At 40.9% G+C, this 72089-nt stretch overlaps 4 protein-coding genes across 5 annotated transcripts; all 4 read left to right on the top strand.

Annotated features, from left to right (window-relative positions):
• Nucleotides 1-18158: 18158 nt before the first annotated feature.
• LOC146566644 (uncharacterized) lies at nucleotides 18159-25967 on the top strand. 2 transcript variants are annotated; one of them, XM_085286190.1, is made up of 4 exons: nucleotides 18159-18350; nucleotides 21507-22535; nucleotides 24482-24637; nucleotides 24882-25967. In XM_085286190.1, exons 2-4 carry the CDS (start codon nucleotides 21507-21509, stop codon nucleotides 24999-25001), a joined length of 1305 nt encoding a protein of 434 aa, XP_085142316.1. In that variant the 5' UTR covers nucleotides 18159-18350; the 3' UTR covers nucleotides 25002-25967. The 2 variants fall into 2 exon arrangements, with proteins under 2 accessions (XP_085142316.1, XP_085142315.1); XM_085286189.1 differs by lacking the exon at nucleotides 18159-18350 and having other exon boundaries at nucleotides 19438-22535.
• Nucleotides 25968-42901: 16934 nt separating this feature from the next.
• Nucleotides 42902-50119, top strand: LOC146566642 (uncharacterized). Its single transcript, XM_085286191.1, has 4 exons — nucleotides 42902-43094; nucleotides 43205-43253; nucleotides 48548-48640; nucleotides 48912-50119. Exons 1-4 carry the CDS (start codon nucleotides 43072-43074, stop codon nucleotides 49221-49223), a joined length of 477 nt encoding a protein of 158 aa, XP_085142317.1. The 5' UTR covers nucleotides 42902-43071; the 3' UTR covers nucleotides 49224-50119.
• On the top strand, nucleotides 46239-47606 carry LOC146566643 (uncharacterized). The gene is made up of 2 exons (XM_085287815.1): nucleotides 46239-47258; nucleotides 47418-47606. The coding sequence occupies exons 1-2, from the start codon at nucleotides 46239-46241 to the stop codon at nucleotides 47556-47558; spliced, it is 1161 nt and encodes a 386-aa protein (XP_085143941.1). The 3' UTR covers nucleotides 47559-47606.
• A 5995-nt stretch (nucleotides 50120-56114) lies between the features above and the next one.
• Nucleotides 56115-57036, top strand: LOC146566641 (uncharacterized). Its single transcript, XM_085285894.1, has one exon. It carries the CDS (start codon nucleotides 56115-56117, stop codon nucleotides 56721-56723), a length of 609 nt encoding a protein of 202 aa, XP_085142020.1. The 3' UTR covers nucleotides 56724-57036.
• The last annotated feature ends 15053 nt before the right edge of the window (nucleotides 57037-72089 follow it).

Below are 72089 nucleotides of genomic sequence, written 5' to 3'. Positions count from 1 at the left end.
CTCGCCCTAGCAGCACCTGTCCCTCTCCTCCTCTTCAGTTCGCCTCAACATACGCTCGTCATATTCTGTGATATGGTTTCCTCTGAGGTGTTTGACAAGGTCAGTGGTGTTGCGGCAACACCTCACTTTTTTGCCACATGTATTGCAAACCACATCTCAGCTGTTTGTGGAGGTAAAATACGTCCACACATGACTCCAATTACGTTCAGCCATTGTTATGAGTGCGCACGCCAGGGGCTGCCACACATTTATACAGCCGTATTTCACACATGACTATGAAAGGCGGCAGAGGAAGTAGTTCCTTCGAATGTAGACAATCCAAATGTTATAGTTCCTTTCCACTGTGTTCCTGTTAATGATAAACTACAAATTTACCCTAAATTACTAAAATATCGATATTTTAATGTGAGAATCGATTCTAGAACATAAATGACTGGTATCGGAGGAATCGATATTTCAGGATCGATCCACACATCACTAATTAAAATCTCCCACAAGAAGCAATTTAGACAACCTCATAGTAGAGGACAGAAAATCACTAAACTCAGCTAAGAACGAACTGTTTGGGCCAGGAGGGCGATAAACCAGTGCACAGTGAAAAGGATCCTTCTTTCCGATTTTGATGAGCTGCAGCTCAAAAGACAGAAAGTGTCCAACTTTCACTGGACGGCAGTCTAAACGGCTCCGATATGCCACCGCGAGGCCTCCTCCACGACCAGATCCTCGAGGCTGGCTAATGACAGAGAAGCCGTTTGGGCACATTTCAATAGTAGACGAGTAATCCGAACCCCGTTGCCAGGTCTCAGTCAAAAACAGGAAGTCCAGATTTTTAGAAACAATAAAATCGTTAAGCACAAACGATTTATTCGCCAAAGATCGGGCATTAAAGAGCGCCATAGACAGCGGGGTGAAAACATTGTTTTTGGTAGAAGCTCGAGTTTCTCGAGCTAAAGGGCGTAAATTCCCGAGATCAGAGCCTTCATGTTCATATATTCCACTCACCGAGGGGATAAAAAACCAGTCAGCAGAAGAGTCTGGATGAACCCTTCTGAGATAACACGACCTCAGAGAGCCAGGCCCCCTGTATCCAAGTGGGGCCTTGGGAGACGGGTTCCTCTCCATATAGCTGTCATGTGCGTAGGCAACAGAAAACGCCCGACATCGCTTTCTAATCAGCCCCCGCCGCCAAAGGAGCCTAAACTTCACCTGGATGCCTGATCTCTTTCCTCTTCTTCTCCGTAGTCTACGGGGAACGCTGAAAGCGCTGGCCGAAGATTCAGTCACAGGCAGAGGGTGGAAGGTACCAGAGGAATGCGGGAAAAAGTGTGGAGAATGGAAAGTCCCACAAAAGGAAGAGGAAAAAACATCTTTGGCCGTCATTGACGAACGGATGGATAATAGCGTCAGACGGTCGTAGACCAAGGCAGCCAGAACATCATTAAAACAGTTAAAAAACAGCAGAGTAGAGAGAAAAAACACAACAATAGAGCGAAAACAGCTACACCCGACAGCGGCAAAGCCAAACACAGGCGCCATCATGCCGGAGGTCCGCAGGATGCGAGTAAAGATGCAGGAGAACTGTACCGGTGAGTTAACAGCATATCACTGCATCACACACCAGGAAAGGCTGTGTGGTAAAGTCCTAAAATTGGAGCATGTAATGATCACCGTAATGCAGACCGTAAATTTTATCCGAGCTAAAAGTTTAAATCACCGTCAATTTCAGTCTTTTATGTGGGAAATAGATTCAGAGTTTGTGCATCATCATACAGAGGTCCGTTGGCTGAGTTGGGGAAAAGTTCTCAATAGGGTTTTTGAGCTCAGCAAGGAAATCTGTCAGTTCATGGACATGTATGATGCAGTGAAGGCGTTTCAAGTGAAGCTGTCACAAATGCACCAGTGCAACCTGCCTTACTTTCCCTGTTGCTAAGTAATGTTGAACCAAGTCAACGGACTTTGCTGAACTGCACCTGTGCAGATTCAGATGGAGCTGCAGTGTAATGATGCACTCAAGGGAAAGTAGGACCCTAAACGGCCCGCACAGTTTATTAGTTCCATTCCTGAAGCAATGCCCAGCTCCGTCTACATGCGGCTCCAACCTTGTGTGTGCTTTCATTTATTTTTTCTGGGGTTTTGGCAGCATGTTCATATTTCTAACTTGCATAATTTTGACAGGATATATTTTTATGAAGAGCAAAATATTTAAAATTAAGTTTATTTAATCTGGAATAATATTCCTGTCTGTTTTTATTCATATTTATGTCTAAAAAACATTGTTTTAGAGTGTTCAATAAATGTTTATCTTGTTTGGCCCGCGACCTAAAGTGTGCCTTGAGTTTTGGCCCCCTGTGCAATTGAGTTTGACACCCCTGCAGTAGAGCTTCTTTTTTCAACTGTTTTTTAATGCGCACATAAAGAGAAGAAGTTGACTTTGACTTCAGTCAAAAACACTGAGTTTAGTTTTTTTTTTTTTACTTCAAAAGGAACAGAGAAGTGTGAAAAGATCAATTTATGCTACCAAAGTTAACTATTGCAAAATCACTTTTTTCCTCATGCATCACATTCAGAGTTCATAATGTGTGTAAATAGCTTCAGGCTGTTCTTCCATCCATTTGATAGTCTTTGCCCTGCTACATCAAATCTGGCTTCTTATGGCTTCATTTATAGATGATGAGGCGTCAAGTGGAGGTTCTGCCAAGGGCAGATGAGAGATAATTCTTCCATGAAGGCTACATACATTTCTGTCTACTGTATAAGTAAGAGTCACTGTTTGTATTTGAATGCATGTTGTATACTGTTGAAACAAAAGCTGGAACAAAGGCCAACGTGCGAATAAAGCAAAGAGGCCAATTGGTCAAAAAGAAAACAAAGCAGCCACGTTAGTCCCTGCACCACTGCAATGGTGATGCTTAAGCTACTGAATCACTTCACATCACAAGAATAGATCCTATACTTGTGGATGCCTTTTTTAGACAGCTTTCCTTCATTCTAGTGATGGGATTTCCGGCTCTTTTTAGAGAACCGGCTCTTTCGGCTCGGAACCAGATCTTCAGGTTGTTGTGTTGGTAAATTAATTTATTATTAACATTAATATAAAATTATGCACAAAAGGAATTACTAATGTAAAAAAAAAAAAGTTGTATTTATATATTTTTTATATATAAATATATCGGTGGCCCCTAGAGACAAAGCACATGCAAACTCCAAAGCACATTTCTAGTGTGGCACACCCAAAATGCATGGCCACTTTTGTGTTAATCATTTAATTTAATTTATTTAATTTGTTTATCAGTTATTTTCTGTGGCAATTAATATTCAAAATGACTTTGGTAACATGACCAATTTAACCAGTATATTATTTTGTCGCATGAACTGTACAGAAGGTACAAAAAATGGAGCAACACCTCAGGTGGAACTATTATTTCAAGGCAGGTGCAACCCAGTTGCTTTAGGGGGATGGACTTCCGCCCACTATTCAGATGCAATCTGAGAGGCAAACCGAGTGCACTGTCTTCATTGCTCCTGAACTTTACCTGTATTTGCAGGTTAGTACCTGGTAAAAAATACTACCACTGTTTGTTACATAGCAATGTTTCATCTCCATGCTAAGTTGTAAAGAAGTAAGACAGTACCTGTAACACTTATGGGCACAGCCGCACGTTTGACCCACATCAGTCTGAGACAGCGGGGTCAGGCTGCGCAGGCCGCTAGCAGAAACGTCGCGGTAATGTTTTGTATTGTGGGTCGTAGCGCCCAGAGTATTGTCTTGTAGTAAAGTCATTCATATAGATTTATTTTCTTTTCATTATGAAGGTTGGTACTCCCGCACACTACTATTTTATATAAAGTTTATGATACAAAGATGTTTGATTGTTAAAGTGTCATTGAGGTTGGGAAAAGTATAAAGCTGTTTAATATGTGAGTGTTAATGACATAAGATAAGATCTTATCTTATCTTATCTTATCTTAATATGTGAGTGTTAATGACATGTGAAATAGAAAGAAGTTGCCCATGTTATGCAAAAGTGAGTTCAGTGTGCTGTAAATGATGTGTGTTTATTTTTGCTCAATTTCAGTATTCAGAACCGGTACAGTTGTCCACTTTAATTTCAACCAGATAAGAGTGTGGTTTGCTTTAAATACAGTTGTATATTGCTGTAAATTCATTGTAGATTACAGTGGCTTTCAATTGCTTAAGCAAGAGCAGGTGTGTACTTTTGTTTTGCTTTGACTGAGCGATCACATGAAGCACATGTAAAATAGTGGAAAGTGTAGAGTGTGAATCCATTTATTTTTCTACTTGTGACTTTGGAAAAATGGACAGATATGGACACTGTGACTGGAAGAGTCATGCACACATGGATATTGTTAATGCTGTTCATGTTTATTGAAACTTGAATAAGAGATGCAATCTGAGAGGCAAGCCGAGTGCACTGCTTCATTGCTCCTGAACTTTACCTGTATTTGCAGGGATTTCTTCTTTGTTATTGTGGCACCATTCCTGGGGCCCATAACACTAGCGTTAACTGAACTTCAAACCAGAGCTACCTAGATCACTTAAATTACACAATTGAAAGCATATGTGTATTGTTTGTGTATTTATACACAAGCGCTCATATATATTCAAATGATTTAAAAAAATATTCATTTACCTGTTACTACCACACACCAAATCCGGTCATTGGTACTTCCTGAGTTGTGTAGCCACCAGGTAACAAAAGCTCAACACTGCGCCCTAGCATCCTGGAGCACTTCTGTTGTGTTTTTACGTGTTTACGTGCTTCGGGGTTTGTACGTGCTTTGTCTCTAGGGACCACCGTAAATATACTGTAACGATGGTTAAATGTTATTTTACAGTGACATGTTGGTTTTCTCTGCACACTGTTGTTATTTCTTTAAGATACATGTTTGGTTGTGCTGCAGGAAAAAGGGAGTTAATGTGTGCAGGAAGGGGAGGGGGGTCCTTTTTGTTGTGTGACTGTGCGGGGCTGAAGTGAGGTGTTGTACGAGAGCACTCTCCCCGGAGTTAACGGCCCATTTGCCTGTGTTGCCGAATAAACGGACAAACTGAGATCCAACCATCTGGTTCTTGTGAACGTTACACTGGTGTCAGAAGTGAAGAAAGAAAAAAAAAACACCGAAAACGCCCGACACCCTGTTGCTGGCGACGCTGACCGTCACGAGACACGAGGATGTTGCCGGACAAGATTAAGAAGGAGACGGAGGAGAGGGAGGTTCGCCCGTGCTCGCCTGCCCATAGAGTGAGGGAAACGGCGCTGCGGCTGTCTGCTGAGGCTGTCTGCTGAGGCTGGATTTTCTCCAGGTTTGACTAGGCTTGGGAACTTTTCGCACAGTGGCCGCGATTCCGGTGGGAGGGAGTCGACCTCGCTTGGCGCGCCGTCACGTGATGTAAACAAACATGGCGGTGCCCAGCAAGTTGCGGCGAATATAAAAACGCCTAAGTTCAGCGGCAAGACGCCACGGGAAGTGTTTATTGCACAGTTTGAGCTATTAGCCTTTGCAGCTGGCTGGTCTGAGGAACATAAAGCTCTCCAATTGGCTTTGTGCCTGTGTGAGGATGGAGCTGCATGCCTGCTGCTGCTGACCGAGGAGCAAAGGAGAGATTATAATGATCTGGTTGGGGCACTTCAGAGGCGGTTTGGGTAGTATAACCAACCACTGCTGCTGAGGTCGGAGTTCCACAACAGACGCAGATTGCCAGGAGAGCCCCTTCAGATTTTGGCCCATAAAGTCGAGTGTCTTTGCCGGAGGGCGTATGACAGCATGCCACCATCAGTGAAGGCGGAGTTAGCTCGGGACCAGTTCCTGCAGGCCCTGAGCCCTAAAGAGCTCCGTATGCAAACTCAGCTTGCTCGACCGACAACACTCAGTGCAGCCCTGGAGCTAGCGTTGGAGAGGGTGATGCTTGCAGGATCCTCTGGGGGTGCTGATGACACACATGTGGTGAGGGCTATGTCAGCACCTGTGGAGCAGATGGAGATGCCAGCGGGCCTGTGCAGTTTGGTTCAGACGGCTTCTCTGCAGTCACCTTCCCCTCGGGCCGGCCCACACCGCCGACCACAGAGCTGCTGGGGATGTGGACAAGTCGGACACCTCATCAGGCAGTGCCCCAAGCTTGCAGCGGTTCAGGGAAACGCCCAAGGGCCCGTGTAGGTGGGAGTACACGGGCCAGGGAGAACGACATCCCCACACCACCGCCATTTCCACCCGGTGCGGTCATCGCTGTGGGCTGGACCCAGGTTGGCGACTTTTGCCATGTTCCAGTGATGATTGCGGGGGTGTCCTGTACGGCCCTTCTGGACAGGGGGTCCAATGCAACGCTGGTCCGACCCGATGTCGTCCCAACCGGAGATGCTGTGCAACCAACTAATGTGCGACTTAAGACTGTGACCGGTGATCTGGCCCCAATTAGAGGGAGGGGAGTGTTCCAGTTTAATGTGGGGGACCTCGGTGTGCCTTATGCTGCCTGGGTGGCTGATGTGCCGGACGCCTGCATCCTTGGGCTGGATTTTTTGCGAGCCATTGGTGGTGTACTGGACTTAGGCAAAGGCTTCCTCATACTCCCTGATGGGAAGAAGGTGCAGCTTATTCCTCCCCCAGTCTGCCCAGCATCTGCCGCGGCGTCCACCTCCACCTCGGAGACCCCCGCAAACCCGCCAGCAGAACAGCAAGCGTGGGAGGAGGAGAGGCTCTCCGCAGTGAGGAGCATCTGGTCAAAGAACTGTGAGGGGCTGACTCCACAGCAGCAAGAGAGTCTATGGCAGGTACTAAGAGAGTTTAGTGACATTTTTGCCCTGAAAGAAAGTGATGTTGGCTTGACACACTTGGTAGAGCACGTCATTGAGACCGGGGATGCCCAGCCTATTAAAGTGCGCCCCCGCCGCCTGCCCCTGGCTCATCAGGAGGCTACTGACAGAGAGTTGTGTGAAATGATGAAGGCGGGCATCATAGAGCCATCTGATAGCCCGTGGGCCTCCGCTGTGGTGATGGTGCCTAAGAAAAAAAGTTTCTGTGTGGACTACAGACCACTCAACAAAGTGACGAAAAATGACTCTTACCCCCTTCCCAGGATTGATGAGTCTCTCGATTTAGTAGCCGGATCCTCCTGGTTCTCCACCCTGGATCTGCGGAGTGGCTACTGGCAGGTGCCACTATCCCCTGAATCCAGACCGAAGACAGCCTTCTGCACTAACAGGGGACTATGGCAGTTCAAAGTCCTGAGCTTTGGTCTTTGCAACGCTCCTGCTACCTTCGAGAGGCTTATGGACAGTGTGCTGGCTGGCGTCCCACGGCAACGGTGTCTGGTTTACCTGGATGATCTTCTAGTACACGGGAGCTCCTTTGATGCTGCCCTGGATGCCCTGAGACAAGTGTTGGGAAGGGTGGCGGCTGCAGGCCTGAAGCTGCACCCTGACAAGTGCCACTTCATGAGGAGGGAGGTGGAGTTTTTGGGCCACAAGCTGGGTCATGAGGACATCAGCACTTTGGAGGAAAAAATTCACACCATTACTGAGTCGCCCACACCAGCGGACCAGAAACAGCTCAAAAGCTTCCTAGGCCTGGCATCTTATTACAGGAGGTTTGTGAAGGGCTTTCCCTCTATAGCCGCACCACTCTTCCGCCTGCTGCAGAAGGACTGTGACTTCATCTGGACCCAGGACTGTCAGCAGGCATTCAACACCCTCCACAGATCACTGACAGAGTCCCCAGTCCTCGCCCCCCGGACCCCACCCTGCCTTTTGTTCTGGACACTGACGCAAGTAATGTGGGGCTGGGAGCTGTGTTGTCGCAGGTTGGGCCGGAAGGTGAGAAGGGGCTGGGTCCTGAACAGGAGTGAGCGGCACTACTGTGTCACACGACAAGAGCTGCTGGCCGTGGTGGCAGGGGTGAGACACTTTAAGTGCTACCTGTGTGGCACATCATTTGTTATCAGAACTGATCATGCTGCCCTCCAGTGGCTGATGTCTTTCAGGGAGCCAGAGGGACAGGTGGCTCGCTGGCTGGAAGAGCTCCAAGCCTTCAATTTCACTGTGGAGCACAGAGCAGGGACGCACCTCTCTCGCCGCCCATGTGCTGCAGCTGGCTGCTGTTACTGTGAGAAGCGAGAGGAGATAGAGCGGGAACTCACAACAATAGACGGAGCAACACAGCTCGCCTGCAGGGCTCTTCTGGTGGTGGATGCAGCGGAGTGGAGGGCACGGCAGGAACAAGACACTGACCTGCTGCCAGTCCTGCAGTGGCTGGAGAGGGAGGAGCAACCCCTTTGGGATGAGGTCACTGGGTTTCCATCTGTACCAGGGGGCTGTGGGCCAAGTTTGCAGCTCTCAGGCTGAAGGAGGGGGTGTTGGAGCGTGCCTGGAAGGATCCTGCCACAGGGGAGGAGAGGTGGCAGATTGTAGTGCCAAGGTTGCTGAGGTCAGCTGTGCTGGAAGCCTGCCATGGGAGCACTGGCTCCGGCCACTTTGGGGTCTCCAAAACCCTCCGCCGCCTCCTCCAGGGCTACTACTGGGGTCAGCAGTGGAGGGATGTGGAGGACTTTTGCCGCAGCTGGTGATGCATGTTCCTCGCACAAAGGGCCACAGGACCAGTCCCGGGCTCAGCTTCAGCAGCAACCAGCAGGAGCTCCAATGGAGCGAGTAGCTGTGGACGTCATGGGCCCATTTCCTCGTACAGACAGAGGAAACCGCTATGTCCTTGTGGCCATGGACTATTTTACCAAGTGGCCGGAAGCATATGCCATCCCAGATCAGGAGGCTGAGACTGTCGCTGATGTATTAGTGGAGGGGATGTACAGCCGCTTTGGAACAGCAGAGACCCTCCACAGTGACCAGGGGTGTAACTTTGAGTCCAAGGTATTTGCTGCCATGTGTGAACGCTTTGGGATTAAGAAGACCCGCACCACCCCACTTCACCCCCAAAGCGATAGACTGGTGGAAAGGTTTAACAGGACGCTGGCCCAACAGCTAGCCATCCTTACCTCAGAACACCAACGGGACTGGGACTACCATCTTCCCCTTATCCTCATGGCCTACAGGTCGGCAGTGCAAGACTCCACCCAATGTACGCCTGCCCTGCTCATGTTAGGGAGAGAGCTGAGAACTCCTGCAGAGTTGGCTTTTGGGAAGCCCCCGGACGCGCCAGAGGCGCCACCAGGCCGGAACTATGCAAGGAAGCTGCAGGACCGGCTGGATTCTGCACATTCCTACGCCCGGGAGCAGCTGGCGAAGGCAGGCCTGCGCCAAAAGAGGAATTATGACATCACCACTAAGGGGAGGCACTTCCGTGCTGGGGAGCTGGTGTGGGTCTACAGCCCAAAGAGAAAGAAAGGACGGTGTCCTAAACTGGATAGCAGCTGGGTGGGGCCCTGCAGCGTCCTGGAGCGAGTGGGGGAAGTTGTTTACAGGGTGCAGTTGCCTCCTAGAGGGAGGAAAGTGGCGCTGCACAGAGACCGGATGGCCCCCTACAGAGGGCAATCCCTCCCCTCCTTCCCTGAGGGATATGTACAGAGCTCCCATGACCCTGCACAGAGGGACCCCCGGCCGGAGCTGCGTTCCCCTCCCTCGGACTCTTCACCTCAAAGCCCCGAAGCTCCGTGTACACCCCAGAGGCTCAGGAGGTCAAGGAGGGAACGTAGGCGACCACCCTGCCTCAGAGACTGTGTTGTTCCCTCAGGGACGAGGAACTTATTGCTGGGGGGGCCATGTAACGATGGTTAAATGTTATTTTACAGTGACATGTTGGTTATCTCTGCACACTGTTGTTATTTCTTTAAGATACATGTTTGGTTGTGCTGCAGGAAAAAGGGAGTTAATGTGTGCAGGAAGGGGAGGGGGGTCCTTGTTGTTGTGTGACTGTGCGGGGCTGAAGTGAGGTGTTGTACGAGAGCACTCTCCCCGGAGTTAACGGCCCGTTTGCCTGTGTTGCCGAATAAACAGACAAACTGAGATCCAACCGCCTAGTTCTTGTGAACGTTACAATACTTTTATTTATTCACTCCACATAAAATGTAATAAATAAATCATATAGAGCTGGGCGATATAAGATTTTTTCATATCACGATATGTTTTTTTCATTTCAGGCGATAACGATATCTATCACGATATAAGCCAAATAACTATATTTGTAAGATTTAAATGTGCCGTTGCTCACAAGTAAAATGTGAAATAATCAGCAGCTTGTTTTTATTTAAATATTTATTTCCCATAATAAGTTCAACAGGGTAGATGTACTTAAGGAACATGAGACTTTTTCAGATAAATAAAGGCAAATATTGCAAACTACACAAAAGGCAGCCGCTAAAGCGTTTAAGTTTCAAAATAGAACAAACGAAACAGACTAAATTGTCAATTCCACTTAGAAACAAAATATTAATTCTAAAAATAAATCTTAGTTTGTTTTACAGAAGAACAGACAAAACTGACTAACTTGTCAATATCAAATAAACTGAGAACTAAAAGGAAATTCTCAATCTCTCCTTGTTGTATAGCTTAGCTTTTCAAACAGTTTTAACAGTTACTTTAGTCTGACAAAAGCCGAATGACGAATTAGCGCTTCCAGTCAGAGACTGAGGCTACGTCCACACGTACACGGGTATTTTTGAAAACGGAGATTTTCCGTTTTCGTTTTAAAAAATAATCCCGTCCACACATAAAGGCAGAAATGAAGGAAAACGCTGCTATGAACATGCCAAAGCAGCAGGTGGCGCTAGATTCCTAACCGTGCAGAAATGTTGGCCAATCAGAAGTCTAGAAGCCTCGGTGGGAAAAAGTAAACAAAGCTGGGGCATAGAAGCAGAACCGAGTCGTATGTGTGGACGGACAGTAACTGTGTGTATATGTAAGCATTTAAACACTGCAGAGAGTAGAATTAACAGTAACAGTATTGTAGAAATTCATTTCACCGAAACAATAACGTGGCGCACAGTGTGACGCATGCACCAGTTTATTGTATTTCCAGACTTGCTTTCGGCACAATTTACAGTGCACGCTACTCTGTTTTTTGTCAGACTTGAAATAGCCGAAATACCTTCACACTACGGAGCTTCTATGGCTCTTCCGTTCGACAATCTCTCCGGCATTGGAACCATCATCTGTTTTCTCTTCGGTCACGCTCGGTTGATTTTTCTAGTCGGCACACTCATTTCCTCCATTACGCGTTGGCTCCATTACCCGCTGGCTGCTTCCCAAACAAACACACATGCGGCTTGGCACTTGTGCTGTACGTAACAAGTCACGCGACGTGACGCTGCGGCTGTGATTTGTTCGGCTCTGCGCTACTTAATTTGGATTGGCTGACCTTTTTTTTTTTTAAGAGGACAAGAGCGGCGAGGTCTATCGCGATAGCTTAATTTCTCTATCGAGTAAAAGTTATATCGCGATACATATCGTTATCGTTCTATCGCCCAGCTCTAAAATCATATAACACAAAAAACAACTATTCACATTTCAACTTTTAACTATTTAAATTTTCAGCTTTTTCCTTTTAGACATACAGTATTTAAAGTGTAACAACACAAAACACTGCAAACCACAACACAATTAAATATAAACTAAAATATGAAAACAAAAAGAAGATGAACATCCTCTGTCATACAGGGAGTGCAGAATTATTAGGCAAGTTGTATTTTTGAGGAATAATTTTATTATTGAACAACAACCATGTTCTCAATGAACCCAAAAAACTCATTAACATTAAAGCTAAATGTTTTTGGAAGTAGTTTTTAGTTTGTTTTTAGTTTTAGCTATTTTAGGGGGATATCTGTGTGTGCAGGTGACTATTACTGTGCATAATTATTAGGCAACTTAACAAAAAACAAATATATACCCATTTCAATTATTTATTTTTACCAGTGAAACCAATATAACATCTCCACATTCACAAATATACATTTCTGACATTCAAAAACAAAACAAAAACAAATCAGCGACCAATATAGCCACCTTTCTTTGCAAGGACACTCAAAAGCCTGCCATCCATGGATTCTGTCAGTGTTTTGATCTGTTCACCATCAACCTTGCGTGCAGCAGCAACCACAGCCTCCCAGACACTGTTCAGAGAGGTGTACTGTTTTCCCTCCTTGTAAATCTCACATTTGATGATGGACCACAGGTTCTCAATGGGGTTCAGATCAGGTGAACAAGGTGGCCATGTCATTAGTTTTTCTTCTTTTATACCCTTTCTTGCCAGCCACGCTGTGGAGTACTTGGACGCGTGTGATGGATAATTTCCCCCAGGGATCAATAAAGTATTCTGATTCTGATTCTGATTCTGATGGAGCATTGCCCTGCATGAAAATCATGTTTTTCTTGAAGGATGCAGACTTCTTCCTGTACCACTGCTTGAAGAAGGTGTGTTAAGATATGCATTGTGTGTACTCATGTTGTACAGTGTTTAACTGCATTATGGTTACTGCGGTTTAACAGAGACAGTATTTTAGTTGCCACCACAAGGAGGCACTGTTTCATTGTAAGAGCACGGATGCTGCGTCATCATGCCCCTAAGAAGAAGAAAAAAAAAAGTATACCACAACGAAAATGGCACCCATGAGAAAAGTTTTGCCGCGTGTTGATGAGGAATAAAGTTCCCAAAATATTAAGGATATTTTTGCCTCCGTCGTCATTTTCCTTCGAGTTGATCGCTGTCGATGCTGCAATACTCAACAAGGTGTCTTCCAGAAACTGGCAGTAGGACTGGGAGTTGAGCTTGACTCCATCCTCAACCCGAAAAGGCCCCACAAGCTCATCTTTGATGATACCAGCCCAAACCAGTACTCCACCTTGCTGGCGTCTGAGTCGGACTGGAGCTCTCTGCCCTTTACCAATCCAGCCACGGGCCCATCCATCTGGCCCATCATGACTCACTCTCATTTCATCAGTCCATAAAACCTTAGAAAAATCAGTCTTGAGATATTTCTTGGCCCAGTCTTGACGTATCAGCTTGTATGTCTTGTTCAGTGGTGGTCGTCTTTCAGCCTTTCTTACCTTGGCCATGTCTCTGAGTATTGCACACCTTGTGCTTTTGGGCACTCCAGTGATGTTGCAGCTCTGAAATATGGCCAAAATGGAAAAGTCAAGCAAAACGTCAAGTCCTTCTTTTGGGCTCGACGGGCCCAAAAGAAGGACTTGACGTTTTGCTTGACTTTTCCATTTTGCCAAAGGAAAGGACGTTGCCTAATAATTATGCACACCTGATATAGGGTGTTGATGTCATTAGACCACACCCCTTCTCATTACAGAGATGCACATCACCTAATATGCTTAATTGGTAGTAGGCTTTCGAGCCTATCCGGTTGTTCAGTGATGACGCGACGAATCCTACTTCCGGGTCTAAAGTAGTCTGCGTTTAATATGGCTTTTGTGTTGTTAACATGTTTAATGTTATGTATTTTCTTCTATTTGATCTCAAAAAGCTCCTAAAACAGTCAGTGATCACTGTTGACCTCCCTCGGCTTTTATTACCGCTAATCATTTATTTAAGCTCAGTTTTTAAACCCTTAGGATGTAACTACAGCCCAGCCCATGCAGCAGTATATGAATGACTAACCTCGTATTGTGGATGGATTATCTCAGTTGTTCTCCTGACTGAAGTTTGGTCCTTTTACAGCATCCTGCCATGCGATTACATTTGTTTCTGACCACCGAGAACACTCACGTTAACTTTTATCGAGTGGAAAAAAAGTTAGCTTGTTTATATTATGCTAACATAGCTGTGTCGCTAGCGGTCACGTAGCACATCATTATATACCAGCTAGCCCAACTTCAGTAACCCTACGAACGTCACTGCTGTTTAGTTTTCTGTCTTCATTTATGCTGGAAGTGATAGCAGAGCTGTACGTTTTCATTTGTTTCCAAAACCCCGCAGTCAGGACATGCTATATTGTATTTAGATAGAAGCTAGCGAGCTAACATCCTGCTAACTTCTAACTCCGTTAAATGTCATAAATTCCGTTTTCATGGATGCCTGGATGTTAAACTCAATTGTTACACCTGGTAGAGCAGAACGCTGATCATTTTATTAAAGATGAAAGACTTTAGACAGTTTTTCAACTCTCAGTAATGCCATAGTGATCGTTTGATATATGGACCCGCAGCGGAGTTTAGACCCAGACACTGCTAGTGACGTCAGACTGAACAACCGGATACAGCTTGGAGTAAGACAACATGCATGAAGAGGATGATGTGGACAAAATACTCATTTACCTAATAATTCTGCACTCCCTGTTTAGGCCTGCATGAATAAACTTTCTGAATCCTTTATCATCTGCAACTGAAAATAGTTGTGGATGATTACTATACCTTTCTAATGTGACGTTGTTGTCCCTGGCTCTTTTTCTCTGTCTCTCTCTCCCGCTCTGTTCCTGTGTTACTGAGTGTAACTACCGCCCCTCCCCCTTCTTCCCAGCACAAAGCACAAGGCTCAGTACTGAGTGAAGCGGAAAAAAAAGTGCAAGAGAGATTGTGAGAGAAAGAAAAAAAAAAAACCCCCACGGCTCGCAATAAGGAGCCGGCTCGCGTCGTTCACATCAAAGATCTGGCTCTAAGAGCCATTTCCTTCACGACCGACACATCACTACTATAATTCATTCTTGTAAGGTTTCTGGATTCTCCTTTCACAGTACTTAAACTGTGTGATGCCTTTCACACATCAACTCAACAGCCTACTGATGGGTTTTGACATGCAGGTAGAGACGCTTTCAGTTAGTAAACAAACAAAATGTCAGAATGCAAAGAGAAATCAGAAAAATGACAGCAGGGGACTGAGGTTCCAGCTAGATTTTTCTTCAGTGAATAAAAACTTTTTTATAAATAACAAAAAAGCTGTCTGTGCTGACATTTTAATTACATATTCAGCAACCAAGGAGACCTTTTGTTGAAGTAGTTGGTTTATTTCTTTATACAAGGTCTGTTTTGATTGCCTCTTCATTCTGTTTTATTCTTCTATGAACAGTCTTCAGTATCTAAAGCCTATCTAAGACCCACTTTACATAACTACTTCATGCATCCTACACAGATCAGACAACTCTGAAATTCTAAAAAAAAGTGTGAAGTAATTCAAGAGGACCCTGACTGTTCAAATCAACTTGGAAAGTGGTTTAAGGTGCAGTTGTGTAACCTCTTAACGTCCTCCAAGTCACTGGCAACCCATCTAGGGTCAGGTTTATGATTAGGTTCAGAATTTGGATTCTTTTTTTTTTTATCACTTTTTATACATTTTTCATCTGTTTGGAACAGACAGAAAAATAACCTCTAGTAGTTTCTTCATTATTTCTGTTCAGCATGTTGCTTAAAAACTTGACCTGTTGGTTGCTGAACTGTGTAAATCTCCTCTCTGTTACATAGCACATATTCTCAGTATTCGCAAGTGTAACTATGTCAGTGTTCTGTAGAAACACTGACAGCACTTCAGTCTTGAGTCGTTACAGATCATCTCCTGCACCGGTCATTTATTCATCATGCACAGCAGTTGCTTACATCGATTACCTGCTTTGCTTTAGAGCCTTTGTTTGCATGTCAGTCAGTTAAAGTTACAAGCTCATTTAGCTTTTCTCAATTTGATCAAGCCATTCCCATGCTCAATCATCCAGGTAAGTAAATCCGATAAGGTTCATTATGTTCATCTGGACGTAGCGTTTCAATGGGAGAAAATTCTTCTGTCTCAGCTGACTGCAGGTTTCTCCAAACTTATAAACAGTACCTTTGCACAATCACTGAAACCAGCCCACTGTATGAGCAATAGAGTGTGGGCTCTGTTTCTTGATCACTAATATGCAAACTGTCATGACCATTGATCAACAACTACTGATCAAATACCATGATTACTATTCACAGATTTGGGGAATGGCTGCAATCACTCTTTGATCAGTGGTTGTTGGTCATTGGTTATGACAATTTGTGTACTCTGTGCAAAAAATTTGTTTCCATGCAAAATCACCATCTGATTTATAAAACGTGCATATTGGCCCATTTTGTTCTTACCGCCATGCATCATAAGTTAGTCAATCAGAATCATTTGGAACCAAAAGCCTACATAATATCTGCATACTGTCTTTTCCCAGTTTCTATCTCGTGATAAAGAGACAGCAATCTGCATCCTCCCACTGAGGTGGCTGTAGTTCAGGTAGTAGAGCAGGTCACCTACTATCCTTGGGCAAGATACACCCTAAAAAAATTTTCAGGGGCTTAGTAAATATCATTATAATTCTAAGTTAGATGACCTTGATTAAATCTTTGAAAATCACAAACGTGTTATCTTGAGTTGAAAATACTGAAAAGAATGCTTAAATTTTCTACACCAGTTTTTGAGTTGAACTGAGCTCTTTTGTTCAAGTTTATTTAAAAGAAAAAATTCTGTATTTGAAACACAGGGTGCATTATTTAAATCTACTCAATATATCTCATAGAAAGTACTCAAAATAACTGAGACACTGGTATTCATATTTATCATTGTCTTTAACTTTAATTATTAATGGTTCAAAATCAATATAATTTTGTCCCCCAATACTAACTTAAAACTTTGAGTAAGACTAATGACCTTTGGCATGTACCGCGCGCGAGGAGCATGGCCTCATGGGAGATTTTCTGCACGTTGAACGAGACAGACACACATCCACTGCAGACTTGGTAACGTTTTCAGGTAAGTGATCAATTCTTACATTAGCTGTCTTTATCCACACCGTTCTTTTATAACATGTTCTGAAGAAAGCGCTTGTCATGGTGGCTCACTTTTCGCAGCGTGTTTGTGCATGTTAATTTAAGTTTTCAACCCACTTCAGTTTGCCTACCAGCCTGGCATTGGAGCGGATGATGCCGTCATTCACCTCCTACATCGTTCCCTCGCTCACCTGGAGACCGCTGGAAGCACTGTGAGAATCATGTTCTTTGATTTCTCCAGTGCCTTCAACACCATTCTTCCCTCGGTTCTAAAGGACAAGCTGGTGAACTCTGGAGTGGACCATCACCTCACTACCTGGATCCTGGACTACCTCACCGACCGACCACAGTATGTGAGGACTCAGGGCTGTGTGTCGGACAGGGTTGTCTGCAGTACGGGGGCCCCACAGGGAACGGTTCTGGCTCCGTTCCTCTTCACCATCTACACTGCAGACTTCTCCCACAATTCCACCCAGTGCTTCCTGCAGAAGTTCTCTGATGACTCTGCAATAGTCGGCCTCATCACTGATGGGGACGACAAGGAGTACAGAGGTCTGACCCAAGACTTTGTGGACTGGTGCCAGCTGAACTACCTCCAGATCAACGCCAGTAAAACCAAGGAACTGGTGGTAGACTTCCGCAGGCACAAGCATTCTCCACTGCAACCACTGAACATCCAAGGTATCGACATTGAGGCTGTGGACAGCTACAGGTACCTTGGTGTTCATCTGAACAATAGACTGGACTGGACTCATAACTCAGACGCCCTTTTTGTATTCTAATTTTTGCCTCATAACTTTTGCACTGTCCACTTCCTGCTGTGACAAAACAAATTTCCCACGTGTGGGACTAATAAAGGTTATCTTATCTTATCTTATCTTATCTTATCTTATCTTATCTTATGTCTTCCAGTCAAGGCGGCGGGAAACCGCGCCCTTTTATCCTTTTACGTTCTGAGTCGCTATCTGGGTTCCGGGTAATTTGACCGGAATGTCCCGGTACCAGCGACCTGACCGTTTAATCGGGGGCTTTTTAGGAGCCACGTGAAAGCAGGTGTGCTCAGACATTTCTAGAAAATGGCCCTGTTGAGTCGCGGTGCGGGAGCTGCGGTAGTCACGCGGCCTGACTCACTCTGTCAGGTTGTTCAGGAGGAGATGAACAGACGTCATCAATGGCTTTGGTAACTAAGAAGACCTGCCCGTGGAACAGTTCATAGCAGCAACCATGCTGCTTAGCTTTCTAGTTCTATGTGGGGTCTTTCAGAGCATATAAGACGCTGCTTTCAGCTTTGTCCCGAACAGGGCCAGTTTTTGAGAGAACGCTGAGAGGACCGCCCGGGTCAGCAGATTACCTCATCCAGGGCCGGTCCAAAGTACTATGGGGCCTTAAGTAAATTTAGACTCGGGGCCCTACTTCCTTTCAGATCCCAGAAAATAATGAAAAAAAAAGCTTTGGTCCTTTGGGTCAAGCCAAAAGTACCATCATTTCCAGTATAGTTACTCCCAATTTACATAAATAAATGTTTATTTCAATCCAAGCTAAAATTTCTTATAAGAGATTGATGTTATGGCAGATTACTCAGTGACATGTTTTGTAATGATAAAGTTTTGATTTGTATTTTTTCAGCACCATCTTCACCACCAGGAGAAAAAAATCTGCATCAACTACAAAGTAAAGCAGGTAATTTTACTCAGAGGACTTGATGTGTTAAATTTTGGAATGATATGATATTGTTTTATACAAGCTGAGTAGTGGATGGTGATACCACCTAAATATTTATACTGGTTTTGTGGTGGGTTATTTTAGTCATACAAATGCCAAATCTAAATTTTGAGAATTTTTCCGTTCGGTAAATATATTGATGAGTTCATGGTCTGTCATCTAGTGTCACCATACTATCTTTTTATTTATACAGCATGGTGATGTGATTCAGATTATTTCAATGTGGTTAAGTATTGTACTTTGTTCCATGTTGACTTATTTGTAAGTTGTATCCTCCACCTGAATTGGTAGTGAGTATTGGTTATTCAATCAGTTAATCATACAAAAACTGCGTAAATATGGTTATACACCATTCTGTCATCTTCATACTGTGAGACATATTTTCACAATTTTTTAGGTCACAGGTGATGAGATGGCAGTGTAAACTCTGCAAACATGAGGAGTCATCAAAAGTGTCACTACTCAAACATTATCGAGTGAAACATGGTACATTTGGTCATGGCTATTCCATACCCTGTCTTCATTTGAATTGTCCTTGCTCTTTTAAGACATGGGGTGCCTTACGCTCACACTTGTCTAGGTCTCACAGTTCGCATGAAACGGAAGAGTGTGAGGTCCTTCCAACTATTAGATGTAAAATCTGTGACTCTTTTTACCCAAACACAAAAGACTATTTTCAACATATAAATTCCCATTTGAAAAGCCATGAAACCATAGAGTGTGTTTTTGATGGTTGTGAGTTTAAGACAAACATTTGTGGGACTTATGCGACTCACAGAAGTCGAAAGCACAGATTTTGTTCATGGAAGCTCTTTAAAACTAACTTGATTTCAAAGCAAACTGTCAGTACATCTAATGAAATCGTCTTACCAGCACTGGAATTAGAAGATCACGAGGACTTGGATGTCACCACTGAACTTGGTTGTGAAAGGGAAACAACAAATGAAATTTTGAAAAATATTGGTGTGCTCTTGTTAAAACTGGAAAGCATCTATAATGTTTCTGGTAAATGTGTGGATGACTTGGTGGAACAGCTCAGTTATATCTGCACATTATCACTTCAGTATATTTCAAAGTCAATAAGTGATATTCTTATTAAGAATAACTGTAATATTGATCAGTCTTTTGTCAGTGAATTGGCTGAAAAAATATGTCACTGTAGTCCTTTATGTTCAGCCCTTAGTCCCGATGGTCCCTTTGCTTCAAGATATAAGAGACAGAAATATTTCAAGGAAAACTTCTGTGTTATTGAACCAGTAGAATACTGTTTGGATCCAGAAAAGAATTCCACTTTTCAGTATGTGCCTATTCTTCAGTCCTTGCAGCTGTTACTGAGTAAAGAAGATGTTAACAGTATATTAACTAGACATTTGAACACTTCACAGTTATCCTCTTTCCACGATGGACAATATTTCAAGCAAAACCAACTTTGTGCTATTGAAGACTTAAGTATTTCCCTTGTTCTCTATGTGGATGACTTTGAAATTTGTAATCCACTTGGGACTTCAAGAAAAAAACACAAAGTCACAGCTGTGTACTGGGTACTTGCTGATATACCAACTGAACTGAGATCACAGCTAACATCAATTCAATTGGCTCTCCTGTGTAAGGCAAGTGATGTTAAAACTTTTGGCTATGAAACTGTTCTCGAGCCACTTTTAAAGGATCTCGTAACATTAGAGAGAGACGGGATTTTTTGTTCACAGCTTGGTAGATATATCAGGGGCACTGTTTTTTGTGTTTGTGCTGACAATCTTGGCGCTCATTCTCTTAGTGGACTCGTGGAAAGCTTTTCTGGACATTACATCTGTAGATTTTGCCTTGGAGACCATTCAGACTTTCAGCAAAAAGAAGTTCGTTCAGGAGCTTTTCCACCAAGAACAAAAGAGAACTATGATCTACATGTCCAAACCATAAAGGAAAATTCCTCCTCGGTTCATTTTTGTGGTGTGAAGAAAGGTTGTCCATTAACAGGGAAATTAAAATATTTCCATTTTGTCACAGGGTATCCTCCAGATCTTTTGCACGACCTTTTTGAAGGCATAATTCCACTAGAATTAGCATTATGCCTTCATGTGTTTATCCGTAAACGTTACTTTTCCTTAACTGAACTCAATAACTTCATAACAGAATTTCCTTACAAATGGACCGATAAAACAGATCGCCCCCAAATCATCCCCCTAAATTTTTCCACTCGCAAAAGCATTGGTGGCAACGCACATGAAAATTGGACGTTATTGAGACTATTACCTTTTATTATTGGGGAAAAGATTCCCAAAAATGATGAAGCATGGCAAGTTCTTATGACTCTAAAAGATATAACTGAACTTGTGTCCCCTATTCACAGAGAGGAAAGTATTTGCTACTTGGACACACTTATATCTGAACATCGCAACAGGCTATTGGAGGTTTTCCCAGAGCAAAAACTAACTCCAAAACACCATTTTTTGGAGCATTATCCTGACTTGATCAGAGGATTTGGTCCATTAGTATGCCTCTGGACTATGCGCTTTGAGGGTAAACATAGTTTCTTTAAGAAGGTTGTTAAACAGACAAACAGCTTCAGAAATGTACTATTGTCACTTGCCTCAAAGCACCAGATGATGATGGCATACTATTCAGATGGTAATGCATTGAAGCCATCAGTGTGTGTCACTAAAGTATCATCTCTTCCATTGGAACTGCTTGATGTAGAAATACAGCAGTGTCTCAAGGAACTTTATCCAACACAAGCCTATGTGAATTTGACCAACTCTCTGACTCATCATGGAACTAAATATGCCTCAGGAATGGTTTTGCCTCATGGATCTACTTGTGGCTTACCTGACTTTGTGGAGATTTTACAGATTGTTGTCTTAAGCAATGAATTTCTTTTCATTGTGAAGTTGCTCAACAGCTGGTATGATGAACATTTTAGGGCATTTATTCTGGATCCTTCTGGGAAAATGACCTTAATACATCCCAGAGTACTTGGTGACACTTACCCCTTAACACCATATCGTGTTGAAGGCAAGCAAATGGTGTCAATAAAACGTCACATTGTTTGTTAGTGTAAGGGGAAAGACTCAGATACCCCCTTTCTTTTTCTTTTTTCTTGTGGTTTTTATTCTGCAGATGGACTCCGTTGCCTTGAAAGTAATTTTTGGACAACAGAGTGAGAAGCTTGTGCTCTCTTCAGGAATACCCAGGACTGTTGAGGAGTGTCATGAGACAGTGAGAGAGACATTTGGGCTAGTTGAGGATTTCATATTGCACTATTATGATGACTCATTTGGAGATTTCTTTACACTTCATTCTCCCAACCAAATCAAAGATAGGGGTACAGTCAAAGCTGTGGTCATTCCATCAGTAGTGCTTACATTGATTCCTCAGTGTGAAAATCCCTCAGATGTAAGTTCACTGAATGAAAGTTCAAGCTCTTCAACCTATAAAACCACAGAGGACCAAACAGATGGATCATCTCTGTCTTCAGACAACACTGTCATACTCTCCCCTCTTCAAAGTCCTCTAAAGACTACATGGCCAGATGAAATTGTCATTCCACTTTTCTCTGTGGCAACAGAGACTGTACTGAAAAATGCCAATGAAGTCTTTGTTCAAAATGGCACTGTGCTGAACAATACTTCAGTCAAGTCAGATATAATGGAAAAATTAGCTGATTATATGTACAGCTACACAGCCTACCCTACTGGCCTTCAGATTGGAGAAGTGGCAGAGGCTCTGGTCAAAAAGCACCCATGTCTGACAGAGCCAGGCAGTCGTAATGGCTGGATGGGATGGATGTATAGTCTTAAATACAAGATGGGAAATTACAGGTCAAAGTTACGAAGTCTTGGAGTTCCAGAGGTTACTTGCAACTCACTGAAGAACAAGCACCCTGATGACAAGGCTCCAGCGAAGAACATAAAGAAGGCGCGGAAAGGAGAAGTGCTGTTTCTGCCACACTATCCAGGACAAGATGGTAAAGAACAGCAAGAGCTGGAGCGACAACAACTGATTGATGAGTGTAAGAAGAAAAACAGCACAGCCATCAAGGATTTAATGTGCAAAACCTTTGCACATAGAAGACATGATATTATCAGCCAACAGCTGAGTGTCAACGACATCAAGGACAGATGGCCGGCGTTGTTTGACGTCTCCCAAGTAAGTGTACATTTAAAGGGATATCCACTTGTAAATAAAATTTGGTCTGTTAGATCCCCCATCATAAGATAAGTGAGGAAAAACATGTTGCTACCATCCTAGTGATTTTGATGATCTTGCAGCAGCCAGGTTGCTTTAATTTGTCATAAGACTCTAGAATCGCTAGGAATTTGAATCAAAATGAGGAATCTGAATCAAAACCAGAATGGTTCTAATTGAAACCATTCCCAAGCCTATGGAACAATAAATAATTTCCGTTCACTTAACTTGTTTTAGGCTAAGCTAATGTAACCTGACTGAAGAATGATTGGGCTGATTGCAAAGTGCCTTTGTCTCACTTATCTAACTCTGGAGCACATAACGACAGACTAGATTTTACTGAAGAGTAAAGAGTGAAGAGTAATTTAATATTTTTATGAAACGTTGGTTACGTATTGTAACCCCAGATTCTATGAGTATAGGCGCAGCCCTTTAAGTGGGTATTCCCCTTGTGCGCGCAGCACTGAAGTATTTTAGTCCACGCCCACCTGCTGTGTGGGCCTCACCCTGGTCTAGTATAAGTTACGGTGAGACCAGGAAATCGACTCTGCCGTTTTTCTTCAGCCAGCCAGAAGATGTCCAGCGAGACCATCCGTCTGTGTCCATCCTGCCAGACCGGCTACATCATGTCGTATGACCGACATGCCGTCTGCGTGGGCTGCCTCGGTCCTCACCATGCAGACCTCGCCCTCACACCTTAATCCTATTGCCGCTCCTGTTAGCTCCTCCCGCCAGAGGAAAAGCAGCGGAGGTCAGCCTTTTTCAAGGCTGATGCTGAGGAGGCGTTCCCGCTAAGAGAGAGGTACTTGCTGGAAGAAGCCATCGAGTTCTTCGATGGTGGGCCGGAATTGGATGATTCCACCCACCGTGAGGAAAACGGCAGTGGTAGCAGCTCCACTGCCTCCCAGCTGGGCAGCCTGGCGACAGAAGGGAGGCGGATGAGCGGACGCTCATCCACCCCTGGCCTTCACATGTCGGCGAGGACGCCGCTCCCAGTTGTTGGTGCGCTGCTCCTGGATCTGCCTGGCATCATCCAGGAGGCAGCTGGTGAGAAGGGACTTTCCGTCCCTCAGCCTGCTCCACCCCCCATTGGATGATCTGGCGGGAAGGTATGGCTCCGCTCACTCTCGTTGCCCAGATCCCATCTGGCCCCAGTTCCCGGCGGTGATGACCTACCTCTCTGAGGCAGCAGCAGAGCCAGCGAAGATTAGAGCGCCGGTCTCTACCTAGGGCTACACAGAGGGCTTCACAGACCGGAGTTTTCCGCCTGTTCCCCCTCTAGAGCCGAGCCTCGCTTCAGTTTTCGGCACCAAAATGACCAAGGTCGTTGGACATCAACCGGCCCATCCCGCCAAACTTGACCAGCTGATAGCAAGGCTCACTGATCGCGCACATCAATGCACTGTTCAGTCAGCTGCAGTGACTAACAACACTGCCTTGCTAGCGTTTGTCATCTCCAGGAAGGTGGAGGAAGCAGAGCTGCCAGAGGAGCTGAAAGGCTTTCTCTGTAAAGCCGCTGACACGATTCTGAATATTTGCGCCACTTCAGTGGAGGTGTGTTCCTCTTGCATCGCTGCCTGGCAGACGATGGTTCAGAGGGCAACCTGGCTCCGCCTCTTCCCTCCAAGATTATACAATCTCACAGGGAAATAGTGCAAGCAATTCATAACATAAAATTTAGAAGCTTAGTGGAAGATAATACTTTATGTTAAGGCTTTAGTCTGCATACTGAACAACTCCACTTATATGGATTTATGTCTGGATGAGTAAATTAATCTTTTGCATGTTAGAAAATAAGGTCCAGGTTGCAAAAAATGGTAGTTCCACTTAAAGATTTTTTTTTTGATTGAATCAGAATTTTGGCCTTCAGATTTTTTGTCCTTGGTTTTTTGTCCTCTCCCATCCAGGCCAGTGCAGAGTTTCATAGGATCACGACCCTGAACCTTGAACCAAAGTTCATGTCATCGTTGGACTTGTATTCATCCAAACTCCTGTCCTTGTTTCAAGCCAAGAAAGGTGCTGCTGGACAACGCCACAGGGCACAGTTAAACCTTCTGCTTCAGGTAAGGAAGATTGCATTTTCTAACCACAAAAACGTTCCAACACAGCATTGAAGAGGCCCTTCCACTAAAAATGGCTTTTCTTAGGTTTCTGTTCAATATTTTAGCTCCACAGGTGTTCTTACCTTGATGGTGGGTGTGAAAACAGGTCAACAACAGAAAAAAAATAGTTATGTTTAAGCTAGAAATGGTAAGTCATGTTTTAAATGTGCAAATTTTGCCTCAGTTGAGACTTCCTGTTTTACAGAGTGGAAATTCCATCGAGAAAAAACAAGAAGTCATCATCAAATGTCTCATTGACCATCTGGGAGAGGATCCAAGTGCCTTAATCAAAACCTTTGAGGTTGGTGCAATAAATCTGTTTTAGGAATATTAGTAGTTTATTTTAGCTTGTGAGATCATAGAAAAGTTTTAAGATACTGTTCTAAAGGGTATTGTTATTGAAGGCGTTACTGTTCTGGGCAAACTTGGGAATCTGAGCAAAGCCTGTTGCTATCTTTTGGGACTGTGCTATGCTCTGGATCTGAAATACCCCAAGAATTTCAAATGCACATTCGAAGCATTTCAAAAAGTGTTCATGGAGCTGGATCCAGGAAACCTTTCTGTCAAGGTTCAAAGACTGAAAAATGACCTCTGTTCATTGTAGACAAAATTTCACAGGGCTGTTCTTAAAGTGTTAGACTTGTTAAGTGACATGTAATGCTCATCAAAAGGTTCAGTTGCGGCATTACATTGTGTTGACATTCCTGTTCATAAATAATGTTTGTACCATAAACTGTTTTTGTATTAACTTTCCAGATTCACATTAAGGTGTAAATGGGAGAGTATCTTCTGTATGGTTTTTTTTTGTTTTGTTTTTTTTGGTTTTTTTTAGCGCAATCCTTTTTGAAACCTTTTTATTTAAATTATGGATGTTTTTTGGTCACTCTTTAGTTATAATCTTCCCAATTTTTTGGAATCAAAATAAGATGTTCAAAAACTATGTCACAGTGCAAAAGTTGTTTTTTTTTCAGGATTTATATTTTTTTGGGATCTTAATTTTATTTTTGTCATTTGACCTTTTCTGAAAAGGTAAAGCACTGCGTTCACTTGAGCCACTTTTATTCTTTGTATGGCAGGTACATTTTTCTTGTTGTTAGCATCAATATGCCAGTTTTACAGAGTTTTGTCAAGCATGCCAATTTGGATGCAATTTTATTATATAAGGCTGTTGTGACTGAAATTTTATCCAAGTTCTATCCACTGAATGTAGAACAGATTTCAGCTCACTGTGTTCAGAGAAGGAATCTGCTAAATGTGTGATTCACAAAAAAGCTGTTTAAAATAAATCATTGTGAACAATGATGAACTGACGTGGTTCTTTTTTCCTGTGTGTGTGTGTGTGTGTGTGTGTGTGTGTGTGTGTATGTATGTATATATATATATATATATATATATATATATATATATATATATAGTAAAAACACTTAATTGTAATTAACGTTTTTGCTTAAGTTAACTTAAAAATATTAAGTAAATTGAACCATTATTTAAAAACAAATAATTGTAATGGTGTTGGTTAAATGTGCCAAGCATTTCAGCATTTCCTAATTAATATTTTATGTATTTTGAACTTTTGGTTACTGTTGTTTTAACTTACATTTTCAATTGTATTTACTCAATTTTGTATGTTACTGTAACATCTTTAATTGTTCATAACAACTTATTCCATTTTAGTTGGATTTACTCAATTAATAAGGTGTATTTAAGAGATGTGATTGTTTTTGCATTTACTCATTATTTTTGAGTGTAAAAGTGTTGCACCAAAATATTTAAGTAATTATCAGTTTTAGTTCTTAGAGTGTACAAACCCCAAGTATGAATGTGTGTGAATGCTAGATAGAAGCACTAAGACAGAAAAAAGTTCTTGTGCAAATGGATGAATGAGGCAAGCTGTGTAAACCCCTTTGAGCGCTCAGAGTAGAAAAGTGCTATAGAAGAGCCAGGCTATTTACCATTACCATTTACCTATAGTTATGACCTTTGGTTGGTGGCCAAAATGAGACTGCGGAAACAAGCGGTCTAAATGAGCTCCTTCCCAGGAATGACTTCGTTGTCCCTTAGCAATAGTACTTTGCTTTCTTTAAAATCCTTTTCTGTAATTCTGAATACTTTGTGGCTTATGGTGTTTTGGAAAACTGTAACTTATGACAGACAGCAATAATAACACATTTACATCCTTCATATGGTCTTCGGGTCAAATTAACCCGCATACACAGAGACACACAAAAACATGCCCACACACACATACACAAACATACAAACAAATAATGTTGATAATTATAATTATTATAATCAAAGCAGAGCAAAGCTTTTTGCTCTTACTTTCCCACACTCTTTACTTTAATTATCTTTAATTATTCTGGATATAAGGGGGGATGTATTTTCAGTGACCATTAAAAGAATGTGGACATCACGGACCTGTATGCCTATTTTGCAATGCTCATCCTTGCTGGTGTCTACAGGTCAAGAGGGGCATTGACTGAATGTCTGTGGGATTCTGCGACAGAAAGAGAATTTTTAGAGCTATGATGTTTCTGAAGAGCTTTCATGTATTCTCAAGGATTATCAGATTTGATTACCGGGAATCAAGAGCTATTAGAGGGCAGGAGCAGTCTGCACTGTGTGGGACCAGTGGGTGGACAAGCTTCCCCATCTTTATGACACTGGGCACTGTGTAACTATAGAAAAATGGTTTGTGGGGTTCAGAAGCCGCTGCACTTACAGGCAGTATACGGCCGCATGTACATTTTTACAGTGAAGGAGAAGCTGCTGAAAGAAACCAGGGGACACAGGTAGTGCTAGATCAGCATCGCACTTGTGTTGTTACCAGTGTTGGGCAAGTTACTTTGAAAAAGTAATTAATTATAGTTACTAGTTACTTCTTCAAAAAAGTAACGGAGTTAGTAACTGAGTTACAAGAGTCTAAATTTTATTAATTACATGAAAAGTAACTATTGTATTTTAACCCTCTGGGGTCCAGGTCATAATTGGCCATTTTTGACCTCTTTTGATGTTTCCTCTACATTTCACCTTTAAAAACGTTTTACTTTGCCTTGCATCATCCTTTTCAGCACAACCTCACGTGTCTGAATTTACAGTTATGTTTTCATTTTGACATACTGTATTAACACAATTGATCTAAAATCAGACAAAAAACATAAAATCCGAGTAGAAAAAGTTCTATTTTTTACTGTAACAACCACAAACATGTTTATTGAATCATATTTCACAACTTTAAATGCAAATATAAATTGTCAATTTTAAAAATCCTATGCACAAGTTTTGCAAACAAGTAAAGTAAAGTAAAATTTTATTTATATAGCACCTATTAATTGTCAATTTTAAAATCATATGCACAACTTTTGCAAACAACAAAGTTATTTGCAGCCATTTACCTTTTACCCTCTTTTAATAACCATTTCAAACTGTTTACATAACAATCAGGTGTTTTGCATTCAATAAGATGCCACACAAATTATTTGTGCCACTCCAAAATAATAATTTCTGTGCACAGTAAAGGAGAACATCACAGCCTGATACCTGCAGGTCTGACAGCAGCCGGTGTATCACTGCTCCTGTTTTTTACCTGGAGACAGCAACCGCCTCATTGTTCTAACACACAACACAAAAATATCCACAACAATACACACTAACTACACACTCCAAACATGCTAAACACAGATCACAGATCTCTCACATCTCAAAACTCGCTGTCTCTCTTTTTTTGCTGTCTTTCTTTCTCTGTCTCTCTCTCTCTCTCTCTCTCGTGGTCACTCCTAAAACTTCCCCTCTTCCTAAACATCCAAATTTCATGTTGCCATATGATTTTTGATTGGTCGACATGGTGCATTTTTCCACCAACACGAACGGGCTGTTTTTTTTTAAATTTTTTGGTCATAAGCAGAGAGCCCTCACTGCGCTGTCCTTAGACAGTAAACGTGACAAAACTGTTGAGGAAAAAAAACGCCGCGTATATATTGTTTATCATGACTCTGGTTTTACGTGGCCTACCAACACAATTTCAAAAACTGGTATATATCACCTTGTTGCTTTGTCATCTTGAAGTGGTCATGTGATTGGCTTACCATGACTACTTTATTCTTCCTCAGTCAAACAGCAGCACTCATGCGATTGTTTTGCTCCCTTAGCTCCAGGTGTTGTGCCAAAAAGTGATCGTCAGGCAGAAAGTGACTGCCGTCCGCAGGAGCGCCCGCAGCTGCTTAAAGCTGTAGCGTCCAGATTACTTACAGCTACGTCCGTGCAGCTTACTTGTAACGCCGTTATTCCCATCACTGGTTGTTGCTTGTGTTCTGGTAGAGACTGAACACAATCATTAAACATATAAGTTTTCTCTACTGTTTGAAACTGACATAAATACAATACGTGTTGAGAGCTTATGAACTAAAATTTTAGTTCGGACTTGTTTTAAAACCCCAAATATGTCCCAGGTCAATATGACCCAAATCTTTACATGAGCCAAGGTGTTTGTATGTGACGATTTTCTCCTGCCTCCTCCAAAAGTCCACAGGCATGAATGCACAGAAGAACATGTAAACAGTTTTTACATTTCTGACCTGACACATCTGTAGGGTATGCAGGTTGTCATAATATTCCAACTCTAATAAATATAGGCTGTAGCAATGGACTGGTTTGTTTGGTTTGTTTGTTTGTTTGTTTGTTTGTTTTTTATGTGCTAATGTCTTTTTTAAAATTCTGTTACAGTCTGCCTATAGTCCCCTGGCTGCACTTTAAGAACACTAGCTGTAAAGCTATTAGCTTATTAGCTGACCCAAACAATCCCAGCAAAATGTCCAAAACATCCTTGTCCAAAGACATTAAATACTGGCATTTCAATGAACAAAAAGCAAAAGGCTTCCAATTAATTCCACAAGACTCCTTTTCTTATTGTCTTGTCTGCTGCTCTTGCTTGCTTGGTGACCTGTGGAGCCTCTGACAAGCAACTACAAAATCTACCTTGATACGATCAGTTCTATTCAGACAACACCCTGTCTGATGGCCTCAGCTGACTCCCACTTCTGCAATATTTATCTCAGTGGAACCTATTTGCCATTCATTTTGATCTTGAAAGACATAGTAATAAATAAATATATGCAGTGGAACAGTGCGTAATGCAAAAAGAGCGGGTGGCATGGAGCCTGAACCCCACTCAAAGGGTACTTGAAGCAGATGAGATAATAGAGTGAGCAGAGACTGCATGCATGCGCACGCACACGCGCACGCGCACACACACACAGACACACACACGCACACGCACACACACACACACACACACACATTAATGCAGAGTTTTGGTGGCCTGTAGCATCTTTAGTGGCTTATGCAGCACAGGATCGACCACATGCTGTGTGTTAGAGCCCTTTTAATGGAGGAAGATCAAAGACACAAACCCACAGATACACACACACAAACACACACACACACACACACACACACACAGAGAAATCTGCTTCACATTCTCCTAACTAAGCTCCACATGAGAGAAATTAAGAAAAAGTTAATTTTCCATGCCATTTAACATGCATTGTATTTGAAGCTGCATGATCTTAAGGTCACAGACTATTTGGAGTAAGTACTTGAATAGGATTTTATATCACGATCTTTACATTTCTGCGTACTTTAAATGTCTATTCCAGCAGTTATTTACTGTGTGAGATTGCTACATGATTAATGCTCACTTTTTTCTGTCACAGCCATAGAGAGGTCTTTATCCAGTCACAGCTTTGTAACCCAAAATACTGGGGTTCATGTTTTCACCTCACGTTTATGCAGGACTTAAAGTTCTGTAATTCTGACCTGTGGCTCTTTTATTTTTGACCTTACTTAATAATATTGTAAATAATGATCCCACGGCTAGACTATAGGTGTATGATAATCAATTACACATTCAAGCTATGTACACATCCAAGAAGGCTATTTTTTTAATAAGGGAGAAAAAACTAAACTAAAAACCAAAACAAAATATTTGAAAACAATAAGCAAGCCTGGCTTCATTTTTATCTCTGTTTTGTATTTTTCTTGACACAAATAAAGACTGTGCAATGTTAAATTTCCTACCTAATATTACACAAATACTTTAACTTGATTGATCGTTGTTGTGGGAATTTCTGAATGAAGACATGAGCAACATTAATATAGAAGTGACCAATATCTAAATGACAGAATGCATCCATCCATCCATTCTCTCACACTTATGCTTTTCAAAGTGGCTGGGGGAGTTCTCTGGAGCCTAATCTAGCTACCACAGTGTGATAGGCGGGGTGACCCTGGACAGGTCACCAGCCTGTCACTGTCTGAATGCAACTACTTTAAAACAGGGGCCACATTTGTTAGGGAGGATTTATTTACTGTTGAGTGCAATGTTTAAATAAGTTCTTTAAAAAGCAAAATATTATATATTTAATATGAAGGCAAAATGAGCAGACAGTAAAAACATGTTGGCTGTGTTAGTTCAGTGAGAGAGTTATTTGTAATATATATATATATATATATATATATATATATATATATATATATATATATATATATACTGCCTCTGCTATGGTTGGGCAGTCAGCCAAACTCCTTCCCCACATCAAGACTCTGACGACACGATTCCCGGTTCACAGGTTTATTGACACAGGGAAAGGTGAAACTGTAACAAACAGTACAAGGCATAATCACTGTACTTATTCACCATGTACATATATAACGATGAAAATATATTAACCCAGTTTTTTAATATGTCAATATGCAATGTTCATATGAATTACTTCCCTTTTTAAGTCAAATACAAACATCAAATTATGATTTTAACAAGTCTTACTATAATGAATGCCTCCAATTCGTTTGTCATTCCCCTTTAACTAGCTCCATAAGCGATTGCTAGCTTAAACTGCATAAGATTGTTTTCATCATTAAACTTACAGAAAAATGAACTTACTTGAAAGAAAGTGGTCTATACATGTACATAAAATATAAAACAAGTCTATACATACCCACAATGCTACCAAAGGCATAGGATGTATGTGGATGCCACTGGATTTATCTGGCTAAGGCCACCATGCTGCACATGCCTTCTCCTTAATTCACAGACTTACTTCCTGTTTACCAACGACATCATGTCCTATTACAGACTACAGGTTTTAAGGTGGCACCAGAGAGTTACAATTGCATATTTAAACATTTACCAAATCCATGAAAACAGTCTACCTTAAAAACTTTTGATATCAGAACAATATAATATATATATATATATATATATATATATATATATATATATATATATATATATATATATATATATCACTAGTAGTTTAAAACTAACATGTACACTTATATCTGCATTTTTATTTTGTTAAATATGAACAGTTTGTTTATCTGGTAGTTCAATGAAAGGCTTCAGTTAGTTAAGAGTGAGAAAAAAAACTGTGTTCACATTTACAGTTTTGTCTTGTTAGGCAATATTTGAAATTTTTAAAAACAAAACATTTTCAGAAATATTTGAGGGTGTTTTCTTGCTTGTTTTTTTGGACTACTTGAACACTAAAGTGGTCCTCACAGAGATGACAGTGCCAGCAGTGACCCACAGCTCAATTAAGTTTGAGACCCCTGCTTTAAAATGTATTATTATCAATGTCTGAAATGGGCTTATACCTTTTAATATCTACCAGCTCACCAGCGACCCACTTTGGGTAAGGTGTTTACCTCTTTATATAATTGGTGCCTATGTATGGAAAAGCTTTAACACAGAAACAGCATAATGCAACAAAGAAAGTATATGAAATGCAAAATGGTGTAGTTTTGGAAAACCCCTGGAAATCTTGCCCCTACTTCTAACCTCACATGGATCACCACCAACACCGTGGATGTTAATAGGTTTCTGCCTTCATTTCTGATTCTGCCAGAAGAAGCAGGGGAAGAAACATGGTTCCCATGTTCTCCTTCAAAGAGACTTTAAAGAAGGTGATCAACGGGACTCAACAGAGCTTCTCTCCTTGGCTGCTACCTGACAGGTACTATTAGGCTTAGTCTGGCTGCATGCTTCCTTCTGTTATCCACCCATGTTGTCATCTGAAAGTGTTGAATACACACTCTTGACACCCTCTTCTCAACGAGAAGTCTGGGCTCGGGAGAGCCCGAGTGCCCTGGAGGGACTTTCCCTGCCGGATACACGATGGATGGGTGGCAAACCTGGAGGATCTTGTGCCTGGCGGGACTGTCTATCGAGGACACTGAGGATATTTACCTATTCGGAACCATGATAACAGGGTTCTTGCTGATCGGAGCTGGCTTGGCCCTGACTTATCGGAGAAATAAGAGTGCGGAACCAGCTGTTCAAACCCCCCCTAAGCTGACCGCTGGAATTGAAGCGATGGGACGAGGCGCGGCCTCCCACACCGAACGCAGCATGGTTAACACCTTGGAGACGCTTACAGCTGCCGTGAAGACTCAAACTAACACCATTGAGCGTATGATGGGATACATCAGAGAGGGGCCTGCTCACAATAACACCCTTGAGCGAAAGTTGGATAACATCGCAGAACGGCTCACTGCAGCTGTGGGGTCTCAGAACCAAAAGAATGACAACACCACGGAACAGAAGCTTGATACCATCATGGGGAGGCTCGCAGCGCTCCAACGGGAAATCGAGGCCCCAGTGTCAGAGTGCTAAATTCGCTGCTCGCATAAAGGAGAAATCAACAATATTCTACATTTGGACACCACGGCGCCAGCTGCTAGGCCCAAGGCTGGAGCCCACCAAAACAACTCCCTGATAACGACTGTGTGATGACTATTCTTCCCATCCCATGAAGGACACCTGGATCGGCTGGAGGACTGTTTACTTAGCCTGATACAGCGAAGGACACTGTCTCAGCTGAACTATGGACACGCACACACATACACTTACACTGATAAGCACGCACTCATCCCCCTCCCTTCCAAACGCCTTCGATGCTTGTTCCTGCGGGGGAAGGCAGCGGGTCTGCGTGCCGCGCTGAAATGATAGCATGGTGCAGGACGACTGCTGTGTTCCTTCGAATCACCCCCCACCCCCCTATCCATCCCCTGTGGCTTGTCATGTGCTCTGATGTTGTGATGTGGACATTAATGTGCTCTCTGTGCAGAGGAGTTTTTTTTGTTTCCTGTTCTCATGCTGTCCTCCCATAGGTTGCCCAGCGTGTGAAGAGGTCTCTTTTTTTCCTCTTGTACTTTTCCCAATGTTGTGTAATTTTTTTCAGTGTTATTCTCCCAACGCTGCCGATCTCCGACTGTATTCCCATGTGATGTCTTGTTGTTGTGTGTGTAAGTCGGGGGGGGGGGTCCTATTCCTCTGTGGGGCAACCTGCATATGGCCAATAAAGCATTCATTCATTCATTCATTCAATTAGCTGCAAACCTTAAACTCTGTACCGAGTGGCTCTTTTTGGTAAAATGATGGAGTTTAATGCCCGCTCTGTTGCTAACAAGTCATTCTTTTTAATGTTCTGCCGTAGGAAATGTGATTCTCTGTTTATCTCTAAGACGTGGCAGTATGAGAAGGAAGTCTCACATTTTTTAGAATCATATCGCTGTTCATTTTTTCTTTGCACCATGGATTTCTGGCCAAGGAGGTGGGACTGCCTTTATTTCCAAGTCATTTTTATGCCAGATGATCTCTTCAGGGTCTTATAGCTCCTTTGAGATGACTATGACCAAAATTGCAAGAGCTCACCCCTTGTATTATATTTTAATATACTGCCAGCCTGGCTCTGCTGCATCTCTTCTCTCTGACTTTGTAGCCTTTTTATCTTCTATTATTAAGCTAATCAGGATTATCATAGTTAGGGTCTTAAACATTCATGCTGATGACTCATCAGACAGTACTACTGAGGAGTGCATGAGCATTATGGACTCTTTTAACTTTGTTCAACATGTATCTGGCCCTACTCATATGGCAGGACGTGCCAGGGCTACCAATAAATGACCCTGGCATGTTTTGGTAACGGTAACTATGATTATGTATACGATGTAACAGGACATGTGTGCACGTTGTATGATATCAAAAATAAAATAAATTAAAATAAAGCACAGCAGCTTACCAGCGTTGACCACAATAAGTCAGCCATTTCCATTTTCAGGTCATGTCGTTCGTTCTAGTGAATGACAGGGTTTGTGAAATCCAGCTGTGGGTGAAACCTAAAGAGCCCCTGCCTCTTTGTGGAATGAGGGCTAAAATAGTCTAGAAATATGTGATCTCCCTGTGACTCCTCCACTCCTATTTTAACAGAAAAAGAGAGAGAGAGACTCTGGACTGTTAATTTCACCAGTGTTATTTCTCTGGTTACCAATCAATGATAAATCATCCACTTCAGCAACGTTTTACTAATGATAATTAGATGATAATAATAACTGTGGGCTGTACCACCTGCAACTGTAACTTCATGTCAAGCTAAGGTTGGACCCCAAATCTACTCAAAGCATTATTTACAGTGGGGCAAAAAAGTATTTAGTCAGCCACCGATTGTGCAAGTTCCCCCACTTAAAATGATGACAGAGGTCAGTAATTTGCACCAGAGGTACACTTCAACTGTGAGAGACAGAATGTGAAAAAAAAATCCATGAATCCACATGGTAGGATTTGTAAAGAATTTATTCGTAAATCAGGGTGGAAAATAAGTATTTGGTCAATAACAAAAATACAACTCAATACTTTGTAACATAACCTTTGTTGGCAATAACACAGGTCAAACGTTTACTATAGGTCTTTAACTCTCTGTGCACGCTTACATGTGGGCACCATCATTCATAATTTTTTATTTGCTTCTGATGCAAGGAAATCATTTTTATTCATATTATCTACAGTTCAATTCAATTCAACTTTATTTGTATAGCTCCAAATAACAACAACAGTTGCCTCAAGGTGTTTTATATTGTAAGATAAAGACCTCACAATAATACAATACAATAATACAATGGAGTACAGGATTATCGGAGAACACAGGAGTCCAGCCTTTGGTACTGTTGCCCATAATCTTTCACTTAATAGGTTTAAGGTTTTGGCTGGTATCTCCGGCTCATTGTTGGAATGGTTTTCTTCCAATTTATCTGATTGAACATTTTCTGTTTGGCAACCAAGCTCTCCTGTAACACTGTTTCTCCAACCTGTGGGTTTCTGCAAGATTCAGTCCTTCCACACCTGGACTATTTCCTTTTTATGTTCTTCCATTAGTATATATCTTTCAGTTTTTTTAATTACATTTAATGACATGCTGATAACATCCAGCTTTCTTTTAAACCTCACTTACTTTACTGGCTATCAAAAATAGGTGAGTGACTCTATTGTACATCTGAGTGATTGCTCCTTTTTGCTCAGTTGCTAAATCCAGCATGTGTTATGTTGGTGTAATACTCCACTCTGGACTTGTAAAATTAATGTCATATTGCTATTTCTTTCATTTAACAGGCATTACTCAACTACAAGCTAAAAGTTCTACAGTTTAACTGAAAAAAATAAGTCAAGCATGCAAGTCATGCCTTTGTCTCTCTGTGCTCAGACTATTGTAATGCCTTGTTTAAATGTGTATAGAGCACTAAATGGACAAGCACCATTCTATTCTTATCTTATCCTTAAACACACTGTGATTTGCTCTTTCTAATCGCAGGGAGAAAATTTGTTAGTTTCTCCTCACTTGAGATTAAAAACAAGGACATTCTCTAGGTTTACAGATGAGGTCCTGTAGGAGTCTCTTTTCACTATAATGACTTAGAATAATTACTGACCCCTAAAAGGAAAAGCTGGAAGAAGAAGAAGATTAAAGCTTTTTTAAAATGTTAAACTTTTACTTGATAGGGGCTTGCGCGATGGTGCAGTAGTTGGCACCATTACCACACAAGAAGGTGGCCTTAGTGACATGCAGATGCCAGGCCCTCTGTGTAGTGTTTGCATGTTCTCCTGTGTCTGGGTGGGCTCTTTCTGGGTGCACTGGTTTCCTCCCACAGTCCAAAGACATGCAGTTGGTGTTAACTGGTGAGTATGAAAGTGAATTGTTGTCTGTCTCTCTGTGTTGGCTTTGCAAATGAAGAAAATGGATGGATTAACTAAAGCTAACCAGTAATTGTCTTTTTATGTTTTTCCTTGAAAATGATCTTTGATGTTAGAAATTTAACAGTTTATCTCTTATACAGTGTAAAAACTAAGAGCTAAGCATGCCTCCTTTGTGTGTTTGTGCACATTTTAATAAAGCATGAATAATAATAATAAAGTAGCATTATTAGTATTTATATACAGTCCCGATCAAAAGACCACTTGAAAAATGGCAAAAAATCATATTTTGCTTTTTCGCATCTTAACAAGGTTCCAAGTAGAACTTCAACATGCAACAAGAAGAAATTTGAAAAATATTTTGAGCACGCAATGTATTGAAAACAACGCCTAAACTGAAACAGGCTGTTTTTAAAGAATATACACTATGTCAACAACTGGATATTTTACTTTTTCAATAGTTTTTTTTCTGGCAAAAAAGGAACTTTTTAGAAGAATGAAATTACTTCACTAATGTGTCTTTGTGCTCACACTCTGCTAGCAGCTTGTTACATTCATTAGGTACCTTGGAGCAATTTCTTCTTTTTTGTCTGTGTAATTTTGACAAGTACAGGTCATGAGGTCATTTTCACAATCTAAGGATGAAAATTATCTGTCTAAAAAGAAGTTGAAATAAAATAACTCTGACGGTTTTGGTTTCTAGGCTCTACGTTCGTTCAGTGAATGGCAATGGTTTCTTGTGATGTAATCAGTGTTTATTTATTTATTAACAGCCCAGAACCTAAGGCAACACAATTTGAAATACCACATATGGAATTATGGAGTAAATAAGTGTGAAACACAAATATTTTACATTTAGACTCTTTGTGTTATGCACATTTTAGATAGATCTGCAAACTCACTTTAAATTAGTATCCAGGAATCCTTATAAGAGGCTCTACATATGCTTGCAACCTAATTTCCATTTGTACTTCATCTCAACTCATCCCATGCCAAATCAGCAGGGTAATTATGGAGCCCAGGTCTCCAGCACTCCAACATGCTGCTTCTTTGTGAACAAAACTCACAGATGCTCATGGTCCTGGCATGCTGAGGAAGCGACGAACCTCTAAGTTCAGCCCAGACATGTCAGAAGACATTGCGGTACCTCATGCTGTTATAAATGGTACGCACTGAAACTCTTTGATAGAGCACTGAATTCTGAGAAAACACACACAAGACATTATAAAAGACCAGGTGCACTTACATCCCTAAAGTTATTATTTGTAGACATCCTTGCTGCACACTGAACACATTGTTCTCTGTGTCTTTCACATACAAACATGCACAGTTGCATATTCAGGCTGACATGGTGTATCACCGCTTCTTTGTTTGTCTGTGATTATCAAACCCACTCATGTTCTATTTCTGCCATGCATTAACCTTTAGAAATCATAGCGTGTCCCTCAGACACGCACAGCTTTCACTGACATCAGTGAGTAATGCAGACGACATAGGTGCCTCCTGCAAAAATATGGGAGAAATTGGTGTGTCACACATTGAGCTTCTCAAGAGCATGCTGACATGTTTTGTGGCTATTCTAGTGGTACTCACATTGACTCTTGTTACAGTGCATACACACATCTGTGTGCAAATTGTGCATATGAACATTTCATGCCCGGACGCCATGTCAATGGTTTAAAATCATTATTCTATATTTTGGGGGGTTAAATTAGTTTTTCCTTTAAAAACAAACATTATTATTATTATTATTATTATTATTATTATTATTATTTACAAAATGACATAAGTCACAAAAGTGCTCATAATCATAATTACATTAAAAATAAAATAAAAACAATAATTTACATATTTAAAAAAGTATTGTTACATCTTATGTATGTAAGAATAAAATATGGTAAACAATACTTTTAGACTGAAATGAAGATTTATGGGGCAGACGGAGGAATAATAAAAGCAAGAACATAAAACCACACAGTGCAAGAGAAGGCAGTGTTTCCTAGAGGCTGTGACATTAACTACACCACAAATAAACAGTGATTATGCAACCTACCATCACAGTTTGCCTTACAGATGATAAGATGGCTTTTGTGAAAAAGTGATATTCAGTCCTTTAGTTAGCAGCACATGAGAAACACTGATTTATTATCCAGTAATGGATGGTTTCATCATTAGAAGTACATTTGTGTGCTTTCTAAATAGTGTAGGCCATTAGAATTCTCTGCCTTTAGAATATTTACACGGAAGCTTCTGTTTGGCTCATAAATATACAAAACCATTTGCATGTTGGTCCTTGTGTCCACAGCAATAGTATTTAAAAGTATTCCAGTATGCTTTAAAATGTGATCATATATTTGCATTAGCAAACCCATTCAGTTGCAAAACTACTACAGTCCACAGATGCTGCACTGACAGAGACAGAAGCAACGGCAAGAATAAATAGTGACATGCTGACAGTGTGACAAGGGGACGTCACGATGTAATGTGATGTTATTTTTTATTATTTAGGCAACAAAAGCAGAGACCTTCTAAGAAACATCGTCAGACAAGTTTGTTAAGCCTTTAAAACATTGGTTGTTTTTGCTGACATTCATATGAGACCATATATTTATATCACTTTGCTTGTGACCTTGTAAAAGTGCAACATTATTGCATGGATTTTGTGGCTACATATATGACCAGATGAGTGTTTTCCAATTCTTTTGTGTTTTTTTTTGTCTTTCAAGCCAACTTATTTCAAGTTTTTAGAGCATCCATCAGTTAATAACATGCAGTGGTACATCCTTCTTTGCTCTAGCTGTTGTTTGAAATTTGTCATGGGAAACTCACAACATTTCTAACAGTACAAGCTCATCTCATCATCGGTAACCTTGGCTACTTGTTCATTTGCAGAGCTGCTTTTATCCTAATCCAAATAAAACAGGTTTTTCATTATTGTGCAAGTATTTATTGATTGGTTTTAAGAACCAGAAAAATAGTGCCCAATTCATAGACACCTTTCTATCTCATAGTGACCATTGGTTTCCCAGTTACCTAAGTCACCAATGCCCATGTCCTCAAAATCATAGGTGTAGATTATAGTCTGCTGTAGACACTGGCATGGATAGCTGGAGACACAACAACTGAGTAATCATTCCTTTTACACTTTAAGGTTGGCTTGGAATTTGCTGTATGAGGCTCATGTGTAATCTGTGCAACGTAACATAAACTCTCTTTAAGTATGACAGAGGTTTTTGTGCTGGGTCATTTTAATACTGGAAAGAATTCTGACATCCTTCGTCTTATATGTGTCCCAGTACACAGTCTCTCAGCCTTAAGAGGTTACCATCAACTGGAAGACCACCAGTATAGTAGATGCATTTCAAGGACAACTGATAGAAGTAGGTTACACAGCAGCTCAAAGTGTAACGGTAATGGTTGTACCAATATCTTACAGTTAAAAGCATTTTCAACTACATTCACATTTATATAGCGGTTTATTCTTATTATTTAAACCAAATTATCAACCTCAAACTGGTGTGTGCGAGTGTGTGGTAAAGTATCTTGCCCAAGGACATTTGATTATCAGACTGGATGAGCCAAGGATTGAACCACTGACCTTCTGACAACAGTTCTCAATACTTTACTTTACTACTTTAGTGTGAAACGTAAAGGTATAAGTCTGAATATACTGACTGAACTGCAAATATATAGAATAAACCTTCAATATACTGAATGAAAACATCTTGTGTTTTAGAAGTGTACTATTATAGCATGTTATGTCGCCAGCAGCATTCCTATGAGGAATAAAGACATTATTCCATGGAAATGTTTAGACTGTATAAACCAGTCACAGTATTCATTGTTGTACTACAAATGACAAAATTTGGGTAGTACTTCAACATACAAGTACACACTATTTAGTGACCTTTAGCAGTGCTAAAGGAGGAATATGTGGAATGAAATTTGCATTTCCTTTCCTGTCAGTCTGTGGGACCAAGACCCCAATACAGCAAGTCTAGATCAGGTTATGTTTAACAAGTCCAGACTTTAATCCTGTGAGTCTTATCCAGTAAGTTTAGATGGAGCTTATGGGTGAGGGGACTCGCCCAGTTCTAACTGTCTCCTCTAATAAAAGCCTTGCAGGCCTGGTACTCATCAGCTACACCCGTCACGAGCAGCTCCCCTCAAGATCAGTGCTCTTGGAATATGACTGGGTTTAGTTTAGTGGTTTGGTAAACTAAGCCACAGGGGTTAGAAATGATGGGGAGAGAGGGCAAGAGTACAGTTAGTGTGTAGTGTTGTGTAGTTAGTGTGTAGGCTAGTATTTATTTATTTATTTTTTGCTTTATGTGTTAAAACAATGAGGTAACTATTGAATGTCAGAAATGCTAGCCCTCGGCCCTCGTCTCGTGTGTGTTTTTAGTTTGTTTGCCCTTCCTGACCTGCTTATCTTTGTGTATTAATTAGAACTTCCTATAAAGCTGTTTAAAGTTTTACTTACCTGCTGGTGATGTTACTGCTGACAGAATTCCAATAGAGCAGCCACACTGATAGTAATACAAATACTTTTTAGAAGAAGAATAAAAACTCTATGGAGCAGCAAACATCCCAAACAAACGACCTTAAAATAGGTTTCCTTTATGTTGTGGCAGCAAAAAAGCTTGTACTACACTCAAAAAAATCAACTAGGGCATGTGTTTGATTAACAAAGTAGTAATATGTTTACATCACATGAAGAAATCATTTTTATGCTCATTAAATGATTCATTCTTTTTTGTTGAATATAAATCAAAGAAAACTTTGATGAGTTAAATTCGTTCATGGCAATCCAATGAGAATGAGGTCCATCAAACCAAAGGCTCTGATAGCGTCATGTATTGCGCATGCTCTATTTATTTAGGTTAGTGGAGTGAGAGATAAATACTATTAGTTAAAATTTTTTACCTGTGTAGTGTGGAGATTTATATATAGCAGGGAGGTTGTAGACCCAAACATTTTTCAAATGTAAGTCGGTGAATTTAATGTTTTTTTAAAAAACTTAACCGGAGTCGCTAATTGTTGCAACAGAGCAAAAACTGATGAGGTTATTTTGGTAAGTTCGTTTTTTTGTTTTTGTTTCTGTCGACTTTGAATGAGGTGTGTTTCATGGTTATCTGCGTTGGTAGGACTGTTTTTCTTCTCTGGAGTTAGCTAACTTTGAAGAGCGGGAAAGCCGCGTAGAGCCGTAACGTCTTCGCATATAGCTCCATGAATGAAGGGTTACTTTCTGCTTAACCGGAGTTGGTGATTGTTGGTAGTAGTGGTAAGACTGACCGACATGGTTTTGGTGATTTTATGAGTGTTTTATGATGCTCTATCTAAAATTCCTGTTTTTGTCAGTGGAGTTTAGTCGCGGGCAACCGCATTAACTGGATTGATGAAAGGTTTAATTCAACTAAACCAGCGTTTAGGGGAGTTAATAACAAGGAGTAAGATAAAATCTGTCACAATAATTGCATGTGCATTTTCTTTTTTTTGTAATATATTCACTTAATTTTTGAATTCAGAATGATTTAGGTGGATAATTGTTTGGGTTATAGTTTCTCTGGTGCTCTGCATTAGGCTGACTAACGGTGCGTTCACACCGAACGCGATAGATGCCCCTAGCTGATCTCGTGCACATTTGCACCTCGAAGCGCGTCCAGCATGAACTGGTCGAGGTTTATATGCAATTTTCACGCGTATGAAGAAGAGATCTGGGAGGAAGTAGTGGCAGACGGTATGTTATTAAAATGGCAGCTGTCAATCTAGCGTTTGAAGAAAGAGTCTCCCTTCTCTATTTGCTGTGGAGAGCAGAGCAGTGCCTAAAGGACGTCCTCACTGTACCTGGGTCCATCAGGTCTTCCACAAGCGTGAGCAGTTTGGTGAGTTTCACCACTTGCTCCAGAAGCTCCGTCTGGATGACGGCTGCTTTCAGCTGTACCACCTTCTGTCCCTTGCCGAGTTTGAGAAGCTGCTGTCCCGCAGATTTTACCAACTCGAGCGGTAGACGTGATAAGCGCGAATGCACAAAATGCACCACACAAACTGCAGTGCGTATTTTACTTCGCGCTTCAAAGGCGTCAGTCGTGTGAAGTAGGCAGAAAAGCGTTTTCTCAATGCAAATCTGCTTCCGAAGTTTAGCTGGACCCCCAGTCGCGCTTCATCGTGCTCCTCCATTGACTTTACATGTAAACCTGAAGCTCTGGTCGCGTCTATCGCGTTCGGTGTGTACGCACCGTAACAGTCTTCACATTTCACAGTATGTAGATATTAACACAAATTTGTCAGAGTAATAACTTTGTTTTAATTAATTTCTCTCCCCAGAAATACATCACAAAATAAAGCCACATTCCCATGCTCTGAGATTCTTATGCACCTCCTCAACAATACATGGTAAGTTCATGTTTGCCTTATTATTATTATGTTATTTATTTATTTTTTTTGGATGATGCAGAAGTTTAATCTCCTTGACGTTTTCTAATGCATATTTCATTTTTTATCAGTGACGTGTATGTGGCAGTGCAAGCATTGTGTTACCAGAGAGAGCAGCAGGTACAAATTACTTCAACATTATAAACTACATCATCATTACGGAATAGGTCAACATTATCTGTGCATATATGTTAATTGTCCGTGCACATTTAAGACTTGGAGTGGACTGAACACTCATGTCTATAAAGCTCATTCATCTCAGTTTACACAGATAGCTTCAAGTTCAGTAACTTTTAAATGTGAGTTATGTGACTGCAGTGACGTCTTCTCTGAGAGAAATTTTTTTGTCCATATTGGAACACATCTGCGAAGTAACGAGACAGTTAGTTGTGTGTTTCTTGGTTGCCCTTTCAAGACAAATATTTACAATACATTTTATACACACAAAAAGAGGAAGCATCATCCACACACACTTAAAGATTTTAAAGCCAGTGTAGTTACACGTGTGGACCCAGTTCAAGTGATAGAGTCCTCTGATAATGTAAGGGCTAGCTGTTCTGAAGATGTATCCTATGGTGAATTTGAAAGTGAGTCAGTGACAGAATGTGATAATAGTGCTGTTGAAAATCAGCCCGAACTAATTGAACGGAAATTAGCAGTAATATTGTTGAAATTGGAACACATATTTCATGTTCCAGCAAAAGGATTAGATGAGTTCTTAGAGGAGTTAGTTTTTCTGTTGAGTTCAGCTAGTGTACCTCTGACAAAGCGTACAATTACAGAAATTTTTAAGAGCCATAACCTCCATATTAGTCAGGCTGTTATTGAAGAGCTTGCAAATTCTGTATGTGTTTCTAACCCTGTGGCTAAAATATTGGGAAAGTGTGGCCCTCTTGCCACTCCTTATAAAAGAAAACTATACTACATACAAAATTTTAGGGTTGTAGAGCCTGTTGAGTATTTTTTATCGATAGACCAAAGGAAGTCATTTCAGTACATCCCTTTATTACAGTTATTGCAGGAAATATTGAGTCACAATAAATTGCTGGATAGAGTGATTGAAGAACAAATAGCTCAAGAAAATAGAGAGAATCTGAATGGTGATCAGAGGGTTTACAGATCTTTTCGAGATGGGGAGCATTATAAAAGAAATAGCTTTCTAGATGGTGAGAAGTTGAGAATTTCTATTAACCTTTATATTGATGATTTTGAGGTTTGTAATCCTCTTGGGACCTCACGGAAAAAGCACAAGCTTTGTGGTGTATATTGGGTCTTGGGCAATTTACCACCTGGTTCTCATTCAGCCCTTTCATCCATTTATTTGGCAATCCTTTGCAAGAGTGAAGATTTGAGGACATTTGGGTTTGAAAAAGTCTTTGATCCACTTTTGAGAGATCTGGTAACTTTGGAGCAACATGGTGTGTTCATCAGTCAGTTGAACGAGTGTATTAAAGGAACTGTGAGCTGCGTCATAGCTGACAACCTAGGAGCCCATGGGCTGGCAGGTTTTGTGGAAAGTTTTTCTGCTGAATACATATGCAGATTCTGTACAGCTAAAAAATCTGAAATAAAGTCAGTGACTGCTGGTGATTTTGAGCATAGAACACCGGAACTTCATGAATTCCATTTGAAGCGTGCACAAGAAACAGCAAGTGCTTGTTGTGGAGTTAAGCGAGATTGTATTTTGAGTAAGAATCTGAGCCATTTTCATGTCACTGCAGGCTACCCTCCAGATGTAGCACATGATCTGCTAGAGGGCATAATACCAGTGGAGCTTGCGCATTGTTTTTCTTTTTTAATCTCTAAAAAGTATTTCACCTTAGAAAAACTTAACAACTTGATCCAAAATTTTGAGTATAAATGGGCAGATAAAACCAACCGGCCTCATGCAATTCCCCAGACTTTCTCATTAAAAAAAAATATTGGTGGAAATGCACATGAAAATTGGTCTCTGCTTCGTTTGTTGCCTCTAATTATTGGTCCACTTGTTCCAGAGGATGAACCTGCATGGCATATTGTTTTGGATCTGAAGGACATTGTGGAGCTTGTTGTAGCCCCTGTCCAGTCTGATGAGTCGATTTCCTACCTTGAGTGTAAAATCAGTGAACATCGCCAGAGATACCAAGAACTTTTTCCAAACAACAGTCTTCTCCCTAAACATCATTATTTGGAGCACTACCCTGCTCTGATTCGGCATTTTGGGCCTCTTGTCCACAAATGGACAATGAGATTTGAGGCGAAACATAGTTTTTTTTAAACAAATTGCTCGCCATACAAACTGTTTTAAGAACATACCTGTTACACTTGCCAAAAAACATCAGCTCGTGATTGCCTCTGACTTGCACTCTTCTGACCATAAGACACCTTTAATGGTAAATGTTGGCTCATCAGTACCAATTGATGTTCTGAAAAGTGATATCGCAGTAGCTATAAAGCAAAGATTACCAGATGAAACTGATGTCCATATTACAAAAAGCGTGTCATACAATGGCATGAACTACAGCACAGGAATGATAGTTGTTCATGGGCAAATATTTGGTTTGCCAGAGTTTGCAGAAATTCTGCAGATTTTTATTTTGCATGGCAGAATATACTTTTTTGTAAAAAAGTTCTCTGCTTGGTATCGAGAGCACTTCAGAGCTTTTGAGCTTGACATGTCACATGCGAGAGAGGTGTCTCTGATTGAGCATGGGGAACTACTCGATGACTACCCGTTAGCTGCCTATTCAGTGGGAGGCCTGCGTCTGGTTACTCTGAAGAGACACACTTACTTGCAGGGTAAACAGGAGTGATGTTTGTAAGTATTTTCCCCCTATATCACCTGGCACAGTAAATAATACATCATACTTTGCAGACCAATTGCTACTTAATTTATTGAGAGTAGATTTCTTTTAAGCATCTTATGCAAGAATTGTCATTAATTAGAAGAATGCAAGACAAATCTGGAAAATGCACTATTCACTTCTCCGGTAAAAAAATTCCTCGAGGCCAAGGTGACATCATCAAATTATCGTTGACATTAGAATTTGTTACACACACTCGCACAATAGTCAATGAGTACATCTTTATTTATTTTTTAAATATTTGATATTTGTCCAGGTCAGCATGATGCCCCAGCCCATAAGACTGAGGATCATTCTCGGAGAAGATGATGCCAGGAAACTAATTTTACCAGCTGGGATATCAGACTCCATTGAGGAATTGTGTCAGGAAATAAAGACAAATTTTGGAGTGCAACAGGATTTTCGTCTTCAATATCAAGATCCTGATTTCAGAAATGATTTTGTAAATCTGACTGCGATCTCTGAAATTAATGATAAAGCAACTTTAAAGGTTGTATACTTGGATAGTGTGCAGTTGCAAAGTTTTACAGAAGATGGAGTGACATGTCAACCAGTGCGAAGTCCAACACATTCCTTTTCAAGCTCTTCAGACACAGACAATACAAGGCCCGTTTCATCGTCAGGTTCATCACCGTCTACAAGACTGTCAGTGTGGCCAAGTGTCTTCACAGTCCCTCGTTTCAGCTATGAGGCTGAACTGCAACTTGAAAAGGCCAATGCTGAGTTCATTGCTGGTGGAACTCATTTGACCCCCTCACCAAAACTGAAATCCCACCTTTTAGAAAGGCTGGCTGAAGAAATAATAAAATTTAAAGTCTATCCAACTGACAATGACCTGAATGAAGTTGCAGAAGCCCTTGTCAAACAGCATCCTTGTCTGAGGGAGCAGGGATCCTTTAATGGCTGTTATGGTTGGAAAATTAGCCTCAAGTATAAAATGGCCAATGTCCAGACCAAACTGAGAGGCCTGGGCTGTGCTGAGGTGTTGGTAAATTCACTAAAGAACAAGGCCCAAGACAAAAGTAAGGCAGCATTGAATGTGAAAAAGCCTAGACGAGCAGAAGTCAATTACTGTCCGCAGTATCCAAAAGGAGAAACCACTGACAGCCTGGAAAAAGAGAGAATTGCACTGCTTTCAGAGGTTCAGAAGAGAAACAATGACAATATAGTGACAATGAAAATGCAGAAGACTTTTTCGTACAGAAGGCAAGAAGTTATTCAAGGACAGCCCTTTATTGCAGATTTTAAAAGCAGATGGCCAGCTCTGTTCACCGAGAAAGAGGTGCATGTCCTATATGTCTAACTTTTAGAGTGTGTTTATGGTTGACCAGTTATTTCTTGCTTCACTAATATTGACATAACATAGTGATAAAACAGCTAATAATTCCTGGTATGTCCTTCCTCTGGTGCATATTATAAGTGCATTGTTCATGTTTTTCAGATTGACAAGGAATTCCTGCGCATATCGACAGTACCGCTGCTATCTAGATTCTTTTATGAGCTAGACTTGTACACTCCAAGTTCAAGTTCAAGTTCAAGTTCAAGTTCAACTTTATTGTCACTTCAACCATATACAGTTTAAAAATACACAGTGAGGCGAAACAACGTTCCTCCAGGAACCAAGGTGCTACAAGACAAGTTAGTGCAAAAAAAAATAATAATATATAATATATCTACGCATGATGGAGCTCTTTCGAGGCAAAGGTGGGGTGGCTGGCAGAAAAATGAGACACATCATGGTGGCCATCTCTAAGGTGGGTTAGATCTGTGCTTAAGAACTTTTTATGCCCATAATCTGGCAATTTTATGAGCAAAGATATCTATACATATGGTAGGCAAAAGTCCTAAGAGGTTTTCATATTTTATACAAATTATATAAGCATCAGTCTTATATTAATAAGTAATTGATAAAATCGTATGGTTAATTTTGATCAAAATGGGGGAAAAAAAACCCCAAAAAAACATTAGTGTTGCCTCATTTTGTGTCTGATTTGGTTTAGACAGATGTTTTGAGGTGGCTGTAGCTCAGGTGGTAGAGCAGGTCAGCTACTAATCAGAAGCTTGGCGGGTTGGTCCCAAGCTCCTCCAGTGTGCATGCCAAATATCCTTGGGTAAGATACTAACCCCAAGTTGCTCACCGATGCATTCATCGGAGTGTGAATGTGTATGAATGTTAGACAGTAAGCACTAAACCCGGTGGCGCCAGTGTTCGACAGCCTCGACCTCTGTCAGTGCGCCCCAGGGTGGCTGTGGCTACAATGTAGCTTACCATCACCAGTGTGTGAATGTGTGTGTGAATGGGTGGATGACTGGATATGTAAAGCGCTTTGGGGTCCTTAGGGACTAGTAAAGTGCTATATAAATACAGGGCATTTAAACAGTTTAGAAAAAGTGATTGGGTGAATGAATTGTTGTATAAAGGCAGCTTTGAGTGCTCTGAGTAGAAAAACGCTATATAAGAACCAGTCTATTTACCATGTGGCCTTTTGGACTCTTCCAAACTAAGTATTCCTTTTTCAAACTGCTGCCTAAAAGTTAAATATTGTCATTATGGATTCCCTTTTTTCTTAGGATGACACAATACATACAAGACGAGCATGCATCCTGAAGTCCTTGTGTGTCTACCTGAATGAAGACCATGAGAAACTTGTGAAGGAATATACGGTCAGTTATATTCACAAGTTGTTCTGTGTTATGTAATTTGCTCCAGGAGTTATGGGTAATTTCGATATATGAAATGGTAAAATGTGACACCACATGTGAATAAAAGATATTGCAATTGGTCCTTGTTTTGTTTCATGTCAAATTTCTGAGGTGTGAAACCAGAGACATAGAATTTAGTAAATATATCAGCATATTCACGCTGATTGCTGAATTCCTTTTTTTTTTTCATATGTAGACTCAAACAAATGTATTATTGTATTTTACGTCACAGAACACTGAGGCCAACACTGAAGCCATGAAACAAACTGTGATGGGAGTGTATGTCATACATCAGGAGGGTGCGGAGCCTGGAGATGACCCAGAGAACATCGGTGTCCTGATTGAAGGCGTGGAGGTTCTCACTGGTTTGAGGAGCATTGCAATTGCTTGTGCTCTGTTATTTGGACTGATATACTGTCTGAACCTAAGCTACCCACCGGAGCTCAAATGCACTTTTGAAGTCTTGCAAAAGATTATCATGAAGCTGGATGGACAGAGGTTGTCATCCAAGGCACAGTTTCTAAAAAACAAGCTAGTGGGGTGAATGAGCTTGAAACGGACTCATGCAAGCCAGATTTTTTTTTTCAAGGTTTCTGCAATGCAAATATGTGTTTACTGTTTTAAAGTTTAAAATTGTAAGTTATAAAATGTTCATATAAACTATGTGGTTTGCTCTGTGGCTATTACACAAAGATTGTTCGTCCATAACTTAAAGTCTTATACACTTGAAGTGTAAACACTGATTTTTGCCAGATGGCAATTGTTACAAAGGCAAATGCACACTGGTTTTCACAAATTGTTTGAGTGGAGCAGTTATGCTCAAAATTGAATGTTTTCTCCACACGTTAAATAGCATAAAGTCACTATTAATGGATACAGCCTGATTAAATGGAGAACTAATGTATGCAAGCAACATAGTAATGTTGTAATATTATAGTAATGTTGAATGTTATGTCTGAGCTTTAAATTGTGTTAAAATTCATATTGTTGTTTGCAATGCATATTTTACTACATTTTACGAAAGTTGCTTTGGGGATAATATTTTTTGTCTGCAAACTATTCAACAGACTTATTTCATTTTTATTATTAGGGTTAGGGTTATTTTATTGCATTTTTTCTTTCAGTCAGCATGTCTTGATCTGGAAGTTCTGTGGTCTTGGTATGAGATCGTTAAAGGGGAGAAAGCTAGGCTGAACTGGGATCCTGCCAACTGTTTTAAGAATGTTCAAGCAAAATAAAAGATGGTTTTGCAAGTTATCATTTATGTATGTTTCATTAATTTAATTAAAAGTAATGTTTACATAAGCAATACAAACACTAACTGAAACATGATTGGTGTAAGTACTACAGACATAAATTACATTTGTTCATTCAACAAGATTAACATTGGTGTAACAAACAAATATTTTACTAGTTCATGTAACAAGACTGACTTTTGATGTGCCAAAGTGTTTAAACAATATAACATGAATTTAAATTAATTTAATTAGACTAACTTGGTACAAACATGTTAACTGAATAAAAATCAAATTAACTGAATGTTAATGTTTAAATTATGTTACACTTACAAACATATTTAGTGTTGAAACAACACAATCAAGATGGATTGATTTAACATGATTTGTTTAGATGGAATATAGGTGGCAAGATGAAATTAAGTTCATCCAATGAATTATTTTTTTGAGTGTAGCCAGTTTTATTCCCACATTATATTAACTTGTGTAATTGTTCCACCACTTACTGCAGATATTGATGGAAGTTTGTAATGGTCTGTTAATTTAGGTTTAAAAATATGCAAATAATCTTAACTCATATTACATTGGATTATTATTAATTTCATTATTAAATCATTTGTTGTCAGTTAACATTAGCTAGTTGGAGCCTTACATGTGTCTTTCATGTTGCTCGATAACCAGTCCACATACCAGTAAAAAATCTTTACCCTTTTTTGTTTTTTAAAGAAAAAATATTGTGATGCCAATTCTTTCTAGCCTATAGCACGTTTAAACAACAGAAGTCCTTTAAAAACAGGCACATTTACATCCCAGGTCTCTATAACCTGTGTTAACTAATTAATGTAGGTAGTTAAAATCACAACAGTGGAAAATGCATGAAGATTCATGACTCATTGCTTTCCCTACATAAGCTCACTTTATAGGTTACAAGTATTAGTATCAGCAATGTTGCTCTTAATTTACTTGAGATTGATGCCAAAATTTGCACACCACTCATTTCCAAATGAGACATGAAATGTTGGACGGCGCAGCCATTTCTTCCTTCAGGGCTTCCAGAGAAAACATGACTACCTTGTTACATTTGAACATAATTGATTGTAATGGACTGAACATCATTAAACAATATATAGAAAAATGTAAGACCAATTGAGAAAGTTAAGCTGGTTATGTTGGATATATGAGGTCCTTATTTACAACTTTAACAACCGACCTGCTTTTTTTCTTTAGTGTGCTGCTACTGCATTTTCTGATTTGATCTGCCCAGTATAGAAAATCACACATTGAAAGTGCAGCTGACTCTCACTGACTTGAAATGACTGTCTCTGCAGTACAGAATGGATGGGTGGGCTCTGCAAACAAAGATGACAAGCTTCTTTTAACACTCAAACATCAGGATGGGAAAAAAGCCCGAAATGAACATTTACTCTTCTGAGGTTTGATGACAACAAAAAACTGTAATCTGTGATATGGGCTGGAGGACTGAATTATGAGAATCTAGGGGGTAGCTATCACAATGCTGATGTTCCCATTGTCATCGTAAAATATAGCAAACACTGAGAGGAAATAGAGTGCATAGGAAAATAAAAAGAGAGCAATTTCACTTGTGATCAGGCACTTGTATTAGCGCACATCCTTCGTCCTTATGTATGGCAGCTGAAATAACCTTCACTCAAAGCTGTGTCTTTCTACTGGCTCAATTTTCCTGAAACAGTAACTGAAAATCATTAACTAAAAAGGCAGTATTGTGCAGAAGTCATTTATAGCTGCATTTTGTTGAGTAAATGCACCATAGCGATAGAATGGCTTACTCCATCTGCACAGCAGGTTAAAAGCAACCACTGAAAATATACTGCATTTAATTTAGCTTGGTGCTATGAGTGATTTATTTTGAAAGTCCCATTAAAAGAGGGGAAAAAGCCTTTTTTCCTAAAGTGTAGAGGTTACAGGCAATTTTTGTGCATTAGTCCAATTCAAGTGTGGACAAAAGGAGATTAATTTGAGTGTTGTAATGAAACTACAGCCTACTGATAGACACATTTATTTGGAGCTTTTGAACAGCTTTTGAGAAAGATAGATTGTTTACTATGTGTGAAATAATTGCCTGTATCATTAAAGTTCATTAACTTAAAGCACTCTGTGTTTCTAACCATCACACTTGGCCCTTAGTTGTTGCTCCTTCAAACGCTGGTAATTTCGGTGACAGATATCCAGAACAGAACAAAAACTAATCTCAGGTAATCATAGCCTAGCACTGTATCTATATAATTAAAACTACAATGTAAAACCAACAATATGGTTACAAAATGCTGCTGCAAAGGCTGAATGTTTACAGCAGTACCCTTAAACAGTGAGTAACAATAAGTGAGACTCATCATGTGCAATCAGAATTCAAAGGCAAAAAGAAAAATTGTACAGTTTCAGTTTCAGCATGATAGAGTGAACGTTGGTGACGTCTTTAAGGACTTTGGGTGTTCAACCTGTTGCTTGCAGATCATCAGCTCATTCTTGCTTCATTAGCATCTGTCTAAGAAGGTTCTCAGACATCCAGGTCATCATAGTCGAAAGAGCTTGGAAAGAAAAGTGTCTGGACTTCTTTAAATTTCCTTGAAGACATTTGGCACCATGGCATGTGACTAGGTAGAGGATCAACAAGGGGTTCATGACCCCCTTGGGGGACACTCCCATAGGGCTTAAAATCTATCTGGGACTCTCCATCAATTGCTCTTAGAACTGAAGAAGCTTCTTGGATGAGAGGTGAAACGTCTCCAAGGAAACTTGAAAAAGTCCAGATGCTTTTTTTCCAAGCTCCTTAAATCCCATTACCATCATTATTTCAACCTATGCTGCTATCAAAGAATGTGCAAAAACACATTGTGCTTTGTGGACACAACAACAGTTGCCTTGTGTCAGTTAAATTATTTGAATTTGTGCAGTAATGCAATAAAGAATGTTTTCCGGATAGTATCATTAAAATCTCGATCACTTCTCTAACAAAGTAACAAAGTTCGTGAATATATTCAGTAAAGACAAATCCACAGCTTTGGCCATTCTAATGCAGTTTTGGATATTTTGGCAGCAAAAACATTTAAGGACATATTCAGAGGCTTGCAAATATATATTAATGAACAGTATTTTCTAGTGTAGCTGTATATCAGTACATACAATTTGAAAGAACTTTCTTTTATAAACAAATCACACAATTAATGTGCTCTTACAAACAGAGAATAAGTCAAGGCTCAGAGTCCCAAGAAAGATTAAAGGTCTTTCAGTGTGAAAGAGAAGGACAACAGTGGCTTTTGACTAAAAAGCTTTGGCACTTGGTTAAAACACAGCATGAAAATTAAAATGGTATTGTGAACATCTATCAGGCTAATCAGACAATTTAACAGAAGAATACGATGATGATATAATACCAAAGCAAATCAATTTTCACATAAAAAATCAATTTGGTCAAACCCATATGGGTCACCTCTTCAACACCTGAAAGCAACCTTTCTTCCCCAGGCATGAACTCCAAATGACCTCACTTTTAAGTGCTTTGGGAGTGTCATGGTTATTGCCATGTGCAGTTACTCTATATTACATCTACTGAATGATGTCCTATTGACAGCTTTTAAAGAATATGTATAGCTGCAATTTTCCCTCAAAGTGCTGCTTGTGTGATAAGGTTTGATTTATGATCTTGATCCTAAAATCTGAACAGATTGGAAGTAATAATCACAGTGTTGGACGCATATACCTCCTATTCTCCAAAAGATGGCTTGCACTATTGCTCACAGTTCAGACTTATTTTTTCATAGCAAAATGTAAATTAGGTAACCCTCTAGCAGTCCTAACCTGTATTTGAACTGGTCCTATTTTGGCATTGAAAGCTATTCTCTCAGTGTTTTTCCCCACAACAATAATCAGTCACTGCCTCTGTGCGATCAAAATGCAATGATTTTGAAACACGTTGACTTGAAAAATGAATAATGTCTCAACTTCAAGTTGTTTGATCAAGAGCATGTGAACAAGGATGATGTTTCATGGCCATAAGCAACATTTGCAAGTACCAGAACATGATTACATTATTAATTGTTTTGACACAGGCAGAATGAAGGCTAAAAAATGAACTCAGGATCAAAATTTATACAAAAAGGAGAACTTGTCTTTAACTATAGTTAAATCAGGAATAGGGTTGCTTCTCATCGATGATAATTTAGACCTCACATTTTACCTGTAGACACCTTAAACATAGCTTTTACAGTAAGTGTAGACACTAAGCTGACACATTTCATGCAAGTAAGAAGAATGTAATTTTCCATTAACTGTGCTTAAATTCTTTCTGAATTCTCTCAGTGATATAAAATTGGTCTTTAAGACATTTCAAACAGCTGATCATCTTACTATTTACAACTGAAAAGTGGGGAGAAAAAAAAATAAGAGCCTGAATTGGGCAATATGTCGCCCAAAGAACTAAAGTAAAGTTTAAGTTTAATACCCCCAGGATAGAGCTTGGGCTTTGCAGTAGAGGCAATTTTGTGAGCCTTTTTGTCACGTCAGCTTCCACAGTCCTGAATGAAATTAAGATTTTGAGAAGGCACTCATGGCCTGCAAGATGCTGCTACTGAAGCCATGCAGTAACCCCTTAACAAAGAGAATAAATCTCTCATGTGCATTAAGTGTCTGCATGAAGAATGGCAGTGATCTGAGGCTGGGGAATCTTCTGCCCTCCACCCATTCCACCATCACCCACATTGCTACAACAGGAAAATAGGGAGGAATTCATGTGTTCCCAAAACCTAATAAGTTCAAATGTGGTGGTATATGATAATATTTCACTGAATATATACACCATGTTATAATACAACCCATGGTGAGTATTATTTCCATCTCCTGTGGCTGCGTGTTTCAAATAGCTGTACAGCACTTTGTTTGAAAGCGCTTTATAAATAAAGTTATTATTATTATTATTATTATTATTATTATTATTATCATTATTATTATTATTATTATTATTATTATCCGATTGTTAAGTGATGACGTGACGAATCCTACTTCCGGGCCTAAAGTAGTCTGCGTTTAATATGGCTTTTGTGTTGTTAACATGTTTAATGTTTTGCATTTTCTTCTATTTAATCTCAAAAAGCTCCTAAAACAGTCAGTGATCCCTGTTGACCTCCCTCGGCTTTTATTACCGCTAATCATTTATTTAAGCTCAGTTTTTAAACCCTTAGGATGTAACTACAGCCCAGCCCATGCAGCAGTATATGAATGACTAACCTCGTATTGTGGAGGGATTATCTCAGTTGTTCTCCTGGCTGAAGTTTGGTCCTTTTACAGCATCCTGCCATGCGATTACATTTGTTCCTGACCACCGAGAACACTCACGTTAACTTTTATCGAGTGGAAAAAAAGTTAGCTTGTTTATATTATGCTAACATAGCTGTGTCGCTAGCGGTCACGTAGCACATCGTTATATACCAGCTAGCCCAACTTCAGTAACCCTACAAACGTCACTGCTTTTTAGTTTTCTGTCTTCATTTATGCTGGAAGTGATAACAGAGCTGTACGTTTTAATTTGTTTCCAAAACCCCGCAGTCAGGACATGCTATATTGCTTGGGGGAGCTCGCGACGAGGCTGCCATACTCGGCGCCATCTTGAATCCAAATCCCTGGTCAGGGACTTCATCCGCTCTGCACTACCCGACTCACTGGACCCTCTACAGTTCGCTTTCCTCCCTCCAAGACATCTATAGGAAGCGCTGCCCGAGGAAAGCGGGGAGGATCATCAAGGACTCCAGTCACCCCAGCCAGAAACTGTTCAGACTACTTCCATCAGGAAGGAGGTTCTGCAGCATCCGGTCCCGAACCAGCAGACTGAGAGACAGCTTTTTCCATCAGGCCATCAGACTGCTGAACACGTCATAGACACCTCAGCTTCACTGCTGGAACTTCAACATTATGCACTCCATACTGTACAGTAATGCCACTGTTCTGCACATGTCTCAACTCTGTATATTTTTATATATTTTATTTATTGTTGATTCTATTTAATTTGTAAAATATGTGTATATATATATACACACACACACACACACATAGAAAAACATTTAGTATACACATCCAGAATTTTTTTTTTGCATATACTATTATATATTGTACTTACTTTTCCCTCGAACAGTCTCTCACTGTCGTTCTCTAAAACCTAAAAGAGAATTATGGATTTGATCAACTGGTCTCTGAATGCTATTGACACCCTTTTCTCAACGAGAAGCCTGGGCTCTGGAGAGCCTGAGTGCCCTGGAGGGACTTTCCCTGCCGGATACACGATGGACGGGTGGCAGACCTGGAGGATCTTGTGCCTGGCGGGACTGTCTATCGAGGACGCTGAAGATATCTACCTATTCGGAACCATGATAACAGGGTTCTTGCTGATCGGAGCTGGCTTGGCCCTGACTTATCGGAGAAATAAGAGAGCGGAACCAGCTGTTCAAACCCCCCCAAAGCTGACCGCTGGAATTGAAGCGATGGGTCGAGGCGCGACCTCTCACACCGAACGCAGTATGGTTAACACCTTGGAGACGCTTACAGCTGCCGTGAAGGCTCAAACTAACACCACTGAGCGTATGATGGGATACATCAGAGAGGGGCCTGCTCATAATGACACCCTTGAGCGAAAGTTGGATCACATCGCAGAACGGCTCACTGCAGTTGTGGGGTCTCAGAATCAAAAGAATGACAACACCACGGAACAGAAGTTTGATACCATCATGGGGAGGCTCGCGGTTCTCCAACGGGAGATCGAGAGACCAGTGTCAGAGTGCTAAATTCGGAGCTGCTCGCATAAAGGAGAAATCAACAATATTCAACATTTGGACACCACGGCGCCAGCTGCTAGGCCCAAGGCTGGAGCCCACCAAAACAACTCCCTGATAACGACTGTGTGATGACTATTCTTCCCATCCCATGCAAGGACACCTGGATTGGCTGGAGGACTGTTTACTTAGCCTGATAGGCCGAAGGACACTGTCTCAGCTGAACTATGGACACGCACACACATACACTTACACTGATAGGCACTCACTCATCCCCCCTCCCTTTCCAACGCCTTCGATGCTTGTTTCCTGCGAGGGAACACGGTGGGTCTGTGTGCCGCGCTGGAATGGTAGCGCTGTGCAGGGGGGCTGCTGTGTTCGCTTCGGATTACTCCTCACCCCCCACCCACCCCTGTAGCTTGTCATGTCTTCATAATGTTGTGCTGTGGACATTTATGTGCTCTTTGTGCAGAGGAGTTTTTTTGTTTCCTGTTCTCATGCTGTCCTACCATGGAAGCACAGCATGAGTAGGGGTCTCTTTTTTTCCTCTTGTACTTTCCCCATTGTAGTGTACATTTCAATGTTTTTTTCTCTGATTCTACCAATCTCTGACCTGTATCCCCATGTAATGTTTGTGCTATATGTGTAAGGTCAGGGGGTCCCATTTCACTGCAGGGCAACCTGCATGTGACGAATAAAGCTTTGATTGATTGATTTGATTGATTGATATATTTATTAGTTTCAGATTTAGCCATTCGTATATTTGCCTGTTTATGTTATTGTATTTTGCACAACTCTGTTGCTTGTGAAGCTCGCACACAAGAATTTCACTCACATGTACTGTACCAATGTACCTGCACATGTGATGTGACAATAAAAGTGATTTGATTTGATTTGATATTGTATTTAGATAGAAGCTAGCGAGCTAACTCCCTGCTAACTTCTAACTCTGTTAAATGTCATGAATTCCATTTTCATGGATGCCTGGATGTTAAACTCAATTGTTACACCTGGTAGAGCAGAACGCTGATCATTTTATTAAAGATGAAAGACTAGACAGTTTTTCAACTCTCAGTAATGCCATAGTGATCGTTTGATATATGGACCTGCAGCGGAGTTTAGGTCCAGACACGGCTAGTGATGTCAGACTTAACGCCCGGATAGCAAAATGTGTTTGAAGAGACATCTAGTGATTCAGGGACCTATTGTGTGTTCCCTTGCAAATGTGGCATGTGGTCCAGCCAGTGAGCAAAGATTTTCCTTTTTTTTTTTCATGTGCTCTGAGACAGCACAAGATGGTAAAGTGACATGCACCACCGTTCAGATTGTTTGCTTTGGACAGTCTCCCTCAGATGCCTTGTTACATTTGAACGCTACACTGATAGTATCATCTTGGAGGTGAATTCATGGTTTACATTTTAATGAATGCTAAAAAAATTTCAACTGGTCTCATTGCCCACCTAATATACCACCTCTTATTACCAGTGATACTCATTACCAGCATACAGCATTCAGGTCAGTTTGAAATAGAATTTGATGTTGGCTATCTCCACAAGTTTGTAGTCCCCAGGGAAATCACAGAGCACACAGTGCAAGATTGCAAGATAAATCTTGTTTCTTTCTGATCACACTGTGTATATCTGAGTGTGCTGGAGTTTTCCTTCTTTGCATCTCAAGATCTTCTGAAGTGGGAATAACAGTTGTGGTGAGTACTTTGGCAACTTATTTGATACCTTTGGACATTCTAGTGCCATGAAGTTGACAAAATCTATATGTCATCATGGCAAAACAATACTATCTGGTCTGTAAGTCTGATGTCATTAGCCGTTTCTGGGCCCAAACTCCGCTTCAGGTCCCAAAGTCAAACGAACACTGCAGCATCACTGAGAGTTGAAAAACTGATCATCTTTAATAAAATGATCAGTGTTGCTGCTTTACCAGGTGTAACAATTAAGTTTAATACCATTTAACATCCAGGCATCCATGAAAACAGAATTTATGAAATTTAACGGAGTTAGAAGTTAGCAGGAGGTTAGCTCACTAGCTTCCACCTAAATATGATATAGCATGTTCTGACTGAGATTTCTGAAACAATTCAAGTGTACAGCTCTGTTATCACTTCCAGCATAAATGAAGACAGAAAACTAAACAGCAGTGACGTTTGTAGGGTTTCTGAAGTTTGGCTAGCTGGTATATAATGATGTGCTACGTGATCGCTAGCGACACAGCTATGTTAGCATAATATAAACAGTGAAGCTGGAGGATGAACGCTAATGCTTTTTTTCCATTTGATAAGTTAATGTGAGGGTTCCTAATGGTTAATAGGGTTGCCAACCGTCCCTTAAAATACGGAATCGTCCCGTATTTAGAAACAAAAGTACACGTCCCGTATTGAGCTAATAAGCGACGCACTTTGTCCCATAATACAGTGAGAATCAAAAGTAGTCTATAAATGTTAATGGAATTAACGCTTTATTTGAAAACATAATTCCCAGCCCCTCTCCTGCTTTGTGACCAATGAGCTGACAGCACACTTATGACAATTCGAGTATGACAATTCAGATTATATCATTGGTCGAGGAAAGGTCGTTTACAGAGAAAATACCGGAAGACAACAGATGACCACAACAAGAAGCATGGCCAACAGGGAAACAAACGCCGACACTACGGTGCAAGTCTCGGATGACAGTACACCTAAAGCTGGGCAGACACTGTGTGATTTTCAAACTGCACGATTGACTCGCAGGGGTTAGAAGTTGGTAGGTCACGATGCAGGGTCTCACACTATACCGCCCGATACTCTGATGCGACCTGAGAGCTCACACTGTGCGTCCATAAAATGAAGGTTATAACAGACAATCTGTCGCTCTCGCTTTCTCTGTCTTTCACTCACACAGACACACCACCACCATCAACTTTGCTAAATTGCTAATGAAAAACATTGATCAGGCAGCTGTGATTAAGCAGCAGTGTAAATCCAACTGTTTTCACGGTTGTTGTGGTCGTGATAATTTTGTGATGCCACATCGAAAAGGCTCGGATGAGCTTTCCAAAGTTCTACAAGTTGTGCCTCCATGGCTTGTGTCCAGATCACACGCTGCACAGCCGTGCTGCTCCGTCTTTTTCACCGACGTTTACGTGTTTGCGCGTGAGCAGTGTGAGCGGCTGCGGTGACACCCTCACGAGCGATTGATGATCGGGAGCTGGTCGTGAGGTGTTAATCGCTTCTCGTTACCCCACGTATACTACACGACGCACGATGAAGGCCAAAATCGGTCTGATCACCAAATCGGTCGCACGACTCAGAAATCGTCTCAAAATGGGCCAAAAATCGCACAGTGTGAGCCCAGCATTAGAGCAGCAATGTTTGTTCGCTCAGAGAAAGAAAAATAGGCTGCAAAAGCACAGGGAGGAATGGGAAAAGGAAAACACCTGGCTGGAAAAAGTTAATATGGGCATGTGCAGTGAATATCAGCGCTATGTGGCCAGAAGTGTGATAATATAACTTATTTTGTGTAATAAACAACTGCAAGGATAGATGATTACAACAAATACATCACTAATACATAAAAGTAATACATAGATGAATAATGATGATGAGTTAAGGTGCGTAATCATGGGAACAAGCGGGTTTACAAACAGGAGCAGCTGATTAGCATTAGAAAAGCTGAAATAATACCTCAACTGAAGCCAATTGTACTAAATGCACTATATGTGCACAGTTACAAGAATATTTTTCTTTCTATTGTTTTCTATTAATTTATATAATTTTAAGTTAAGCAGGACAGAGTTCTTTTAAAGAAAGATTTACTTATATTCTCAAAAGTTAAGCATGACAGGCTTCTGTTTAAGAAAGAGACCTGTTTTACTGTGTTAATGTTTTCATTTTGAGCTAAAAATAAATGGTTAAATGATCATTTGTTTCCCATGTGTTCATATCACAAAGAATATGCATCTGCTTAAATCAACTTCAAGTCAAATGGTTAAAAAAATAATTTCACACACAAAAAAAAGAGCTACCACACTGGGAAGGGTGAAGACAACTGGGTTGCCCGGCCCTGGCCACGAGGTGTCCCTTATTTATTTTTCAGGGAGTTGGCAACCCTAATGGTTAGGGACAAATGCAATCACATGGCAGGATGAACTTCATTCACAAGAACAACTGAGATAATCCATCCACAATACAAGGTTAGTCATTAATATACTGCTGCATGGGCTGGGCTGTAGTTTCATCATAAGGGTTTAAAAATTGAGCTTTAAAATGATTAGCGGTGATAAAAAACGAGACAGTGATCACTGACTGTTTTTGGGGGCTTGTTGAGATTAAATAGAACAAGATACAAAGCATTAAAACATGTTAAAAACACAACAGCCTTAATAAACGCAGAGTAGTTTGGGCCTGGAAGCAGGATTCATTACGTCATCACTTAAAGACCAGATAACAGAAACTACCACAAAGACTATCCTGATTACTTTGAAAGATACAGTTACAGAATGTCGCAAATCCATCTTTAAGCTTGAAATGAAAATAAAACAAACAAAAGAAAAACAAAAAATAAATAGTAAACGCATAGTCAAACACTTAGCTCTGTTACAGCTGTGTTATCCCATACAGCATAGTCTCCTCTAAACTGACAATTTGTTTAATAAAATTAAAGTATTTTTTAATTTAATTTTAATTTTACTTCCTCAGATCTTCTGTATGATACAGCAATATCTTAGAGAGAACACAGGTAAACACAGAAAAAATTGGATGCATTAACAGAGATGACAACCTCCAGGAGAGGATGACCTGCAGGATGAAAAACAGCCAAATGGAAACCGCTTTACTAAACATCAGTTATTGTTCGCTTCATTGCTGTAGGTTGATTTAGGTCTTGCTTACAGATGAAGGCAAAAAGAGAGGGTGGAGACAAAACATCAACATTTTAAATGCATTTTCAAAACCAAGCCTTCAATCTCACCTCTAGCCCACGGGGACATGAAACAAAGTCTCATCTCCATATCTGGCGGCTGCTTTGCTCAGCTTTGCCTCGTTTACCTGCACAAATTGCAGCAACCCAGGATGGCATCTCATAAAATTGTGAGATGGAAAAGAAAGGTCAAATGCTAGACATACTCTGGGCGCCAAATCGTAAAATGTTTTCTACAATTGTTCTCAGAAAGAGAAATAGATATGGTATTACCAACCGCCATTCTCACGAAACTTAAATTGTATGCCTTTGGGAATTTGTATTCATAGCCTTCCTGCCAAGCACACACATGAAACAGTGCACATAATGGAATATTTTTGGTATCTACCTTTCAAACCGATGGAATAAAACACTGAGAAAAGGCGCTAAGATGGTTGAATTCAATACTGGGATTTTAATCTCTGAGAGAAAAATACCAAACCTGAAACGTTACCAGAGTTGACAGTCTGTGTAATAAAAATGTATTTAATATGCCACTTAAAACGAGCATTATTATGATTTATCATTATTATCATTAACTGACTTTATATGGAAAACACCAACAGCCTCCTTAAAATGAATTAAAGAATGTGGTGATAATGTTACACAGCGAAGGAAGACATGTTCATCCATATGTACTTTGAGGTTTATTACTCTGAAGCACATAAAAATAGCAGTTCTGACAACTTCCATTGCCATGACTGGCCTGCATTACTTTTGTAAAAGATTACTTGTAATGGACCCTTTTAGCAATCAGCCGTTAATAAACAGAGTAACTCTCATGGTTCTGAGTCATTTGACCCAGCTCTCTGAGTTTATTGTACATTTGTGATTCCTGAGTTGTTATAATTGAGTTTTTTATAATTTAGTATTGAGTTTAGTCCTTCCATGCCACTGAGTTTACTGGTAATATCTGGTTTATGTTCTCTTGTTTGTTATGTCCCTTTTGTGAAAGAATACAGCTGGCAAAATTTTGGTACAGGATATGCATTGAGGAGCAGTTCAACAACAGCCATGGAACATGTGGAGAGGACTCAGGACCATGGCAGACTGCAGGAGCACCAGCCAGCAGGCATCTCTCACTTACTGATACCTTGAACAGTTTCTTCTCCAGATTTTACACCACTAGTGGCAGCATAACCGTTTCTCCCCTCCAACTAGAGGAACAGTATCAGCCCCTGATCCTGCAGCTCCAAGTGACTTCTTCTCTCAAGAGGATTAACAGTAACAAAGCCGCAGGACCGGACAAGGTGTTGGGGAGGACTCTGACGACATGTGTTGAATGTCAGGGGTCTTTTTGGACATTTTCAATCTGTCCATGCAACTTTCCACTGTCCTCGTCTGCCTTAAGTCCTCCATCATTGTGCCAAAACAATCAGCTGTGACCTGACTGAGTGCTTTGAGAGGATCCTCCTAAGACACATCAAGAACAGACCTTCCTGCTGGTGTGGACCGGCATCAGTTTGCCTACAGGGGGAACTGGTCCACAGCAGACGCTGTCTCCATTGCACTGCACATAGCCCTGACACACCTGTATCATCCTGACTCTTATGTTAGGGTGCTATTTTTGGACTTCAGTTCAGCATTTGCTACCATCATCCCAGACAAGCTGATAGTGAAGCTCCATGACCTGGGACTTTCAACACCAATGTGCCTATGGATCAGAGACTTTCTCACCAACCAGTCTCAGGTGGTGAGAATAAAAGACAGAACATCATCCTGAATACAGGCACACCGCAGGGCGTTGGGCTCAGTCCAGCTCTTTTATACTTTTCACCTATAACTACACAGCTATCTACTCCTCAAACATGGTGGTGAAGTGAAGACAACAACACCATAGTGGGTCTTATAACAAACAATGATGAGACCAGGGGCAATTTTAGCCGAAGCACCCCCAAGATGAATCAAAGCACCCCCAAAGATTTCTTATTTTTTGACAATATTTGCTGTTTTTGTGACACACTACTAAAAATATAAAAAGCATACAGTACTTGGTTGAGACATAACATTTCTACAGCAAAAGTATAGATACCCCCCCTCCCAAAATGGTTTGTTCCAGCTCGCCTCTCTCCTACTCTGAGACACAGCAGAGCGGAGGTGGAAGTGCCTGGCTGGAAACAGGACATGTTAGCTGCATTTAACCTTCAGTTACTCTTTCTATAGTTAGGTAGGAGTCAGACCATGTTTCTTTTTAGCTGAAAAACATTACACCAGGTAACCTGCAGTGTTGAAAACGTGTTTTCCGACGATGTTTGCTACCCTACAATCCGTCCTGCTCTGTAGTAAAATCAGCGACATTTGACCGTCCTGTTGCGCCCATTGAAATGTATACGGCCTATTTTAAATCTAAAACTTATAATTGTCCATAGCCTGTTGTTACCACTGTCCTGTTTGAAACGGATACTAACTGACTGAATGTCCATTAACCTTATAATTCCTGTTGTGTGTGTGTGTGTGTGTGTGTTTTTGTGTACAGAGAGACAACCAGGTTCATAATGGATATAAGGAAGTTTTTTCAAAAAAAGGAGCCACATTCAGGTAAAAGTGTAAGATCAAATGATCCGTCAATCAAGAATAATGTTGGATCAGTGTTTCAATGTTTATATCTTTTATTAGATGTTCGTCTGGTTTGGTTTTTTGCCTTTTGGTTAAAAGTACACTGAGAGAGGACTTTTTGTTAGTGATCTTAATAGTATTTTTTTATATTAATGTAATTTTTCATCTAATTGGATACAATCTATTTGTGTATGATTGTCAGTCCAAAGAGGGAGAGAGGAAAGAGGAGAACGTGAGGGGAAAGTACAAGGTCTGTCATGGTCTCCGTGCCTGCCCGGCCGGCCCCACAAGGCTACATTTGCTGTTTCGGTTCTCTCCCTCTCTGCCTGGGTGGAGCTCACTGTGGGCTCCCGCCCTTGGCCCACACACCTGACAACAATCACCTGTCATCTTATGATTTGATAATACTATGATTTAATAAAGAAATTTGCAGACTTGCACAGAGATGGTAAAATTCTGATGACTGATAACGGAGACAAAGACAACAGATGATGAGGGCAGGGAGGAACGGGGGTTTAAATGCACCAAGGAGACAGTCATAGACAACTTGGGACAACTGGAGACATTTAAGGATGCAGGGACTGACAGAGACAGGGAAGAAGTCTCATCGAGATTTATTTTGCCTGGCTGGGCAGCTCTCTGGGTGCTCAGCATCCCCAAAGCTCTTATCCTAGAATCGCCCCTGGATGAGACCCTCTACAGAGAGGAGAACCAGCATCTGTCCAAGTGGTGTTTATTGAACAATTTGGTGCTTAACACCAGCAAAACCAAGGAGGTCATTGTAGATGACAGAAGGCCCAGGAGGACTTTGCAAGCACCCACCTCTCCTCGTCCAAGGGGAGATGGTGGAGTGTGTGACCAGCATCACATTCCTGGGACTCCACAACACCTCAGATCTGACTTAGTCACTGAACACCTCCTTTCTGGTGAGGAAAACGAAGACTCCAGTATGGCACAGTCCAGGACAAAAAAGACTTGGCCCGGGTGCTGAAAACTGCCCAGCAGATTGTAGGGGAACAGCTAACAGACCTCAATTCAGTTTACGCTGGCAGACTGCAGAGGAAGGCCAGTCTTGCTGCCCCCAGTCACCGGGGATACAAACTGTTCATACTGGTGCCATCTAGGAAACAGTATAGACACATAAAGACAGCACCACCCGGCTGAGGGACAGCTTTTTTCCAAGAGCTGTGAAAGCTTTCCACCCACCTGCCCTTTGGCTCTGCTCCCCTGCAGACACAGTCACATAGACTCATGGACCCACATACTCACATTCAGTCACTGTACTCTAAAGACTGCTAAAGACTTTTGCATTTATCTTTTAAATCTTATTTATTTATCTTTTTGTATTTTCTTTATCACTGAGCGCAGCACTATGTTTTTAATTATGTTCTAGCAACATAATTAAGCTATGGTGAGCTCTTGTGAATAAGGGCACAAGGAGCTTCCTACACATGGCTAGCTTCATGTTTAGTTTAATATTTTTGTGAGGGTTTTGTGAGTGACCTAGCTCAGTGAATCTTGCACTGAATTACATGACATTTTCTATTCACATTCACATTAATAGACCAAATAATCTTTTTCATCACTCCTAAGAAACTGTATTTCTTTTTTTCCTCTCAGACAAAGTCACCCTGACCTCCTTTTGACCTCAGCTCAGCAAAACAAAGAGAAGCGCAACACTTGAAATAACGGCAGCATTTCACACGTCTGATTAAAAATTTAGACTGATCAAATCAGCCTTATTTATTCACAGCACCAGAGGCTACGCATGATTGGCTGAAATCTAGCATCAAGCTGTACTTGATTAGTGATGTCTGATGAGCTTCTTTCCGCTTGTGGGGTACGGGTGAGCTGGGGGTGGGGGGTGCTGTTGATTTGGGCTGATGAGACTTAATCATACTAATCAATGAGCTCAAGGGAAGTGGGGGTTGGAGACAAGGAGTTGAAAGAGGAATTTAAAAAAACATCAGCGGATGGATGACTGTGGGAATGTGCTCCATTCAAATTATATAAATTACGTAATGTGTTGATACTGCAAGTTTTGGGTACACTTAGATTAATATTAATACACTTACAGTAATATTGCTTATTTAATTCTAATCAGGAGTACTTAATCAATTGTTGCAGATGATTTGAGGAACATTCAGCAGTTTTCTATTGGATTTTCTCATGAGCTGCTAAAGCTTCACTGAAGGTCACACTGAATGCTGACTGCCGTCTTTCACCCAGTATTGTCCTCAGTTGCATCCTTTTTAGAGTTGGCACAGAGGATATATACCATAATTGTCGGGCTAAAAGCCGCTACTTTTTGCACAAGCTTTGAACCCTGCTGGTTTTAGTCAGGTGCGGCTTTTCTATGGATTGTCCATGATTTTTGTGATCTCGTGATATCGTAAGACGATTTGTTTTGTTTGTTCCACTGTTGTACGGCACTACGTTGCCTGGCGGAAGGATCGGGGTTCAAGAGTGGTATGTTAGTCACATGGCAACGTAGTGCTGTACGAAGTAGCGCGAAAAACAAACTTCAAAGTAGCGCTACGCGTTCAGCGGGAGGCGTGGATGATGAGCGGCGATAAACTTGCGAAAAGCAAGGTATGCCCAACTCCACCAGTGGATTCTGACAGCGTGGAAAAGTGTGAAAACATCCACGATCACCAACGGATTTCGAAGGGCTGGACTGCTGCATGATGGAGAGGAGGACACCGCCACGGCCCTTCTGAGGGTGTTCGACTCTGACACTGACAACGAGGATTTGTTTGGTTTTGAAAGTGACAACGAAGGAGAGAAGCTGAGAGTGGATGACGAAGCCATCCTGAGCCTGTTTGTATCCGACACTGGAGGAGAGGACTTTGGTGGTTTTAGTGCAGGAAGAAGAGGAAGATGGTGGTGAATGACTGACTTTTCTTCTTGTTAAAGCCGTGTCGCTGCACCTGAGCCTAAAAGGTAGTCCGAATCTATTTTTCTGGTGTGCTGCAGGTTACTGTTATGTACTACATTTGTTACTCATTTATGAAGCACAGTACATGTTTTGTACTTGTAATTACCGGTACTTGTACATATACCTAAAAAGTTATGCAAATATGTACCCATAACTTGTTTTTCAAAATATTAATAAAAGTGGTGTGTCTCCAAACAGCCATCTCTTTCCTGGCAATTCCCTTTGTGCATATTCTCTTACATATGATAAGTCAACATTGAAACACCTGCGGCTTTTAGTCAGGTGCTGCTAATGTATGTACAAAACAGGATTTTCCCCTGATTTTAGCTTGTGCGGCTAATAATCGGGTGCGCTTTGTAGTCCGGGAAATACGGTACTTAAGATCTGTTCCATGCACTAGGAGGAACTTCGTTCTATAAAGGTCAGTGACTAGACCAGAAATGTCTTGGATAGGCATGCATGCTTGGATGACTGCATATAAGAGATAGAAGTAGCCACTGTCCTATCACCGGTTGCAGAACCTCAAGCTGAGCTGTTGCAAGTAGCTCCTCGTGGCTCTGAATGAGAAGTATTTGAAAGGACATTTCATGTTGAGGTAGTGTTCACCCATGTTATTAATATTATCATCATGCAAATTACTGTGTGCATTTGATGTGTAAGGGATGTTGATGAAACAACTTGCAACACTGTTGTAGTTTGCTTATTTGCATAACTGAGTTGTTATATGTGAGCTGTGAAAACACCTTCCTTTGTATACTTCAAAGCATTTCTTCTATCATGTCAACTGTGGATGGTATAGGATCCTCAGCATGTCCCATGGAGCTCTCTACCTGAAACAGAATATTGAGGACTGTTATAATGAGGGGAGGTATCCTTCATGTGCCAGTCAAAGGGGAAGGGAAGAGAAAAAATGCTTGAATGAAGAGGTGAAGCTGTTCAGGAATCTGATCGTTTTAAGCTTTTTTGTTTATTGCTTCTTTTTTTTAAAAAAAAATCTGTGTTTGTATGTGTGGTGTTAGCAGAAATATTCAGCAGGTATTTTTACGTTATCTAATGATGTATCATGGCCAGAAAGACCAACTGACTGCTTTAAGTGAATTTGATTTGATTACTAATTCAGAAGATCAAGGTGGAGCAGCGAGAACACTCAGTGTCTTTGCTGTTCTGGCAGATGAATGCCAAAATCAATCCTGAAGTGAACTCTGAAATATTTCCTTCATGGTGGCATGATTAAAGAAACTCTGTGCTGCTCTGTGGTCTGCACAAGTAGTGTTAGGGAAAATACCTGTCTTACTGCTGATTGCTGATCTATTGCTTCATAAGGCTTTGTTTTTCACCATGCTTCTGTAATGAGGAAAAAGGTTTGTGCATATTGTTATAAAATAACCCGTGCATGATCAGATGTGATGTTATTCATGGTAGTTAGCGGAAACACAACGGACCTACCAAGACAAACTATTGTTTGCTTTTGAATAAGCACCGTGAACACAGGAACTTTCTGTTTTACAAACAAAAATAGCTTATTTTATGACTAGGGAAAAGGAGCATTCCCAATCAGTAATGTGCACAATGGTACACATGTACAACAAGGGCGTAGATTTGGCATGGACGGAAGGGACATGTCCCCACCAATTTTTGATCTCTACGAGTAAAGAAAAACAAACCCGATAGAAAGAAAAAAAATGATCTGTCAACATCTCATTCACCTAGCAGTGCAGAAAGAGTTAAATTACATTCTCTACTGGAGTCCTACCTAATGTGACAAATATGGCCAATATGATTGGCTGTGCCTTTCAGGGAGCTCTGTTTAGTTTTTGTAGCGGCGAGCCTGCGCTGCGAGGACCTGCAAGGAGGAGAGGAGGATGGCAGCAAAAAGGAAGACCATAGATAAAAGAAAGTATTTTTCAAAGAAACCTGTAAGTCACTTAAAGTCAAGTTAACTCATAAAATGTGTCCGTCATAATACAGTGGGGCAAAAAAGTATTTAGTCAGCCACCGATTGTGCAAGTTCCCCCACTTAAAATGATGACAGAGGTCAGTAATTTGCACCAGAGGTACACTTCAACTGTGAGAGACAGAATGTGAAAAATAAAATCCATGAATCCACATGGTAGGATTTGTAAAGAATTTATTCGTAAATCAGGGTGGAAAATAAGTATTTGGTCACCTCAAACAAGGAAAATCTCTGGCTCTCACAGACCTGTAACGTCTTCTGTAAGAAGCTTTTCTGTCCCCCACTCGTTACCTGTATGAATGGCACCTGTTTGAACTCATCATCTGTATAAAAGACACCTGTCCACAGCCTCAAACAGTCAGACTCCAAACTCCGCCATGGCCAAGACCAAAGAGCTTTCGAAGGACACCAGGAAAAGTATTGTAGACCTGCACCAGACTGGGAAGAGTGAATCTACAATAGGCAAGCAGCTTGGTGTGAAAAAATCAACTGTGGGAGCAATCATCAGAAAATGGAAGACATACAAGACCACTGATAATCTCCCTGGATCTGGGGCTCCACGCAAGATCTCATCCCGTGGGGTCAAAATGATCATGAGAACGGTGAGCAAAGATCCCAGAACCACACGGGGGGACCTGGTGAATGACCTGCAGAGAGCTGGGACCAAAGTAACAAAGGTCACCATCAGTAACACACTACAACGGCAGGGAATCAAATCCCGCAGTGCCAGACGTGTTCCGCTGCTGAAGCCAGTGCATGTCCAGGCCCGTCTGAAGTTTGCCAGAGAGCACATGGATGATACAGCAGAGGATTGGGAGAATGTCATGTGGTCAGATGAAACCAAAGTAGAACTTTTTGGTATAAACTCAACTCGTCGTGTTTGGAGGAAGAAGAATACTGAGTTGCATCCCAAGAACATCATACCTACTGTAAAGCATGGGGGTGGAAACATCATGCTATGGGGCTGTTTTTCTGCCAAGGGGACAGGACGACTGATCCGTGTTAAGGACAGAATGAATGGGGCCATGTATCGTGAGATTTTGAGCCAAAACCTCCTTCCATCAGTGAGAACTTTGAAGATGAAACGAGGCTGGGTCTTCCAACATGACAATGATCCAAAACACACCGCCCGGGCAACAAAGGAGTGGCTCCGTAAGAAGCATTTGAAAGTCCTGGAGTGGCCTAGCCAGTCTCCAGACCTCAACCCCATAGAAAATCTGTGGCGGGAGTTGAAAGTCCGTGTTGCTCGGCGACAACCCCAAAACATCACTGCTCTCGAGAAGATCTGCATGGAGGAATGGGCCAAAATACCAGCTACTGTGTGTGCAAACCTGGTAAAGACCTATAGTAAACGTTTGACCTCTGTTATTGCCAACAAAGGTTATGTTACAAAGTATTGAGTTGTATTTTTGTTATTGACCAAATACTTATTTTCCACCCTGATTTACGAATAAATTCTTTACAAATCCTACCATGTGGATTCATGGATTTTTTTTTTCACATTCTGTGTCTCAAAGTTGAAGTGTACCTCTGGTGCAAATTACTGACCTCTGTCATCATTTTAGGTGGGGGAACTTGCACAATCGGTGGCTGACTAAATACTTTTTTGCCCCACTGTAATGTTACAGGCTATGCTAGGCTTTGGCCCACATCAGTCTAAAATTGTATGCAACCATGAATAACGTGTTTTGGAAACTAACTGCACAACATGCAGCACTATTAGTTCTCTCAGTCTCAGAGCAGCATTTCTAATTTTGATTATTACTGTTATTTATCAGGTGACAGAGGCAGCTCTGCCATGTTGTAGCTCAGAGGTGAAGAGGCGAGGTCACAGGTGACTGACTGATGATTTGGTGCTATAGATTAACAAGAGGAGCAGGCTCCTTCACATAGTGGATGTTGAGTTGTTGTGTGGGACACCAGTACTCCATGTCTGTTGCTGTAACAGTAGTTCATGTTTAAAATAAAAAAAAATCCCAGCTCACTGAGTTGATCGGGGCAATAGTGCCTAAAATCTTGCATAGTTTTGCTGAGAGATCTTTTACTCTGTGGTAATCTTAGATGAGTAGTTTTATGGACAAAACCCACCAGGTCATTCAGTGTTCCCTTAGTGCTAACGTATAACAGATTTTGGTGTACTATAACTGAGGTAATGTTGTTAAGTCCTTAAAGTCTTATTTTTGTATTGTCATGACTGTATTTGAAGCTATTTTTATTTTTGTATGATACCTGATTTATATGGAATATGGCTGAAGTAAACTAAAGTCTAAAATACTTAGTCAGTTATTTGTTTAATAGTAATTTAGCATTATATAATTCACATATAAAATTATGAATTATAATTTTAAATGGTTTAAAAGCAGGTAGAATAGCATATGTAAGCAAGTATGTTTCTCCTCTTTTTATTAAGAAGCAAAAACAAAAGGGAAAAAAAAACAGGGCAGGGTTCGGTGGTTGAATCATCCGTCCCCACCAATGCCAAAACCAAATCTACGCCTTTGAGGCACACACATCTGCAAGTATACCAAAGTCAAGATCAGCAGCATTTTCTTGCTATTACACCAATGAGTTAAACTGCAGGAATGTCTTAAAGACATAAAGACCTGGATGGCCGCTAACTTTCTGCTTCTTAATTCAGATAAAACTGAGGTTATTGTACTCGGCCCTGAAAAGCCTAGAAATATGGTATCTAACCAGATTCTTACTCTGGATGGCATTACCTTGGCCTCCAGTAACGCTGTGAGGAACCTTGGAGTCATTTTTGACCAGGACATGTCCTTCAACGCACATATTAAACAAATATGTAAGACTTCGTTTTTCCATTTGTGCAACATCTCTAAAGTTAGAAATATCCTGTCTCAGAGTGACGCTGAAAAACTAGTTCACGCATTTATTACTTCCAGGCTGGACGACTGTAATTCATTATTATCAGGATGTCCAAAAAACTCACTGAAAAGCCTTCAGCTAATCCAAAATGC

This window comes from Mchenga conophoros, linkage group LG9 (genome assembly GCF_057382185.1).
Source record: "Mchenga conophoros isolate Kocher_MC1m ecotype Shallow Benthic linkage group LG9, M_conophoros_male_GT1.1, whole genome shotgun sequence".
Taxonomy (NCBI): domain Eukaryota; kingdom Metazoa; phylum Chordata; class Actinopteri; order Cichliformes; family Cichlidae; genus Mchenga; species Mchenga conophoros.
The sequence above is the reverse complement of the archived record's forward strand: the minus strand, read 5'-3'. Positions and strand labels throughout refer to the sequence as shown.

Excerpts from the sequence above, each read along its gene's own strand:
- LOC146566644 (XM_085286190.1), top strand. The coding sequence starts at position 21,507 with ATGGACTCCGTTGCCTTGAAAGTAATTTTTGGACAACAGAGTGAGAAG. Across the intron at positions 22,536-24,481 it reads CGTTGTTTGACGTCTCCCAA|GCCAGTGCAGAGTTTCATAG; the intron begins GTAAGTGTACAT and ends TCTCCCATCCAG. Across the intron at positions 24,638-24,881 it reads AGTTAAACCTTCTGCTTCAG|AGTGGAAATTCCATCGAGAA; the intron begins GTAAGGAAGATT and ends CCTGTTTTACAG.
- LOC146566642 (XM_085286191.1), top strand. The coding sequence starts at position 43,072 with ATGCACCTCCTCAACAATACATG. Across the intron at positions 43,095-43,204 it reads CACCTCCTCAACAATACATG|TGACGTGTATGTGGCAGTGC; the intron begins GTAAGTTCATGT and ends ATTTTTTATCAG. Across the intron at positions 48,641-48,911 it reads AACTTGTGAAGGAATATACG|AACACTGAGGCCAACACTGA; the intron begins GTCAGTTATATT and ends TTTACGTCACAG.
- LOC146566643 (XM_085287815.1), top strand. The coding sequence starts at position 46,239 with ATGATGCCCCAGCCCATAAGACTGAGGATCATTCTCGGAGAAGATGAT. Across the intron at positions 47,259-47,417 it reads CTCTGTTCACCGAGAAAGAG|ATTGACAAGGAATTCCTGCG; the intron begins GTGCATGTCCTA and ends CATGTTTTTCAG.
- LOC146566641 (XM_085285894.1), top strand. The coding sequence starts at position 56,115 with ATGGATTTGATCAACTGGTCTCTGAATGCTATTGACACCCTTTTCTCA.